The 71,895-nt window shown below is 47.1% G+C and overlaps 2 protein-coding genes across 6 annotated transcripts in view; both read right to left on the bottom strand.

The window, feature by feature from the left end:
• Positions 1-8,783: 8,783 nt before the first annotated feature.
• On the bottom strand, positions 8,784-41,093 carry LOC140723447 (NACHT, LRR and PYD domains-containing protein 3-like). The gene is made up of 11 exons (XM_073038025.1): positions 40,949-41,093; positions 34,312-34,399; positions 32,554-32,720; positions 29,747-29,918; positions 29,583-29,648; positions 24,016-25,771; positions 14,803-14,889; positions 9,989-10,159; positions 9,661-9,831; positions 9,338-9,505; positions 8,784-9,173 (listed from the first exon to the last, which is right to left on the bottom strand). Exons 2-11 carry the CDS (start codon positions 34,319-34,321, stop codon positions 9,086-9,088), a joined length of 2,856 nt encoding a protein of 951 aa, XP_072894126.1. The 5' UTR covers positions 34,322-34,399; positions 40,949-41,093; the 3' UTR covers positions 8,784-9,085.
• Positions 41,094-50,063: 8,970 nt separating this feature from the next.
• Positions 50,064-71,895, bottom strand: part of LOC140723438 (uncharacterized) — a 26,100-nt gene continuing 4,268 nt past the window's right edge. For 2 of the 5 annotated variants that reach the window (XM_073038008.1, XM_073038012.1), the window contains 2 exons: positions 62,439-62,585; positions 50,064-54,275 (listed from right to left, as the gene is read on the bottom strand). In XM_073038008.1, the coding sequence (XP_072894109.1) occupies positions 52,139-53,869 (1,731 nt within the window). In that variant the 5' untranslated portion in view covers positions 53,870-54,275; positions 62,439-62,585 and the 3' untranslated portion in view covers positions 50,064-52,138. Of the gene's footprint in view, positions 54,276-59,637; positions 59,804-62,438; positions 62,586-67,996; positions 68,118-71,895 lie in introns of all 5 variants that reach the window. The other 3 variants (XM_073038010.1, XM_073038009.1, XM_073038007.1) reach the window with 3 other exon arrangements.

Raw genomic sequence — 71,895 nt, forward strand, 5'->3', positions numbered from 1 at the left:
AAAGGAGGGGGAGAGGGGGCGGTGAGGAGGGCGGGAGGAGGGAGTTGCACCTGCTCAGAATTGATCGCCTGACACGGTTTTTTTTCAGTCCACAGTGGCCGGGAAGTTAATCAAGGCTGTTCACAAGTCTCCAAACAAATCCACGCTGAGTTTGCAGTTCCCTGCCTCCGTATCCTTCCCCCCCTCCCTCTCTCCCCTTCCCCGCCTCTATCTTTCTCTCCATCGCCCTTCTCTCTCTCTCCACTTCAGCCTTCTCTCTCTCTTCTTCCCACTCTCCCTCCACCCCTCTCTCTCCTCCCCACCTCTCTCTTTCTCCCTCTCTCCTTCCCCCCTCTCCTCCTCCAGTCTCTCTCCCCTCCCCTTCGCTCTCTCTCTCCTCCCCCTTCTCTCTCTCTCCTCCCCTCTCTTTTCCCCTCTCTCCTCTCTCTCCTTCTCCCCTCCCCTCCTTCAGTCTCTTTCCCCTCCCCTTCGCTCTCTCTCTCCTCCTCCTTCTCCCTGTCTCCTCCCCCTCTCTCCCCCTCTCCCTCCCCCTCTCTCCCCTTCTCCCTCTCTCCCCTCTCTCTCCTTCCCCCTTCTCTCTCCTTCCACCTCTCTCTCCTTCCCGTTCTCTCTCCTTGCCCCTCTTTCTCTCCTTCCCTCTTCTCTCTCCTTCCCCTACCCTCTCACTTCCCCTCTCTCTTCTCCCTTTCTTTATCCCCCATCGCGGTGTCGCTCACATTTCTCTTCCTCCTCTTCCTCTCTCTCTCTCTTTCCCCTCCCTTTTCCCTGCTCTCCATCTCTCCCGATTTCTTCATCTCTTCTCTACACTCTCTCCCTCTGTCCACTCCTCTCATCGCCCTCTCACGCTCCCCTTCTCTCCCTCTCCTTCTGATCCTCCCCGCCTCTCCTCCATTTTCACTCTCCGTGTCTCTCCCCCTTCTCTTTTCCACTTTCCTTCCATCTCTGGGACTACCAACCCGCTCCCCCTTCTCCCTTACCACTGTCCCTCTCTCTGTCCATCTCCTCGCTCTCTCTGTCTCTCCTCTATTTTCTTTCTTCCTCTCTCTCTAGCTCTCAGTCAGCCCCTTCTCCCATTCCACCTCCCTCTCTATCTCTCCCCTCTTCCTTTCCAACCTCTCTCTCTTTCTCTCTTCCGCCTCTCCCGCTTCACTTTTTCCACCCCTCTCCCTCCCGTTCTGTTTCCACCTTCCCTCTCTCTCATTCCCCCCGTATCTTATCTCTCTCCCCCACTCTCTTTCTGCATCCCTCTCACCCACTCTCGATCCTCCCTCTCTCCTCCCTTTTCAATTCCTCTCCCACTCTCTCTCCCTGTCCCTCCTCCCGCACCGTTTCCACACACACACTCTCTCGCTCCCCCCTCTCGCTGCTTTCCCTGTTCAGTTGGTCTCCCCCTCCCGTCACTTCGACTGTCCCTTTCAAACTTATCTCTCTCGCTCCTTGTCTCTCCCCTTCCCTCTCTCTCTCCCTTTCTCTCTCTCTCTCCTCCTCCCCGCTCCTCTACCTCTTCTCAATTTATCCTTCGCTATTTCCTCCCACACTCACTCTCTCTCTTTCTCTCTCTCTCTCTCTCTCTCTACGGCAGAACATCGCCTGCCTGGTTGCGAATGTGATCTGCGCCCTCGCCTGCACTCCCGCCGTCATCCTGTACTCGCTGAAAGTCCGCATCTTCCCCTGCATCGGGTACTGCTACACCGGATGCCGGAAGGTGAGTGTTCCGCCCGACCCCCAACACACACACACACACACACACACACACACACACACACACACACACTAACGAGCCAGCCCTCATCCACACACCCCCACCCCGCACCCACGGCCTTCCCCCTCTCCCGCGGCGCCACCTTGCTCCCCTCGCGGTAGCGCTTCCTCACTCCACGCAAAAGCCTCCTCCGAAACCTCCCTCCCCTCTGTTGTAGCGGCCCCTCTCTCCTCTCCTCCCCCCTCCCTCCCTCGACCACTTCCTCCGGCAGCTCCTTCAACAGACGGACCACCCGTATCCCTCTAAACCTTTCCTATCCGTGCCCCTGTCCGAGTGTCGTTAATGTACTTGCCCCGACCACTTCCTCCGGCAGCTCCTTCCACAGACGGACCACCCGTGTCCCTCTGAATCTTTCCTATCCGTGTCCCTGTCCGAGTGTCGTTAATGTACCTGCCTCGACCAGTTCCTCCGGCAGCTCCTTCCACAGACGGACCACCCGTATCCCTCTAAACCTTTCCTATCCCTGTCCCTGTCCGAGTGTCGATAATGTACCTGCCCCGACCACTTCCTCTGGCAGCTCCTTCCACAGACGGACCACCCGTATCCCTCTAAACCTTTCCTATCCCTGTCCCTGTCCGAGTGTCGTTAATGTACCTGCCTCGACCACTTCCTCCGGCAGCTCCTTCCACAGACGGACCACCCGTATCCCACTAAACCTTTCCTATCCGTGTCCCTGTCCGAGCGTCGTTAATGTACCTGCCTCGACCACTTCCTCCGGCAGCTCCTTCCACAGACAGACCACACGTATCCCTCTAAACCTTTCCTATCCGTGTCCCTGTCCGAGTGTCGATAATGTACCTGCCCCGACCACTTCCTCTGGCAGCTCCTTCCACAGACGGACCACCCGTATCCCTCTAAACCTTTCCTATCCCTGTCCCTGTCCGAGTGTCGTTAATGTACCTGCCTCGACCACTTCCTCCGGCAGCTCCTTCCACAGACGGACCACCCGTATCCCACTAAACCTTTCCTATCCGTGTCCCTGTCCGAGCGTCGTTAATGTACCTGCCTCGACCACTTCCTCCGGCAGCTCCTTCCACAGACAGACCACACGTATCCCTCTAAACCTTTCCTATCCGTGTCCCTGTCCGAGTGTCGTTAATGTACCTGCCTCGACCACTTCCTCTGGCAGCTCCTTCCACAGACGGACCACTCGTATCCCTCTAAACCTTTCCTATCCGTGTCCCTGTCCGAGTGTCGTTAATGTACCTGCCTCGATCACTTCCTCCGGCAGCTCCTTCCACAGACGGACCACCCTCTGTGTGAAAAATTTTCCCATCGGGTCCCCTATTAAATCTCTAAAACCTGTGCCCTATGATTCAAGATTCCCCCCTACGCTCCAGGGAATGAAGTCCCTACCTGCCCGACCTCTCTCCGTAACTCAGCCCCTGTAGTCCCGGCGACACCCTCGTAAATGCTCGTGAGCTACCGCCTCCGGTACACGGTGCCCTGTCCGACGATGGCGGTCATGCCACACGCCGCCTTCACCGCCCCGTCTGCCTGTGACCCCACTTTCAGGGAAATATAAATCTAGAAAAATCCAGGAATCTAGGTATAATGGTGCATACTTCCCTGAAGGTGGAATCTCATGTGGATAGGGTGGTGAAGAAAGCTTTTGGTAGGCTGGCCTTTATAAATCAGAGCATTGAGTATAGGAGTTGGGATGTAATGTTAAAATTGTACAAGGCATTGGTGAGGCCGAATTTGGAGTATTGTGTACAGTTCCGGTCACCGAATTATAGGAAAGATGTCAACAAAATAGAGAGAGTACAGAGGAGATTTACTAGAATGTCACCTGGGTTTCATCACCTAAGTTACAGGGAAAGGCTGAACAAGTTAGGTCTTTATTCTTTGGAGCGTAGAAGGTTGAGGGGGGACTTGATAGAGATATTTAAAATTATAGGGGGGTAGAGTTGACGTGGATTGGCTTTTTCCATTGAGAGTAGGGGAGATTCAGACAAGAGGACATGAGTTGAGAGTTAGGGGGCAAAAGTTTAGGGGCAACACGAGATGGAATTTCTTTACTCAGAGAGTGGTAGCAGCTTCCAGTAAAAGTGGTAGAGGCAGGTTCGATTTTGTCATTAAAAAAATGGACAGGAAAGGAATAGAGGGATATGGATTGAGTGTAGGTCGGTGGGACTAGGTGAGAGTAAGCGTTCGGCACGGACTAGAAGAGCCGAGATGGCCTGTTTCCATGCTGTAATTGTTATATGGTTATAAACCAAAACTTGGTGTGTTCCGTGAATCGAAGGCTAAAGTTCTCCGTCTCTCACCCCTCTCCCTCTTTCACCCCTCTCCGCCTCTCACCCTGTCCACGTCTCACTCTCTCTGTCTCTGCCCCTCTCTGTTTTCCACCCTTCTCTGCCTTCCCTGTCCGACCTCTCTCATCTCCTGCCTCACACCTCTCTCTCCCCCATCTGACTCTCATGTCTCTCCCTCGATCAACTGTCCTCTGCCACCTCTCTTCATTCTCCCCCTTCCCTACCCCCATCTCTCTCCCACCCACCCCCTCTTCCTCACCCATTGCCCCCATTCTCTCCTTCCCCGTTTTGGTCTCCCCACCTCCGCCTACCCCAATACCCACTCTCCCTCACCCCTCTCCCATCCCCGGCCATTTCCACCCATGCCCCTCCCTCCCTCTCTCTCTCTCCTCTCTGTCTCTCACCCCATTTCTCTTTGTCTCCCCACCCCCTCCCTCCACTCCTCTCTTTCCGTCTGACTCTCTCCCCCCTCCCATGCTCCCTCCGCCAAACACCGAATCTCGCAGAGGTTTGTCAGCGGGATGACGGTGATCTTGCTGGTCAACTGCCTGGTCTCGCTGGTGATGTCGGTCCTCACGGCCATCGCCAACTGCAGGGACCTCGAGTGCTGCGTCGCACAGCCTCCGGTGGTGAGTGGGATCTTCCTGTGCACGGGGGGGGTGGGCGGCGAGGGATGGGGTATGGGTACCAGAGATGGAGGAGGTGAACACCGTGGGGAGGGAGCAGGAGAGCGGGAGGGGTAGAGAGAGATGGGGGCAGAAAAGGAATAAAAGGGTGGGGAGAGGGGTGGAGAGAGGAGGATAGGGTGGAGGGGGTGGAGAGAGGAGGATAGGGTGGAGAGAGGATGATGGGGTGGGGAGAGGAGGATAGGGTGGAGGGGTGGAGAGAGGAGGATAGGGTGGGAAGAGGGGTGGAGAGAGGAGGATAGGGTGGGGAGAGGAGGATAGGATGGAGAGGGGTGGGGAGAGGATGATGGGGTGGGGAGAGGAGGATAGGGTGGAGAGGGGTGGAGAGAGGAGGATAGGGTGGAGAGGGGTGGAGAGAGGATGATGGGGTGGGGAGAGGAGGATAGGGTGGAGAGAGGAGGATAGGGTGGGAAGAGGGTTGGAGAAAGGAGGATGGGGTGGAGAGGGGTGGAGAGAGGATGATGGGGTGGGGAGAGGAGGATAGGGTGGAGAGGGGTGGAGAGGATGATGGGGTGGGAAGAGGGGTGGAGAGAGGAGGATAGGGTGGAGGGGGTGGAGAGAGGAGGATAGGGTGGGGAGAGGGGTGGAGAGAGGATAGGGTGGGGAGAGGGGTGGGGAGAGGATGATGGGGTGGGGAGAGGAGGATAGGGTGGAGAGGGGTGGAGAGAGGAGGATAGGGTGGGAAGAGGGGTGGAGAGAGGAGGATAGGGTGGAGGGGGTGGAGAGGATGATGGGGTGGGGAGAGGAGGATAGGGTGGAGAGGGGTGGAGAGGAAGATGGGGTGGGAAGAGGAGGATAGGGTGGAGAGAGGATGATGGGGTGGGGAGAGGAGGATAGGGTGGAGAGAGGATGATGGGGTGGGGAGAGGAGTATAGGGTGGAGAGGATGATGGGTGGAGAGAGGAGGATAGGGTGGAGGGGGTGGAGAGAGGAGGATAGGGTGGGGAGAGGGGAGGAGGATAGGGTGGAGGGGGTGGAGAGAGGATAGGGTGGGGAGAGGGGTGGAGAGAGGAGGATAGGGTGAGGAGAGAGAGGTGGGGGAAGAGATGGAGAGAGAAGAGGGGACATAGAGAGAGGGTCTCATCTCCTCTCCTCACCTTATCTTTCTTCCCTCCCCTCATCGATCTGACCCCTGCCTCTCCCCCACGCTGCAGAAAATGGTGGTGATCCACGCCAACCAGCCCGCACCGCCAGACCTCGCCTCCATCTTCTCCGGCAAGCCGGCGCCCACTCCTGCCTTTGACGGGCCCCAGTGACGACACGTCCACGTACTCCACGGGACAGCCTGAAGGATTCGGGCCGAACGATCTGAGGCTCAGCCCAAAAGAAAAGTCAAAGCAGGACTTTCGAGACTGAGGAGGGGAGGGGAGGGTAACGGTGCTAGCCTCTTCCCGTAGTCACATTCCTCCCCCGTGGGAACCCCGCAGTTCCATCTCCCTTGTTACGAGCCGCCCTCTCCCACCCTCGGCTCCCGTCACTCCTGAAACACTCCGCTCTCTGTCCCCTCGCTCTCCCCTCTATCACCGCCCATTTCACCCTGGCTGGCGGCCATTTTGTGATGGTTACCATTGACAACCGCTCTCCCCGCATCATAGAATGGGGCAAACCCTTTTCCTCACCTTTCACTCACTTCCCTCCCTTTTTATTCAATCTTAACTCCTCATCCCTCCTCTCCTTCCCCTCGGTGCCCGCTCTCACATCTCTCCATTTAACCTTCTGCCGACTGCCATTGTGTGACAGTCAGACCCTCCTTCCCACTCACCATCTTGTCACCCTCCTTCCCATCCCATCACTCGCAAACCCCTTCCCTCCCTCCCCTCGCTCTCCTCTCCCCGCCATCTCGACGCTCTGCATCGTATGCTGGTTGAGGCTGCCATGTTGCGATGCCAATCTTCACCTCTCCTCATCGACCTCTTTCTCTCTCTCTGTTACCCAGTGAGTCACTCCCGTACTCACCCCGTCACTCCTGACACCCTTTCCCCTCTCTGGCCCCTTGCCCTTTCTCCCGCCATCCACCACATTTTGGTGAACATTTTCTGATGGGAAATTTCGCTCCCCCACCCAATCCCTTCTCCCCCGTCCGTTGAGTGAGTCACTCCCCTCTCCCTCGTTGAGACAATGATCTCCCCGATCCATCAGCCCTGACCGCGTCCCCGACCCCCGCTCCCCCTTTCTCCTTCCGACGCCCCACTTTTTTGCTGCTCGTCTTATTTGTGAAGGAAATGTCACCACCCATTCATCCCCCACTATTGAAAACGTCACTCCCCCACACCCCACATCCTGTCCAATCAGACCACTCCCTCCCGTCCCATCACTTCCCCTCTCTCCCCGTCCCATCACTCCCGCTCCCTTCCAGTCGATTCACTCCTCCTCATCCTGTCGTTGTCTTCTCCATGTCGGCCACCAGTTTGTGACAGGGACTTTCGCCCCTCCCCTCTCCGTCCCCTATTGAGTCAGTGACTTCGCCACGCTCACCATCTCCTCAGTCCACTCCTCGTCCCGTCACTCCTCTTCCTCCCAAATCCCTCACCCCTCCTCCCCAAAACCCACATGTATATGTGTATGTGCGAATATCTGAGATATATACATTAGTTTATTCAATGACAACATTATTAGAATTAGAACATATACACAATATGGAAAACGATATAAAGCACACATTAAAATACTGTTATTACAATCAATAACAAACTCGATCCCGGGATTGTATCCATGGGCACCGCATGTTCCTTCGCCATCGATTCTGAGTGTGACAATGGCCATTGTAAGTCAGTGTCTCACTCCATCCCTGGCAGCCACATTAACCAAGGATTCGCCCATTTTAAATCCGCGCGTCCCTCCCTCTCTTGTGCTCACTTCTACCAAAGCCGTCACTCCCTCCCCAGCGGCCATTTCAAGTGAAGCGTCGGACATCCCACCTCTCCCGGATATTGATAGCGGCTCCCTGACGCCCGCGAATTATATACAATATCCCGCAAATCGGTTTTTTTTTGAGAACGAGAGAGAGAGAGAATTGAATACTCTTCATGGCAGAGTAAAAAAATATAAAACGTACTTCACCCCAGACTACACTAAAGTGTTCCCCTGCCTAATAGGGGTCAGGAATAATGACAGTGTTGCTCGCTGCCCTGTCTGCAACATTGGGTTTTCTATTGCCCATGGGGGGGGGGGGGGGGTTAAATCACTGTTGAGGTGAGTTTAACGGGTGTCATTCGTTCATTAGCATAGCTAACGCTATTTAAACTAGCTGGCTGGCTGCTAAGGAGCTACTCTATTGCAGACATCCCACCTCTCCCGGGAGTTCCGGGAGTCTCCCGCATATTGATGGTGTCTGCTTCCCTGAAATGAGATTTTGCAGGGTGGGATTAATTGAGTGATGGAATGGTGCAGAGGGAGATTCACTGTGTGTTTGGCATTGCAAATGTGTGATGGGACGGTGTGGAGGGAAATTCACTCTGTGTCAGGTCCTGGGTGTGAGTAAATTTACAAATGTAAATTAAACAACGTGTGAGCTGCTGACGTGCGGGAATAAATAAACTGCTTCCGACTCACTCACAGTCACACACAATTAACTGACCGGCGACAAGGAGTGACCGGTTGAATAATCAGTCCCGTTTCTCACCATCACTCTGTATCGGGGAACCTATGATTATAAAATCACACTTCAGTCCACTGTGGCCGGGATGTTAATCAAGGCTGTTCACAAGTCTCCAAACAAATCCACGGTGAGTTTGCAGTTCCCTGCCTCCGTATCCCTCCCCCCCGTCCCAGCCTCTCTTTCTCTCCTTCGCCCTTCTCTCTCTCCCCTTCAGGCTTCTCTCTCTCTCTCTTCTTCCCACTCTCCCTCCACCCCTCTGTCTCCTCACCTGCCTCTCTCTCTCTCTCTCTCTCTCTCTTTGTCAATTTAACATCATTATATCGGCCAGACTACCGAATGCACCGTCCTCAGCAAAGGGAGCAAAAGGATTCTCTCCCGGGATCATCCCCCCACCCCGGGACACCGGTGTCCCAGACTGAGCCCCGGACCCCAGGGCTCTTCCTGTCCGGGTAATTCCCCGGGGAGTCTCCCACACGCACTTCCGGCGGAAACACGTCACTGCGGGACCGCTGCGAGCGACGCACACAGCGCGGGGCCCGAGCCGGTTCCGTTAAAACCGTTGGGAGTCAGCCCCGGCGCGCGGCCGTTAAAGGTAAGGGCGGGAGTTAAAGGGGAGGGCGGGGAGTCGGCCAAATGTCCCCATCCCGCGGGCGGAGATGTTCACACATTCAGATGTTCACAGATACACTCTCAGTCCGGGTCTGAGTTCCTGCAGAGATCTCAGTTCCTTCCTCCCGGTCCGACTGAACCGATTGGGCGGGGATGTTCACACATTCAGATGTTCACAGATACACTGTCAGTCCGGGTCTGAGTTCCTGCAGAGATCTCAGTTCCTTCCCCCCGGTCTCACTGAACCGATTCCCCCACAGCCTGAAACAGATGGGAGAATAAAGATGAAATAAACAGATTACACTACAGTGTCAGTAACAGGGGACCGGGGTTAATGTTTCAACAACACTCACAGACAAATATCACCAGAAAACCCGCGGATCCGCTGATATTTTATCACATTGAACATTAACACAAACACTCACTGGATCCACTTCAGACTCGGGAGGGTCAGTATGAGGCGGCGGAGAGCGGGGGCAGATCGGTCTGTCAGAGAGTTTGATGTCAGGTCCAGCCCCGTCAGTGATGGGTTTGTACTGAGAGCGGAGAGGAGATCCTCGGCACCAGAATCTGTGAGACCGACTTTCCCCAGCCTGGAGATGAGAGAGAGTGAGGGTGAAGGACACAGAGAGACAGGAGACGGTACAAATCCCCAGTGTTTATCAGTAACACAATTACTGATCACATTAATGTTCAGTGTCAGACACCCAGTGACTGTAAACACAATCTCCCTCAGTCTGGTACTTACCCCAGTTTCTGTATTTTACACTCCGGGTTCCTCAGAGCCGCAGACACCAGTTTCACTCCTGAATCTCCCAGTTTATTATCACTGAGGTCCAGCACCGTCAGTGATGGGTTTGTACTGAGAGCGGAGGCGAGATCCTCGGCACCAGAATCTGTGAGACCGACATTGTCCAGCCTGGAGATGAGAGAGAGTGAGGGTGAAGGACACAGAGAGAGACAGGAGACGGTACAAATCCCCAGTGTTTATCAGTAACACAATTACTGATCACATTAATGTTCAGTGTCAGACACCCAGTGACTGTAAACACAATCTCCCACAGTCTGGTACTTACACCAGTTTCTGTATTTTACACTCCGGGTTCCTCAGAGCCACAGACACCAGTTTCACTCCTGAATCTCCCAGTTTATTATAACTCAGGTCCAGCTCCGTCAGTGATGGGTTTGTACTGAGAGCGGAGACGAGATCCTCGGCACCAGAATCTGTGAGACCGACATTGTTCAGCCTGGAGATGAGAGAGAGTGAGGGTGAAGGACACAGAGAGACAGGAGACGGTACAAATCCCCAGTGTTTATCAGTAACACAATTACTGATTATTTTTCTTCAGCACGACTGTGCAAGTCGGCCAGTGAGAAGAGCGAGAAGAGTTTAAAATGAAGACAGATTTACAGTGCGAGCGTCAGAGGAGCGGGAGACAGAGTAGGAAGGCTTTGGATCGACGGGGCTTCGGCGATAAAGGGTCGAGGCGAGGTAGGTTATCTGTTTACAATACAGACAGAGAGTATGTGTGTGAGGCTGGTTTTCCGTATTCGGTGTCAGATGTGGGAGATCCTGTTGACTTCCAGCCTCCTGGACGGCAACATCTGCACCCGTTGTGTCGAGCTGCAGCTCCTTAGGGACCGAGTTAGGGAACTGGAGATGCAGCTCGATGACCTTCGTCTGGTCAGGGAGTGCGAGGAGGTGATAGAGAGGAGTTACAGGCAGGTGGTCACACCGGGGCCACGGGAGACTGAGGAAGTGGGTCACAGTCAGGAGAGGGAAGGGCAATAAGCAGATACTAGAGAGTACCCCTGTGGCTGTACCCCTTGACAATAAATACCCCTGTTCGAGTACTGCCGGAGGGGGGTGGCCTACGGGTTGGGGAGCATCAGTGTCAGTGCCTCTGGCACAGAGTCTGGCCCTGTGGCTCAGGAGGGCAGGGAAAGGAAGAGGAAGGCAGCAGAGATAGGGGACTATAGTTAGGGGATCAGACAAATGATTCTGTGGTGGCAGGAAGGAAACTCGGATGGTAGTTTGCCTCATAGGTGCCAGGGTCTGGGATGTTTCTGATCACTTCCAAGATATCCTGCAGTGGGAGGGAGAACAGCCAGAGGTCGTGGTACATATTGGTACCAGTGACATAGGTAGGAAAAGGGAAGAGGTCCTGAAAGTAGACTACAGGGAGTTAGGAAGGAAGTTGAGAAGCAGGACCTCAGAGGTAGTGATCTTGGAATTACTGCCTGTGCCACGTGACAGTGAGAATAGGAATAGGATGAGGTGGAGGATAAACGCGTGGCTGAGGGATTGGAGCAGGAGGCAGGGATTCAGGTTTCTGGATCATTGGGACCTCTTTTGGAGCAGGTGTGACCTGTGCAAAAATGATGGGTTGCACTTGAATCCCGGGGCACCAATATCCTGACAGCAAGGTTTGCTAAGGATACTGGGGAGAGTATAAACTAGAATTGCTGCGGGGAGGGAACCAAATTGATGTGATGGAGGAGAGGGAGGTTGGCTCACAAATAGAGAGAATTTGGAGACAGTGTGAAAGGGAGGATACGCAGGTGATAGAGAAGGAGGCACTCAGTCCGATGGTTTGAGATGTGTCTATTTTAATGCAAGGAGTATGATGAATAAAGCGGATGAGCTTAGAGCGTGGATCAGCTCTCGGAGATATGATGTTGTGGCCATTACAGAGACTAGGATGGTGCAGGGGCAGGAATGGTTACTTCGAGTGCCAGAATTTAATTGTTTCAGAAAGGACAGGGAGGGAGGCAAAAGAGGTGGGGACGTGGCACTGTTGATCAGAGATAGTGTCACGGCTACAGAAAAGGAGGACACTACGGCATCTCTGGGTGGAAGTTAGGAACAGGAAGGGGTCAATAACACTACTGGGTGTTTTGTATAGACCACCCAACAGTAACAGGGACATCGAGGAGCAGATAGGGAGACAGATTCTGGAAAGGAGTTTTAATAACAGGGTTGTTGAGGTGTGAGATTTTAATTTCCCAAATATTGATTGGTATCTCCCTAGAGTGAGGGGTTTAGATGGAGTGGAGTTTGTTAGGTGTGTTCAGGAAGGTTTTCTGACACAATATGTAGATAAGCCTACAAGAGGAGAGGTTGTACTTGATCTGCTATTGGGAAATGAACCTGGTCAGGTGTCAGGTCTCTCAGTGGGAGAGCATTTTGGAGATAGTGATCACAATTTTGTCTCTTTTACCACACCTTTAGAGAGGTATGGGTCAGTTAAGTTAGGGAAACCTTTAATTGGAGTAAGGGGAACTATGGGGCTATCAGGTTGGAACTTGTAAGCATGAATTGGAAACAGATGTTGTCAGAGAATAGTACCGAAGCAATGTAGAAAATGTTCAAGGGATATTTACATGGGGTTCTGAGAAGGTGCGTTCCAATGAGACATGGAAAGGATGGTAGGGGACAAGATCTGTGATGTACAAAGGCTGTTGTAAATCTAGTCAAGAAGAAAAGAAGAGCTTACAAAAGGTTCAAAAACGAGGTAGTGATATGAATCTGGAAGATTATAAGGCTGGCAGGAAGGAGCTTAAGAATGAAATCAGGAGAGCTAGAAGGGGCCATGAGAAGGCCTTGGCGGACAGGATTAAGGAAAACCCTAAAGCATTCTGCAAGTATGTGAAGAGCAAGAGGATAAGACGTGACAGAATAGGACGAATCAAGTATGACAATGGAAAAGAGCGTATTGAACCGGAGGAAATACCGGAGATATTTAATGAACCATTTGCTTCAGTATTCATGACGGAAAAGGATCTTGGCAATTGTAGGGATGACTTGCAGTGGACTGAAAAGCTTGAGAATGTAGATATTAAGAAATATGTGGTGGAGCTTTTGGAAAGCATCAAGTTGGATAAGTCACCGCGACCGGAAAAGGTGTACACCAGGCGACTGTTGGAAGCGAGGGAAGAGATTGCTGAGCCTCTGGCGATGATCTTTGCATCATCAATGAGGACATGAGAGTTTCCGGAGGATTGGAGGGTTGCGAATCTCGTTCACTTATTCAAGAAAGGGAGTAGGGTTAGGCCAGGAAATTATAGACCAGTGAGTCTTACTTCAGTGGTTGGTAAGTTGTTGGAGAAGATCCTGAGAGGTAGGATTTATGAACATCTGGAGAGTCAAAATATGATTAGGAATAGACAGCATGGCTTTGTCAAAGGCAGGTTGTGCCTTACGAGCCTGATTGAATTTTGTTGAGGATGTGACTAAACACATTGATGAAGGAAGGAAGAAGATGCAGTGTATGTTGATTTCAGCAAGGCATTTGATAAGGTACACCATGCAAGACTTTTTGAGAAAGTGAGGAGGCATGGGATCCAAGGGGACATTGCTTTGTGGATCCAGAACTGGCTTGCCCACAGAAGGCAAAGAGTGGTTGTAGATGGGTCATATTCTGCATGGAGGCCGGTGACCAGTGGAGTGCCTCAGGGATCTGGTCTGGGACCCCAAGTCTTTGTGATTTTTATAAATGACCTGGATGAGGAAGTGGAGGGTAGGGTTAGTAAATATGATGATGACACAAAGCTTGGGGGTGTTGTGGATAGTGTGGAGGACTGTCAGAGTTTACAATGGGACATTGATAGGATGCAAAACTGGGCTGAGAAGTGGCAGATGGTGTTCAACCCAAATAAGTGTGAAGTAGTTTACTTTGGTAGGTCAAATATGATGGCAGAATATAGTATTAATGGTAAGACTCTTAGCAGTGTGGAGGATCAGAGGGATCTTGGGGTCCGAGTACATAGGACACTCAAAGATGCTATGCAGGTTGACTCTGTAGTTAAAAGGGCGTACAGTGTATTGGCCTTCATCAGTCGTGGGATTGAGTTTAAGAATCGAGAGGTAATGTTTAACAGTTGAGAGATTATGAGGGGGGATAGATCGAGTTGACGTGGATAGACTTTTTCCATTGAGAGTAGGGGAGATTCAAACAAAAGGACATGATTTGAGAGTTAGGGGGCAAAAGTTTAAGGGTAACACGAGGGGGAATTTCTTTACTCAGAGAGTGGTAGCTGTGTGGAGCGAGCTTCCAGTAGAAGTGGTAGAGGCAGGTTGGGTATTGTCATTTAAAGTAAAATTGGATAGGTATATGGACAGGAAAGGAATGGAGGGTTATGGGCTGAGTGCCGGTCAGTGGGACTAGGTGAGAGTAAGCGTTCGGCACGGACTAGAAGGGCCAAGATGGCCTGTTTCCGTGCTGTAATTGTTATATGGTTATATGTTGCAGCTATACAGGACCCTGGTCAGACCCTACTTGGAGTACTGTGCTCAATTCTGGTCGCCTCACTATAGGAAGGACGTGGAAACCATAGAAAGGGTGCAGAGGAGATTTACAAGGATGTTGCCTGGATTGTGGTGCATGCCTTATGAGAATAGGTTGGGTGAACTCGGCCTTTTGTCTTGGAGTGACGGAGGATGAGAGGTGATTTGGTAGAGATGTACATGATAATGAGAGGCATTGATCATGTAGATAGTCAGAGGCTTTTCCCCAGGGCTGAAATGGCTAGCATGAGAGGGCATAGTTTTAAGGTGCTTGGAAGTAGGTACAGAGGCAATGTCAGGGGTAAGTTTTTGTACACAGAGAGTGGTGAGTGCGTGGAATGGGCTGCTGGCGGCGGTGGTGGAGGCGGAAACGATCGGATCTTTAAACTCCAGGAAGGCTACATGGAGCTTAGAAACATGGAGTGATATGGGTAAAACCGAGGTAATTCTAAGGTAGAAACATGTTCAGCACAACTTTGTAGGCTGAAGGGCCTGTATTGTCCTGTATGTTTTCTATGTTTCTTTGTTTCTACTGATCACATTAATGTTCAGTGTCAGACACCCAGTGACTGTAAACACAATCTCCCTCAGTCTGGTACTTACCCCAGTTTCTGTATTTTACACTCCGGGTTCCTCAGAGCCACAGACACCAGTTTCACTCCTGAATCTCCCAGTTCATTCCACCCAAGTCTAAACACAAACAGACAGATTGATGAACAAAGTGATTCAAACTGTGGGTTTGGGGGAATTTCTCTCACTTGGATATTTCAGGAAACATTAAACTCTTCAGTAAATCACTGATCGGAGTTCCCATCACTATCAATGTCCCTCACTGACCAGCTCCAGCATATTCACCAAATGTCGGTAATTTAGTCTGTCGGTGTGACCCTGAAAACTCCACATATTCTCTCTCATTTCCAGATGGCTAAACAAAATGTTCCTGACAGAAATGCAGAAATGTCAATGGGACACAGTGAAATAGACCCAACCGAGCTAAAGGGATGGTGAATAGAGATCCCACAGGAAGAAAGGGAGTGGGGAAGATAAATCCCACAGGAGGAAGGAGCATGGGCAAGAGAGATCTGATAGGAAGGGGGGGGACGTGGAAGAGAGATCATACAGGTGGATGGCGGATGAGTAGGAGAGATACCTCAGGAAGTGGGGACATGGAACAGAGGAACCACAGGAGGAAGAGGAGTGGGGAAGAGAGATCACACTAGGAGAAGGGGGATGGGGAAGAGAGATCCCACCAGAGGAAGGGGGATGGGGAAGAGAGATCCCACTGGAAGAAGGGGGATGGGGAAAAGCGATCCCACCGGAAGAAGGGGGATGGGGAAGAGAGATCCCACCGGAGGAAGGGGGATGGGGAAAAGCGATCCCACCGGAGGAAGGGGGATGGGGAAGAGAGATCCCACAGGAGGAAGGGGGATGGGGAAGAGAGATCCCACAGGAGGAAGGGGGATGGGGAAGAGAGATCCCACAGGAGGAAGGGGGATGGGGAAGAGAGATCCCACAGGAGGAAGGGGATATAGAGAGAGATTAAACAGGATGAAGCGGGAAGGGGTTGAGAGATTTGCCAGGAGGAGGAGGGATGTGGAAGAGAGTTCCCACAGGAGGATGTGGGATTGGGAAGAGAAATCTCACAGGAGGAAGGGGGTTGGGGAAGTGAAATTCCACAGGACAATGGGGCATGCCAAAGAGAGATCCCACAGGAGGAAGGTGTATAGGGAACAGAGAGCCCACAGGAGGAAGGGAGTTGGGTAGAGATATCTCACAGCAGGAAGAGGGATGGGGAAGGGAGATTCCACAGGCGGCATGGGAGTGTGGAAGAGAGATCCCACAAGCAGGATGAGGCATGGGGAAGACAGATCCCACAGGAGGAAGGGGGATGGGGACGAGAGATCCCACGGCAGGAAGGGGGATGGGGATGAGAGATCCCACAGGAGGAAGGGGGATGGGGAAGAGAGATCCCACCGGAGGAAGGGGGATGGGGAAGAGAGATCCCACCGGAGGAAGGGGGATGGGGAAGAGAGACCCCACAGGAGGAAGGGGGTTGGGGAAAAGCGATCCCACCGGAGGAAGGGGGATGGGGAAGAGAGATCCCACAGGAGGAAGGGGGATGGGGAAGAGAGATCCCACCGGAGGAAGGGGGATGGGGAAGAGAGATCCCACCGGAGGAAGGGGGATGGGGAAAAGCGATCCCACTGGAGGAAGGGGGATGGGGAAGAGAGATCCCACAGGAGGAAGGGGGAAGGGGAAGAGAGATCCCACAGGAGGAAGGGGGATGGGGAAGAGAGACCCCACAGGAGGAAGGGGGATGGGGAAGAGAGATCCCACAGGAGGAAGGGGATATAGAGAGAGATTAAACAGGATGAAGCGGGAAGGGGTTGAGAGATTGGCCAGGAGGTGGAGGGATGTGGAAGAGAGTTCCCACAGGAGGATGTGGGATTGGGAAGAGAAATCTCACAGGAGGAAGGGGGTTGGGGAAGTGAAATTCCACATGACAATGGGGCATGCCAAATAGAGATCCGACAGGAAGTGGCAGGTATTCGAAACAAGGCCCTACAGGAGTAAGGGAATGGGGAAAAGAGATCCCACAGGAGGAAGGGGGATGGGGCAGAGAGATCCCACAGGAGGAAGGGGGATGGGGAAAAGCGATCCCACAGGAGGAAGGCGATGGGGAAGAGAGTTCCCAGAGGAGGAAGGGGGATGGGGAAAAGAGATCTCACAGGAGGAAGGGGGATGAGGAAGGAAGATCCCACAGGTGGATGGGGGATGGGGAAGAGACATCCCTCAGGAGGAAGGGGGTTGGGGAAGAGAGATCCCACAGGAGGAAGCAGGACGGGGAAGAGAGATCCCACAGGAGGAAGGGGGATGGGGAAAAGAGATCCCAGAGGATGAAGGGGGATGCGGAAAAGAGATCCCACAGGAGGAAGGGGGATGAGGAAGGAAGATCCCACAGGTGGATGGGGGATGGGGAAGAGAGATCCCACAGCAGGATGTTGATGGGGAGCAGAGAGTGCACAGGTGGAAGGGGATGGGGAATAGAGATCCCACAGAAGTAAGGGGATTGGGGAAGGTATATCCCTAGGAAGAAAGATGGTGGGGAGGAGATATCCCACAGTTGGAAGGAGAATGGGGAAGAGAGATCTGACAGGAGGATGTGGGATGGGGAAGAGAGATACATGTGGAGGGACAAGACAGATCCCACAGGAAGAGGGGGCAGCGCGACGACGCAGGGCGCAGCGGCCACTCCAGTAAGGAATATCCGTTATCTGTAAGTAGGGGCCGTGCACAATCCTGATTTGATTGAGACGGATGTGTGAAGCACGGAGGAACATCTGGCGAAACTTCTGACATGCCTGTGCTGCTGACGCTGCTACTGAGCGATCGGAGAGATCTCCAGAGAGGAAGGCCCCGAATCCTCGGCTTTGCCTGTTGCTTGGTGGCCGGAGCCGGGGTTGAAGCACTCGGCAGAGATGGTGCTCGGTGCTCGGTGTCGGAGGCTGGTCGGAGGCACGAAGTTGTCGGAAGTTTTCGGACGGACTCACAGTTGGCTGTGCTCGGGTGCTTCCAGAGGCTGCATCGGGAAGTTTTGCCACGTTGGAGGTTTCTTCCTTCTGCCATCTGCGTGAGATGATGGGCTATCTGGGACTTTGAGACTTTTTTTTACCGTGCCCATGGTCTGCTCTTATCAAATTATGGTATTGCTTTGCACTGTTGTAACTGTATGTTATAATTATGTGGTTTTTTGGTCAGTTAGTCTTGGTCTGTCTTGTGTTTATGTGATATCATACTGGAGGAACATTGAATTTCCCCTTGGGGATGAATAAAGTATCTATCTATCTATCTATCTATCTATCTATCTTATGATGACCCACAGGAGGAAGTGGGATGGGGAAGAGCAATCCCTCGGAAGGAAGGGAGGTGGTGACAATAGATCCCACAGAAGGAATGGGAATGGGGAATACAGATCCCATAGGATGATCAGGCATGGGGACGAGAGATGAGACAGGAGGAAGTGGGTGGGGAAGCGAGATCATACAGGAGGTTGGGGGATGAGTAGGAGAGATCCCATAGGAGGAAGAGTGATGGGGAAAATAAATGCCACGGGAGGAAGGGGGACAGGGAAGAGAGATCCCATCCAATGTAGGGGATTGGGAAGAGAGATCCCACAAAACGAAGGGGGATGGGGAAGAGGGATCCCACAAGAGGATGGGGAATGGGGAAGAGAGATGTATAGGAGGAAGGGAAATGGCGAAGAAAGATCCCGTAAGAAGTGGAGGGATGGAAACAGAGCCCCCACGGGGGTCAGGTGGATGGGGAAGAGAGATCCCACTGTAGGAAATGGGATATTGAAGAGAGATCCCACAGGAAGAAAGGGGTGGGGAGTTTAAATCCCACAGGAGGAAGGGAGTTGGGGAAGACAGATCCAACAGATGGAAGTGGGATGGGAACAGAGGCCCCAGAGGGTGAAAGGGGATGCGGAAGAGAGATCCCACAGGAGCATGGGGGGTGGAGAAGAGAGATTCCACTGTAGGAATGGGGATGGGGAAGAGAGATTCATCAGGAGGAAGGGAGCTGGTGATGAGAGATCCCACAGGAGGAAGGTGTATAGGGAACAGAGAGCCCACAGGAGGAAGGGAGATGGGTAGAGAGATCTCACAGCAGGAAGAGGGATGGGGAAGGGAGATTCCACAGGCGGCATGGGAGTGTGGAAGAGAGATCCCACAAGCAGGATGAGGCATGGGGAAGACAGATCCCACAGGAGGAAGGGGGATGGGGAAGAGAGATCCCACAGGAGGAAGGGGGGTGGGGTAGAGAGATCCCACAGGAGGAAGGGGGATGGGGAAGAGAGATCCCACAGGAGGAAGGGGATATAGAGAGAGATTAAACAGGATGAAGCGGGAAGGGGTTGAGAGATTGGCCAGGAGGTGGAGGGATGTGGAAGAGAGTTCCCACAGGAGGATGTGGGATTGGGAAGAGAAATCTCACAGGAGGAAGGGGGTTGGGGAAGTGAAATTCCACAGGACAATGGGGCATGCCAAAGAGAGATCCGACAGGAAGAAGTCGATGGGGGAGAGAGATCCCACAGGAGGAAGGGGGATGGGGGAGAGAGATCCCACAGGAGGAAGCGGGATGGGGGAGAGAGATCCCACAGGAGGTAGCTGTATGGGGAAGAGAGATCCCACGGCAGGAAGGGGGATGGGGATGAGAGATCCCACAGGAGGAAGGTGGATGCTGAGGAGAGATCCAACAGTTGGAAGGAAGGTGGAGTGGGAACAGAGAGCCCAGAGGATGAAAGGGGGATGGGAAAGTGAGATCCCACAGGTGGATTGCTACCCATGCCCCGTGCTAGTGAGGCTAGAAATAGGAAGATAATGCAGCTAAATACGTGGCTGAGGGGATGGTGCATGAGGGAGGGGTTCATGTTTCTGGACAATTGGGCTTTCTTCCAGGGGAAGTGTGACCTGTTCGAATTGGACAGTTTGCACCTGAACTGGAGGGGACTAACATCCTTGCCGGTAGGTTAGTAAGTTCTGCTCCGGGGGTTTTAAACTAGTTTGCAGGGGCAGGGGAACCAGAGTGTTAGAGCAGATAGTGAGGTGGAGGAGGATAAGGGTCATGCGAGGACTGCTTGTATAGACAGATATCAATGGTTTGTACGTGATAGAAATGTTCTCAGGTGCATCTATTTTGATGCAAGGAGTATTGTAGGTAAGGCAGATGAGTTTAGTGCGTGGATTGGCACGATAATGATATCAACATTATTGCTATTAGTAAGACTTGGTTTGCAAGAGGGGCAGGACTGGCAGCTTCATGTTCTGGGTTTCCGTTGTTTTAGAGGTGATGGGGCGGAGGGATGAAAGGGGGAGAAGTGGCATTACCAGTCAGGGAGAATATCACAGCTGTGCGTAGACGGGACAGCCCAGAGGGCTCGTCTACAGAGGCCATATTGGTGGAGCTGAGGAACGGGAAAGGTGCGACCACACGAATAGGGTTGTATTATAGACCGCCCAATAGTCACAGAGAATCGGAGGAGCAAATCTGTAGAGAGATAGCAGACCAATGTAAGAAACAGAAAGTTGTAATCGTAGGGGATTTTAACTTTCCACATATTGACGGGGACGCCCACTCTGAGAAAGGGTTAGATGGCGTGGAGTTTGTCAAATGTGTTCAGGAAAGTTTTCTAAATCAATATATTGAGGTACCAATGAGAGAGAGTGTGCAGTACCTGATCCCCTATTAGGGAATCAGACAGGTCAGGTGACAGAAGTATGTGTAAGCGAACATTTTGGGTCCAGTGACCATAATGTCATTAATTTCAAGATAATTATGGATAAGGATAGGACTCATCCACCAGTTAAGGTTCTGAATTGGAGAAGGACCAATTTTGTGGAAAAGAGAGAGGATATGGGAAGAGTGGATTGGGTTAAGTTTTTTTCTGGCAAGGATGTGTTTAGTAAGTGGAACGCCTTCAAGGGTGAAATTTTGAGAGTGCAGAGTTTGCATGTTCCTGCCAGCATTAAAGGCAAAGTTAACAGGGATAGGGAACCTTGGTTTACAAGTGATATTGGTGATCTGGTTAAGTAGGTGTTTAGCAGGTATAGGCAACAAGGGACAAATGAGGTACTTGAAGAGTATAGAAAATGTAAGGGAATACTAAGGAAGGAAATCAGGAAGGCAAAAAGAAGACATGAGGTTGCTTTGGCAGATAATGTGAAGGTAAACCCAAAGGGTTTCTACAAGTATATTGAGAGTAAAAGGATAGTAAAGGACAAAATTGGTCCCCTAGAAGATCAGAGTGGTCGTCTGTGTGTGGAGCCTCACGAGATGGGGGAGATCTTAAACAGTTTTTTGCGTCAGTGTTTACTCAGGAAACTGGCATAGCGGATATGGAATTAAGGCAAACAAACAGTAGTGTCATGGAACATATAGAGATGAAAGAGGAGGACCTCCTTGCTGCCTTATAAAGGTAGATAAATCTCCGGGCCTGACATGATTTTTTCTCTGACCTCGAGAGAGACTAGTGTAGAAATTGCAGGGGCCCTGGCAGAAATATTTAAAATGTCCTCAGCCACGGGTGCAGTGCCGGAGGATTGGAGGGTAGCTCATGTTGTTCCGTTGTTTGAAAAAGGCTCCAAAAGTAAACCAGGTAATTACAGGCCAGTGAGCCTGACATCAGTAGTAGGTAAATTATTGGAAGGTGTTCTGAGAGATCGGATATACAAGGATTTGGACAGCCAAGGGCTGATTAAAGATAGTCAGCTTGGCTTTGCGTGTGGTAGATCATGTTTAATGAATCTTGTAGTGTTTTTCGAGGAGGTTACCAAGAATGCATATGAAGGAAAGGCTGTGGATGTTGTCTACATTGACTTTTGTAAGGCCTTTGACAAGGTCCCACATAAGAGGTTAGTTCTAAAGGTCTAGACACTAGGTATCCATGGAGATGTTGTAAACTGGATTTGAATTGGCTGGGTGGGAGAAGACAGAGAGTGGTAGTGGATGATTGCTTCTCAGACGGAGACCTGTGACTAGTGGTGTGTCTCAGGGATCTGTGCTGGGACCATTGTTGTTTGTTGTCTATATCAATGATGTAGATGATAATGTGATAAATTGGATCAGCAGGTTTGTGGATGACACTAAGATAGAGGCGTTGTGGACAGCGAGGAAGGCTTTCAAAGCTTGCAGAGGGATCTGGACCAACTGGAAGAATGGGCCAGAAAATGGCAGATGGAATTTAATGCAGACAAGTGTGAGGTGTTCCATTTTGGAAGGACAAATCAAGGTATGACAAACACGATAAACGGTAGGGCACTGAAGAGTGTGGAGGAACAGAGTGATCTGGGTTTTAGATACGCAAGTCCCTGAAAGTGGCGTCACAGGTAGACAGTGTTGTAAAGAAGGCTTTTGGCATCCTGTCATTCATAAATCAAAGTATTGAGTATAGGAGTTGGAATATTATGGTGAGGTTGTATAAGACATTGGTGAGGCCAAATTTGGAGTATTCTGTGCAGTTCTGATCACCTAACTATAGGAAGGATATCAGTAAGTTTGAAAAAGTGCAGAGAAGATTTACTAGGATGTTGCTTGGTCTTCAGGAGTTGAGTTACAGGGAAAAATTGAACAGGTTAGGACTTTATTCCTTGGAGCGTAGAAGAATGAGGGGAGATTTGATAGAGGTTTACAAAATTATGAGGGTATAGACAGGGTAAATGCGAATAGGCATAGATTAGGAGAGATAAAAATGAGAAGACATGTCTTCAGTGTGAAAGGGGAAAGGTTTAGGGGGAGCATTAGGAGGAACTTCTTCACTCAGAGGGTGGTGAGAGTGTGGAACGAGCTGCCATCTGATATGGAAAATGTGGACTCACTCTTAAGCTTTAAGAATAAGTTGGATAGATACATGGATGGGAGAGGACTGGAGGGTTATGGACTGGGTCCAGCTCAATGGGACTAGCGGAATAAGGTTTTGGTACAGACTAGAAGGACCGAATGACTTGTTTTCTGTGCTGTAGTGTTCTATGATTTTATGATTCTATGGGGAAGAGAGTTCCCACAGGTGAAGGTGGGATGGGGATGGGGAAGAGAGATCCCAAAGGAGGAAGGGGGATGGGGAAGAGAAATCCCACAGGAGGAAGGGGGATGGGGAAGAGAGCCCACAGGAGGAAGGGGATATAGAGAGAGATTAAACAGGATGAAGGGGGAAGGGGTTGAGAGATCGGCCAGGAGGAGGAGGGATGTGAAAGAGAGTTCCCACAGGAGGATGTGGGATTGGGAAGAGAAATCTCACAGGAGGAAGGGGGAAGGTGGAAGAGAAATACCACAGGACAATGGGGCATGCCAAAGAGAGATCCGACAGGAAGAAGTCCATGGGGGAGAGAGATCCCACAGGAGGAAAGGGTATGGGGAAGCGAGTTTCAACAGCAGGAAGGGATGGGGAAGAGAAATCCATAGAAGGAAGGGGGATGTGGAAGAACGATCTCATAGGTGAAAGGGAGATGGGGAAGAGAGATCCCACAGGAGGAAGAGGGATGGGGAGGAGAGATCCCACACGGGGAAGGGGGATGGGGAAGAGAGATCTCACAGGAAGGGGGGGGGGGGGGGCTTGTGTGGAAAAGACATCCCACAGGAGGATGAGGAAAGAGTAATAGAGATCCCACAGGAGGACTGGGGATGGGGGCGAGATGCCAAAGAATAGACGAGGAATTGGGATGAGATGTCCCACAGGAGGATTCCAAGGGTAAACGATAATGCTACAAGACGAGAGGATGCAGAATTTTTTTGTACGTGTGTGTTGGGTCTGAACAGAGGCCCAGAGGAGATGTGCCCTCGCTCTTTGCGTATCTGGAAGTGAGCAAAGTCACACACGGGGAAGGGCAGGGGAGGACAATCTCACAATGGTATTTCTTTCCTTCTCACTCGGACAGTCTGCTGACGGTCTCTTGTCCCTCACCGGGAAGGGGGTCTGAATCTCTGACCCACCTGCTGCAGTCAGAGTCGGTCTGGGTGACAGTGACAGTGAGAAGGAACAATATCAATGGACGTGTCACAGGCAGTGAGAAACACGGCCATTCCTGTGATTTACTACCATTAAACCAATGGCCATTGTTCACTGATCTGATGAAGTCTCCAACATCCCTTCACAAAGAACCACAGAACCCTCCCGTCCTTGGGGAATTACTGACCGATCCCCTGGGCATTTGTCAGAATTCTTCACAATCTGATTTACTACAAATTTACCGAAATTCCTTTACATTGAAACAACACAATGAGACAGTTTCACAGTTCAGAGTGAGAGATAAATCAAGTTACCTCAACTCCTGGCACTTGTGCAGCCCGGGTCCCAGCCGCTGGATTCCTTCACGCTGAATGTGGCAGAGAGTCAGGTCGAGGTGTTTTATTGTATCACAGAGTCCGATGACATGAGACAGGACCGCGCAGTCAATCGGGGTCAGTGTCATTTCACTGAATGAAAGTGTTTCCACAGATCCCAGTGCGGCCTGAGCCAGTCCACGATTCTGAGATTCAAACAGGTAGTGAAATGTGTTCAGGAGGCTCCTTTTACCAGCTTCACTCCACGTGTTTCCACTCCGGCGTTTAACCTCCTCCTTCACCCAGTCAATCACCCGGCAGGTCGTTTGATGAGGAAATGGACCCAGAAACTCCTCCAGGCCCCGAGCTGTCATTGGGGAGGAGAGACCAGCAACGAAACGGAGAAATACCTCAAATCGCCCATCTGTCGTGCTGTGGGCTTCAGTGAGGAATTTCAGGATATCCCCGGGATGTGGATTCAGGAATTGTGCGACTGCAGCTACAAACTCTTGGATGGTGAGGTGTGGGAATGTGTACACCACACTCCGGGCTGAATCCTCTCTCTCCAAAAGTTCCATCAGGAACCCGGACAGGAACTGCGAAGGCTGCAGATTGTAGTTGATCAAATCTCCATCTGTAAACACAATCTTCTTCTCGAACACTCCTCTGAAGGCCATCTGACCAACCCTGAGTAACACATCACGGGGGCTCTCAATCTCACGGCCATGGTTTTTCAGGATGTGGTAAATATAGTAGGAGTACAGTTGAGTGATGGTCTTGGGAACTCGCTGCGGGTCCCTGACTCTTTGTGTGAAGAAGGGTCCCAGTGCCAGAGCAAGGATCCAGCAATAGGAGGGGTTGTAGCTCATGGTGTACAGGATCTCATTCTCCTTCACGTGTTTGAAAACAGCTTCCGCCACTGTCTGATCTTCAAAATACCTGATGAAATATTCCTTCCGTTCCTCACCAACAAATCCCAGGATTTCAGCCCAGACACTGATGTCTGCCTTTTCCAATAAATGTAACGCAGAGGGACGGGTGGTCACCAGCACTGAACACCCTGGGAGCAGCTTGCCCTGGATTAAACTGTACACAATGTCAGAAACCTCACACCACCACTCGGGATCTGGGCACTGGTGCTTGGGTTCTGTATCTCTCCGACTGTCAGCAAAATCGATTTTGTGCTTGAATTCATCCAAACCATCGAATACGAACAGCAGTCCCTCTGTCTGTTTCCAGATCTCTCCCAGGATATTCCCAAAGTAGGGGTAATGATGCAGAATCAGTTCTTTCAGGTTTATTCTGCAGTTAATGGTGTTTAAATCCCGGAATTTGAAACTGAAGACAAACTGGAATTGTTGGTATATCTTCCCCGTGGCCCAGTCGTAAACAATCTTTTGTACCATTGTTGTTTTCCCGATCCCCGGGACTCCGGCCACTGCTGCGGACATCCCGGATTTGTTTCCAAAGAAATATCTTTCCAATTTTTGAAGAAAGCTCTTCTTGAATAACTGATCAGTCCGGATTTTTTCCAGCTTACCACGGAGATCTTTTTCTCTCCACTCCTCGAGGTCTCTGCCTCTTGCCAGCAGTTCATGTTCCACCAGTCTCCGATCTCGAACAGTAGAAATGACCGTGAGCTCAGCGTATCGATCAACCAGCTGGAAAACCTTCACCTTCTCCCTCATCAGGATCGTGTTCACTCTCAGTTTTTCAGTTTGTGCCCGCAGAGTCTCCATGTGTTTCCTTCGAACATCTTATGACGGACAGAAATCGGTTGTCAATGCCTGATCTGATGAACATGGAGCTCACAACATATTTTCTTTAATAAAAAAAATACTCGTTAAAAACACTGTTTGTGTGAAATCGGGTGATCAGAGATTACAGTGTCTGAAAATGAACGATGGCCCAGAAATATTTCTGCTCTGATTCAGATCCGCTGTTAAAGGCTCCACTCTCCCCTCTGTTGGTAGTTTTCAGATTCCCCGGTGTTCCAGCGAGCACCAAGTGCACACGTGATTCTGGAGAGGAGAGTGTTATGTGGAGCGGGTGGTTTCACTGCTTTCACTGCTCAGCTTCTGCTGAACTGTGCAATCCTGCAGAGGGTAACAGTGGGGGGTGAGGGGGGCATTTACTTACTCTACTGACTTTTACTTCTCTCACAATGGACCCCATGTTCTTGACACTCCTTTAGGATGAAGCTGTCAGTACTGAGTCACAGAAAAGGAACATAATTTCAGTTTCCTTTTCCAGGCTGAGCCAGTCACGATGTAACACACCCCGCACTGGTCTACAGTCTCTTATTCTCCGAGGAGCTGGTACATGAACCCAGGCAATTCCCCGATGATGTGCGGAAGAGCAGGAAGCTGAAGAGGATGGCAGCGGTAATAGGGAACTCTAAAGTCAGGAGGACAGGTAGGCGATTCTGTGCACACTGATGGTACTTTGCCTCTCAGGTGCCATTGTCCGAAATGTTTCTGGACGCGTCCACAATATCCTGAGAAGGGAGGTTGAGCAGCCAGAAGTCGTGACAAACATTGGTAACAACGACATAGGAAAAGCAAAGGGAGGAGGTCTGGAAAACCGAACACAGGGGGTTAGGAAAAAAGCTGAGGAGCAGGACCTCAAAAGCAGAGATCTCAGGATTGCTGCCTGTGCCACCCGACAGTGGCAATAGGAATAGAATGAGGTGGCAGAGAAATGTGTGGCAGAGCATTTGGAGCAGGGGGCAGGGATTCAGATTTCTGGATAATTGGGACCACTTCCGGGGTAGGTAGGACCTGTACAAAAGGCACGGATTGCACGTGAATCCGATGAGGACCAATATTCTTACGGGCAGATTTACTGGAGCTGTTGGGAGTGTTTTGGCAGGGGGACTGGAACTAGGACGATAAAGCTGTGGATGAACCAGCAGTTTGACAAGTAGATGATGGGTTTAACATGAATGTAAGGAAGGACAAGCCAATGACTGGGTTCAAATACAGACAGAGCAAACTGTTAAGTTGTACCACATCGACAACATTCAAAAGGGCGGAGATGCAGGACTAAACGCTTTGTATTTAAATGCACGCAACATTGAGAATAAGGTGGACGAACTTTTGGCGCAATTAGAGATTGGTCGGTATGATGTTGTGGGCATCACCATGTCGTGGTTGAAAGAAGACCATAGCTGGGAGCTTAACGTTAAAAGATTTACGTCTTATCGAAAGGACAGGCAGGAAGGCATAGGCGGTGGTGGTGTGGCCGTGTTGGTTCAAGATGGAATCACATCTTGTTAAAGAGGTTACATAGGGTTAGAGAATGTTGAATCTTTGTGGGTGGAGATAAGAAACTACAGGGGTTAAAAAAAGCTTTATGGGAATCTTATATTGGCCTGCAAATAGTAGCGAAGGTGTGGGGTTGAGATTGCAAAGGGAGCTGGGAAAGGCGTGTCATCAAGGTGATGACATATTTCAATATGCACGGGGAATTCGAAAATCAAACAAACTAGTTTTTTTGAAACTACTCAGGAAAATTCTGTCTTTGATTGGGTGTTATGTAATAGCTCGGATCTTATAAGGGAGCTTAACGTAAAAGAGCCCTCAACTGCTAGTGATCATAATATGAGTGAATTCATACTGCAGTTTGAGAGGGAGAAGCATAACTTATGGTATCAGTATCACTATGGAATAAAGTGAATTACAGAGGCACGAGAGGGAAGCTTTCCCAGGTAGATTGGAGAAGCATAACTTATGGTATCAGTATCGCTTTGGAATAAAGTGAATTACAGAGGCACGAGAGGGAAGCTTTCCCAGGTAGATTGGAGAAGGATACCAGTGGGGATGACGGCAGAGCAGAGATGGTTGACGCTTCTGGGAATAGGTCTCAAGTTGCAGGATAGGTATGGCCCACGGAGGAAGAAGTTCTCAAGTGTCACGTGTCGGCAAACATGGTTGACAAAGGAAGTTAAGGATTGCATAAAAGCCGAGGAAAGGCCATGCAAGATAACAAAAGTGAGGGAAAGTTGGATGAATAGAAAACTTTTAAAATCCAACAAAAGGCAACTAAAAAAGCGATAAGAAGGGAAAAGATGAAATGTGAGGGCAGAAAAGCCAATAATATAAAACAGGATAATAAACACTTTTTTCAGTTATATGAAGAGTAAAAGGGAGGTGAGAGTTGATACTGGAACACTGGAAAATGATGTTGGTGTGACAGTAATAGTGGACAAACAAATGTCAGAATAGCTTAATGTGTACTTTGCATATATCTTCACTGTGGAAGATGCTAGCAGCATGCAGTGGTCTGCGAGTGACAGGAAGTAGGAGTGAGTGCCATTGCTATTACAAAAGAAAAAAGTTCTCGGCATACTGAAAGCCCTTAAGGTGCAAAGTCACCTGGGCCAGATGGACTGCATCCCAGAGATCCGAGAGAGGTTGCTGAAGAGATGACGGATGGATTGTTCATGATCTTTGAAGAATCACTTGATTCGGGCATGGTCCCGGAGGACTGGAACATTGCTATTGTCACTCTAGTCTTTAAAAGGGGGAAAGGCAAAAGAAGGAAAATTATAGGCCAGATAGCTAAAACTCGGCGATTGGAAAGAGTTGAAGTCTTTAATTAAGGTTGAGGTTTCGAGGTACTTTGAGACTAATGACAAAATAAGTTAGCAATGGTTCTGTTAGATTTCACGGTGGAAGTAAGAAGCAGGCTGGACAAAGGAGAGTCATTGGATGCCATTTACTTGGATTTTCAGAAAGCATTTGATAAGGTGCCGCACACGAACCTGCTTAAGCAGATAAAAATCTATGATGTCACTGGAAAGATACTGGCACGTGGAGCGGAATTGCTGACAGGCAGCAGACAGCGAGTGGGAATAAAAGGGGCCTTTTTCTGATTGGCTGCCAGTGATTGGTGGTGTTTCTCAGGGATCAGTATTGGGACCGCTGCTTTTCAGATTGTTTGTCAATTATTTAGATGATGGAATAAATGTATTTGTGGCAAAGTTTGTGGATGATACAAAGATAGGTGGAGAGGTAGGTACAGCGATTGCAACAGGACAGAGGCCGACGGGAATGTCTGTTTATCAAACTCACAGAGGCCTCCGGGTACAGATCCCGAGATCGGGAAGGTGCCGGGTGTTGTGGCAAATGCAAATTGCTTCCTGTTCTCCAGCCACAGCAACAAAAACCTGTCTCCCAGACTCTGACAGTCTCTAAACAGGCCTCTAAAGAGACGTATTCAGACTCTCAGAGTGAAATAACAGCAAAAACCTGTCTCCCAGACTCTGACAGTCTCAAAACAGGCCTCTAAAGAGACGTATTCAGACTCACAGTGTGAAATAACAACAAAAACTTGTCTCCCAGACTCTGACCATCTCTAAAAGTGAAATAACAACAAAAACCTGTCTCCCAGACTCTGACCATCTCTAAACAGGCCTCTAAAGAGATGTATTCAGACTCTCAGTGTAAAATAAAAACAAAAACCTGTCTCCCAGACTCTGACAGTCTCGAAACAGGCCTCTAAAGAGACGTATTCAGACTCTCAGAGTCAAATAAAGACTTTAAGGTTTCCATTCCATCGCTTACCTTCCAGATGCGGGGGCACTTCAGATAAACCCCGCTCGGTGTCCATGTAGGCGAATTGGCCGTCACCTGTTGAAACAGATTAACCTGCATGAAGTCTGTTCTGTGTAATACTGTAAATTCATCAGCATTTACATCTGTAGCACACAGTGTATTGTTCACCGTACCTCGTTCCCGTATTTCATTCAATATTCTGCTCAGCTTCGGTAAATGGTGATGTAGTTTCACAAAGGATTCCCACATCACCCTCCGGGCCCCGGAGCCCTTCTCCATCACCAGATCCAGGAGGAGTTTGGAAGCGCCCGCTCGTTTTCCCTTCTCCGCGAGGTCAGTCACGCTCTGTAATGAACAATGGGGAATATATTGAGGAGCGGAGGGATGGGTTCAAATCTACCCTGAACATGGACTGACCCGGCACATTCTGCTCGTCACAGATCACTGACAGCAATTGTTCGTAGCAGGAAAAAGAATTTAAAAGAAGTTAGCGTGGCCAGTGATGACTTTCTGAACGCCACAGATTGCGGGGTACTTATCCACTTGGCAAGGTTTAAAAGGAGCAGACATAGTGTGAGTGAGCCAGAGATAGGTAGGTTATTGAGGCTTTGTGTCAGCGAGGGTTCAGTGAGGAGAGGCGGAGGATTTAGGTAGATCTTGGGTAATATTTCCCTTCTCTGTTTCACTGTTAGAACAGTGGGAATGCCAGACAGCATAGTGGGATGCTCTTCCTACTGGGTGCGGCAAGTCAGGGAGACCTCCAGTGTCCCTGACAACTGTACCTTCGGGAATTTCATCCAGCTGCAGCTTCTTACAGACTGTGCTGAGGAATTGGAGCTGGAGCTGGATAAACCCGGGATCACTCGGGAGACTGAGAGGTTGACTGACAGACTTTACAGGGAGGGAGCTATACCCAAGGCGCAGGACACAGGAAACTGGGTGACTGTCAGGAGGGGGAAGGGAACAGGCAGCCTCTACAGGAAACTCCTTGTAACAAGTATACGGCTTTTTGTTTCGGGGTATGGTCTCGCAGAGGAAAGCCAAGGTGATTATGCCTCTGGCTCTGAGTTTGGCTTTGTGACTCAGAAGGGATGAGAATTGCTGATCTGCACTGACAGGGGGAATTCAATGGTCAGGAGAACAGACTGGAGATTCTATTTACGAGAACAGGATTTTTGGATGGTGTCTTGCCAAGGTCAGTAATATCTCGTATCGACTCTGAAAGTTTCTTAAGGGCAGGATGAGCAGGTCTTGGTCCACGTTGGTACCAATGACAAGAGTAGGAAGTGTGATGAGATCGTGCAAAGTGATACAGATCCAAAATTTCTTGTAAGTGTTATCGAAGGTAGATGGCGTTGTAAAGCTTTTCGGACATGGGGCTTCATGAATCAAAATATTGAATACAGAAGTTGGGATATTATGTCAAAGTTGACGTTGCAGAGGCTAATTTGAACTAATGTGTACACCTGCCTCCCGGAAGGATATCAATAAGATTGAACGAATGCAGAATAAAATACAGATTGTTACCAGGAGTTGAGGATCTGAGATATAGAGGAAGTGTGAATAGGCTAGGACATTATTCCATAGAGTGTAGGAGGACCATGAGAGATGTGAAAGAGGTATACACGTTAATAAAAGTTATAGAGAGAGTTAGTGCGAAAATGCATTTATTACTGAGGTTGGGTGGGACTGGAATTAGAGATCATAGGGTAACGATGACAGGTGAAAGGAAATATGAGGGGGAACTTGTTCACTCAGAGATTGCTGAAGTGCGCGGAACGTGCTGCCATCTTAATTAGTCGATGTACATTCGAGTTGATTATTTAAGATCAGTTTGGATAAGTTTATTCAATGGGGGAGTTATGGACGTCTCCAGTCCGGGTTCAGATCAATGGGACTAAGCAGATAATAGGTGGGTGTGGACGAGATGGACAGAAGAGCCTGTTGCTGTACTGTAGGGTTTGATGACTATGACTAGGTGAAACTATGGCCGGGTCACTGTTGATGTTCGCCAGGGTAATCCCTGGTGAACCGCAGCAGCTTCACACTTCACTGCCAGGCTCCATGAGGGGTCCAGTGCCAGCCAACAGCTGGAAACTGGCAGTGAGGAGCAGCCAGCAAACTCAGGACTATTGTGCGTGTGTGACAGACCAAAACCAACTGGTGGTAATGTTGAGTAAGAAGTTTGGACTGAAATTGTCAGCTGCCTCACGTGGAATGTCGTGTTCAGTATGGTGTCTGGCTCTTCACTAATATTCATTCTGGGTGGCAATAGGTGAATGCACTCCAGTAGCACGAGGACCATTGGAAAGCTGTTTCCTTGTAATTCTATGTTAGCTGTAGATGTTTGGAATATTTTCAGTGGCACTAACGTTGCACTTCCCATGTTAACAGTATATGCTGTGGTAATTACAAACTCAAATTGGAAGTCACAAGGAACAGAAGGTAACAGAAACATGAGGCATGTTGGGATATTGATCAAAATAAGAGTCAGCAGTTCAAATGAGAGACGAGTCAGTGTTGCCTGAGTTGAAAATAGGGTTGAAGGTAGACTGAGAATGAGCTGAGAAATAAGTCACTATATATTTGATTTGTGGGAAACTCGTGGGTCATGAGAAGAACACAGATTGGTGAATGGCCACTAAGGTTGAACATTGGGAACATGATGTGATGTCAGACTGAGTGGTATAGAGTGGTTCTCTGTCCACTTGCAATGTCCGTCAAGTGTCACATCACTAAATTCACCAGTAAATCATTGCCTGTATCCTAATCTGTCTATAAATGAATGTGATCAGAAAACTGGAGAGAGGCTTGTATTGGTTAATGAAAGTTCAGGGTTTCCGCAGATGAAAACTCTTTTCTTGATGTTCACCACAAGCATTGCAGGATTTTCACTGCCCAGAGGTGCCGTTACACCGGTTCTGTCGGTCTGTGATTGATTCAGTAGAATCTACACTCAGTCTATGTCCCTTCCACTTACGTGATACTCTGGCCCGGTGAAGTGATCCTCGCCCATTAACATGAAGCCGACTCCCTCCACACCCTCCTCAATCGCCTGCTCCAGTCGCTCCTTGTAGAATCTCGTCAACCGGAACAGTTGGTGATCCTCACAATTTGACAGGAAGGCAGAGATGGCGGAGTTCAGATCTGTAGTCGGTCATAGAACATAAAATAGTAGATGTACCATGCGTATGCAGACAAGATGCCAATTTAAACCAATCCCATCTTCAGGAACATGATCAATATCCCTCCATTCCCAGCCTACTCATGAGTTCAAACGCCTCTCAGATGATGCTGAGTATCTGTTTCCAGTCCCTCCCTCGGCAGCTCATTCCAGACACCGATCACTCTCTGTGGAAAACATGCATCCTAAATCCCCTTTAAACTTTACCATCTAAACTTAAACCTGTTACCTCAGGTTTTTGTGGTGAAACTCGTCTGCACCCTCTACAGACCCTCCACATCATTCTCGATTTGTGCACAATACTGAAATTGTCTCTTAACCAACGTGTATCCAGTTACAGTCTAACATTAACAAATACCTCAACTCATCGTTAGCACACTACCAATTGTGTTGCCACCTTCAGGGAGCTGTGCACATCCATCACAAGACCCCACAGTACATCAATCTTATTATCAGTCCCAACATTCACTGTGCACATTGCTCGCGAATTTGACCTCCCAAAATGCAACTTCTCACATTTGCCTGAATTATCTGTACTTGGTGACTCTCTGTTCCTATTTTTAACTGGATGCTGAACACTTTGACAACAGTCCCAAATTTACTCAACTCCGCCAACTCTGTAAATCAATGAATAAGTCCACCCAGTATATCATATGATTAACCTATTTGATTCACACACACGACGCATGGCGAAACAGTGATCCTTGCGGACACTACTGGTCACAGACCTTCAGCCAGAACAACGCTCCTCTAGTGCTGACTCCATTTTATGTACCCAAGACGACTTTGAAATCAATTTACAGATTCTCAGCCCGAAACGTTGAAGGTTATTTTTTCTCTATAGGTGCTTCCTGACATGCTGAGTTCCTCCAGCATTTTGTACGGTGCCCTCTCCACTTATCATTTTGTTTTACTTTAATCCTATTCGCCAAGGTCAATTCATTGCTTCAGTAGCCCCCCCCCCCCGATTCCCTGTGTACAATTTCTCTTGTTCACTGTCTCCTGCACCCAGCCCGTCCTCCCTCAATATAACGTTCTATAACTCGGCCACAGAAAACAGACACCGGGAACTCCCCTCACCTCCATTGTGCAACAACCCGTTAATTTGGGGAGAATTCACCATTGCCCTTCCAAACAGAAAACAACTTCTGTTTCTCTCAACGGCTGTCGGAGGCATTTCCCACATCAGGTCGTACCAAATGCTGATGGAAATTCTGTCTGTTCCCTCAACTGTTACATTGCCCGCTGTTATATTCCTGTCTGAGTGTTACCCACTCCTACCTTATTCAGGGGCTCCTTCTCCTTTCACTCAGGTGAAGATTTGTGTGGTGAGGGGAGTGATTCGACCATTCCCCTTGTTAGGTCCCTGCGCTGGAGCTGGTGAATTGTTCCAGTGCTCATGGATGCTTTACCAGTTGGAACAATGACCCCGTTTGATGGTACTTTCTCTCCGCCCCTTTATCGCCCAAGTTTATCCCTCTGAATTATTGATGATTTGACTTCACGTGTACCATGATGACAGAGTTTTAATGAGAAAGAGGCCAGTGAGCATACCTGTGTCCATTCTGACTCTGTCGTTGGTTGATTACCGTCTGCTTGTCTGATGTCCGGGTGGAAGAATGTCCCACCTGCTGGCAATGACCTGAATTACACAAATAAAAAAGTATGATTCAGTTACTCTGTCCTTCAAATTTAAAACACTTTTGTAAGGTCACTGCTCACTCTCCGACATTCCAGGGAGTAAATGGAGATTGGTACAAAGACCTCCAACTGAACACAAATTTCAAGAAGATAGCAAGGAAATATAAGGAAACTTACTTAAAGGAGCGATGCACTGAAGCTGAAGAAGCCAAAAGAATTGGAAAAAAAGAAGAGATCTGTTGCAGAAGATTAGAGAAATCAAAGGAAAATTTCATGTAAAATGAGCGTAGGAAAAGACAAAGAAGGGAAGGACCTTACAGAAGCAAAGGACATCAAAGGGAGATGGCAGGAACACACAGAAGAATTGCAGAAAGATCCAACAGTGAAGACACCTGCAATGACTCCCTCATCGATCTAGAGCCAGACATTCTGGAAAGTGAAGTCGAATGGGTGATAGAAAACATTGCCAATAATAAGGCTGCAGGATGTGACAGGATTTCTGTAAAATTGTTGAAAATTCTAAAAGGTGATGCTGTATATGTGTTGCATGCAATTTTCCAGCAGATCTGGGAAAATATAAACAACAATGACTTTTAGGCTGGATTAAGATCTGTTTTTATCCCAATACCCAAGAATGGAAATGTAAAGTATTGTTCAAATTACCGAAAGTTTTCACGTGCTAGAAGGTAATGCTAAAGATTGTGCAAGCAAGACCCTAGCAATATATGGAACAGGAACTGCCAGATAGAAGCTGCTTTTAGAAGAGGCAGAGGCACCAGAGACCAAATTGCTAACCTACGCTGGATGATGGAGAAATCGCGAGAATTTCAGAAAAGTATTTATCTATGTTTTATTGACTACTCTAAAGCCTTCAGCAGTGTGGTCCATAATAAACTATGGCAAATCCTTAAAGAAATGGGAATACCTGGACATCTGTTCTGCCTTATGAGAAACTTGTACAAAGATCAAGAAGCAACAGTTAGAACGACACAGAACAACAAACTGGTTCAAGATTTGGAAAGGAGTATGACCAGGCTGCATATTGTCACCCTGCTTATTTAATCTATATGCTGAACATATGAGGAATGCTGGTCGAGAGGACTCAAAATGTTGCAGTCAAAATTACCAGAAAGAATATTAACAACTTCAGATATGCAGGTGATACTATTCTAATCACTGAAAGTGAGGAGGATCTGAGGAAGCTTCTAAGCAAAGTGAAAGAAGAAAGTGGAAAGCTGGCTTTCTGCTCAATATTAAGAAAACCAGCCAATCCTGTTAACTCTGTGGTAATCAATGGAAAGGAAGTGGAAGCAGTGGCAGATTTTGTCTTCTTCAATTCAAAGATTTCTATAGATGGTAAATGCAACCACAATATTAAACAACGCTTACTTCTGGGGAGGGCAGCAATGGGAATTTAGAAAAAATACTTAAACGCAGAGATATAACGTTGTCTACCAAGAACAGTAGAGTCCAGTCTATAGTATTTCCAGTTGTGATGTATGGCTGTGAGAGCTGGATTATTAGTAAGGCTGAATATAGAAGAATCAACGTCTTTGAACTTGGTTGCTGGAAGAAAGTGTTAAGAGTTCATTGGACAGCAAGAAGATCCAACAAGTCAATACTTGGGGAAATTCAGCCAGACTGCTCACCGGGAAGCTTGAAAAGCTGAAATATCTTTGGAAACAAGCAGTCAATGTTTTGGGCTGAGACTGTTCATCAGGACAGAAGAGGGAGCGGACAGGGGCCCTATAAAGAACGTGGGGGGTAGGGTGGGATGGAGGAGGCTGGTAGGTGCCAGCTGAAAAACCAGTAAGAGGAAAGATCAAGGGGTGGGGGAGGGGATAGCCAGGAAAGGTGAAGAAGGAATGTGTAGGGGGAAATCACTTTGGGTAGTAGAAGGCGGTGGAATCATGAGGGAGGTGATAGGCAGCTGGAGGAGGAGGCAGAGTGAAACTGGGATGGGGGAAGGGAGAGTGAGGGAATTACCAGAAGTTGGAGAATCCAATGTTCGTGCCAAGGGGCTGGAGACTACCCAGACGGTGTATGAGGTGTTGCTCCTCCAGCCTGGACCTGCATTCCTTTGACTAGCACTGATCATTGTTTTTGTGTAATGTTTTTCTGGGTTTATGATGGGAAATTCCAGTCATTCATTGCTACATTTTAGCTCGGGCGACACAATTATCTGCTTGTGTATTTCTGGGTCACACTAACTGTAACTGGGGTGTGTGATGGTCACCTCCCTCTGGCTGTACGATCAATGTTTTTAAACTATCATACTTTATGTATTGTGTTTGGTTTATTATTGTGGTCTCTAACATTTTGTTCTCCTTTACACTTGTTACTGGAATGACATCAAACAATTCTGAATCTTGAATCCTGGGTAAAAACCATGACCAACCACATATCTAAAGTCTTTCTTGATTTCACAAACTCCTACAATGTCACCCTAATTCTCCTCTGGAATAAAGATCCAGCTTAGCCAAACGCTTCCTTAGACTCGGCCCTCAAGCCCAGGCAACATCTTCAGCAATCTCTTCTGCGCCCTCTCCAGCTTGATAATATATTTTCTACAGTAGGTTGAGCACAACTGTACATAATACTGTGTAGCCGCACCAACAATATAATGCCCATAATCCAGAACTCAGTGCCCAGTCTGATGAAGGCTAGCATGATTAAAGCCTTCTTCTTCACCCTCTATATTTGCACATCCACTTTCAGTGACTGTACTCTTGTACTCCCAGGTTGCTCTGTTCCACAACACTCGGTGCCCTCCCATTCACTATACCAGTCCCACCTAGTTTGACTGTCCAAAATGCACCATCTCTCACTTGTCCAAGTAGAAAACCATTTGCCATTCCTCAGCCCCTCTCCAAAACTGACCAAGATGTCTTTGAAATTCATTGACACCTGTTGCCTTATAAGCCAGTTCCATATCCTCAGAGTCACCAGCCCAATATCATCACCCATACAAAGACGCTTTGGTGCTGGCAATTTGCCGTGGTGTTCCTGCCATTTCCGATTCACAGACTAAGGTGGAATTGGAACCTAATGACCCTCTGCCGGGGCCAATGCCCAGGCTGGTTCCCCGGTCTGTATAGAGGATGCAGATACACTTCAGCCTGACTCCAGCTGCTAAACCGAGCACATTTGATCCCTATGTCATCGCTGTATGGGATCTTGCCCAGCACAGCTGGCTGCCATGTTTCCTGCAGTGCAGCAGGAACAAAATGTAAAACTACAAAGTAGAAAATGCTGGGAACCCAGTACATCAGATTACATCTCTGAAAGGACAAATGGTGGAAGACCCAGTTCCAGAACTGAGACTGTCCAAGTTGCTGCCGATCTGCTGAGCGTTTCAAGTATTTTCTCCTCCTTACTTTAAATTTCCTGCAGCTGTAGTATTTTCTCCCTCTTCATTTTAATGCACAGATAGTAACTGATTGCCGCCCTAAACTGTAAATACCATCCCACCCCAACCACTCTGTTAGATCTGAGTTCATTCTGACCCTGGTGTAATACATCCCATACAGACAATGCACAAAGCATCCTTTCCTCCCACTATCATTCTGTTACATTTGCCCCTGAGGCTGCGGTCTTTTCATTGAGAGGCGGTGACCACAGAGCGATAAAAATCTGCAACTCTTCCTGGTGGGTTGTTACCCTGGAAACAGAGGCTCACCAAAAATAACCGAAAAAGGAAATAACAAACTCAACATCAGATGCTATGAGTTCCATTATGATGACAATTAACACTGCAGCCATTTTGTAACGGTGAAACTAAGATTGAAATGGCTGATTTTACCCTGCCACATGCTGTGTTCAATTAAACCTCTGGCAGCCCTAGCTATTAAAAAAAAACAATTCTGGAAACGATGCAAAACAAAATTTCACAATGAATACAAAGTCTGTAGGAGAGATTGTTGAAATATATCATTGCAGCAATGGGATACAGGCTGGGCAGAAGTTTATCAAGATGGTTGATTCATATCATTGAGTTGGTGGTATAGAGTCTGGACAGAGGTTGAACAAGATGGTTGATATATATCATTGAGGTGGTGGGATACTGACTGGACAGGCTGAACAAGATGGTTGATATATATGGATACAGGCAGGACAGAGATTCAACAAGACGGTTGATATATATCATTGAGGTGGTGGGATACAGACTGGACAGAGGTTGAACAAGATGGTTGATATATATCATTGAGGGAGTGGGATACAGGCTGGACAGAGATTCAACAAGATGGTTGATATATATGATTGAGGTGATGGGATGCAGGCTGGACAGAGGCTGACCCAGATGAGCAGGGAATGAACAGATGGAACCAGGTGGGAGAAGGGATCAAGAACAATCACTGATGGTCCTCCAGCAATACAAGATACTGAATTAAAGATTCAGTACTGTGCTGCTCCAGGGGGCACGGTGATTGTGGTGGACAACTTGGCTCTGCATTCCTTTGACTAGCACTGTTCATTGTTCTTGTGTTAAAATGCTTTTGTGGGTTTATGATGGGAAATTCCAGTCATTTATTGTTACATTTTAGCTCGGGCTACATAATTATCTGATTGTGTATTTTTGGGTCACACTAACTGTAACCGGGGTGTGTGATGGTCACCTCCCCCTGTCTGTACGAGACTGGTTGGGTTCACTCTCCGGGTCACGGTGCCCAGTATGTTTATGTTTATCACAGTAAAACCGTTGAGTTTAACGAGCTCCTTTGTCTATCATTATGGACCAAATGCTCGCCACCATACCACTATGTAAAAGATCTCGAAATGACAAAGCTAGAACAAACCATAACTTTGCCATTCACCAAATTTTATCAATGCACCATAAAAAGTTTCCCATCCGGATACTTCACGCCCTGGTATGGCCACTGCTTTACCCGTGACTGCAAGGAACTGCAGAGTTACTGACACAGATCAGCTCATCACAGAAACCAGTCTCCCCTACATGAACACTTTCTGGACTTCCCGCTCCCTCGGTGAAATCGAAGATCCCCACAACCCGAGACATTCTCCTTTCTCACCCACCCCAATTAGGGAGAAGATACAACAGTATCATCAGGCTCAGAAACGGCTTATCTGAAGTAAACAAACTTTGGAGGATTTCCAGGAAGCGAGGCAAAGCCACCAGTTCGGGAAGTTAACGGGACTCACTGGCCAACAACCGATTTCCCCAACAAGAGAGAATCTGCCGCTGCTGCAAATCAATATCGACGCAAACTGGTGAATGAACTCAGCGGGCTAAAAATCACTGCAGACGGTGAGCATGCGCAGTGTGATTCTCACGTCACCAGACCCGGGGGGTGGGGTCTCGGAAAAACCGCACTGCTGTAGCTCTGCGGCAAAGTGAGAGCGGAGAACGGGATCACGTAACCGTGGGTGGGTCTCCCCGACAATAAACCGATTCAGACATACGAGCCTAATTAGGCCGTTTGGCCCATCGAGTCTGCTCCGGCATTCAATCATGCCTGACCCTTTTTTACTCCTCAGCCCCACTCCCCGGCCTTCTCACCGTAACCAATCAACAACCTATCAAACACGAGGAAATCTGCAGATGCTGGAAATTCAAACAACAACACACACAAAATGCTGGTGGAACACAGCAGGCCAGGCAGCATCTATAAGGAGAAGCACTGTCGACGTTTCGGGCCGAGACCCTTCGTCAGGACTAACTGAAAGGAAAGATAGTAAGAGATTTGAAAGTAGTGGGGGGAGGGGGAATGCAAAAACAACCTATCAATCTCCGTCTTACATACCCCAAACCTGGCCTCCACAGATGCCTCTGCTAATTCCACAAATTCACCACACTCTGGTTAAAGAAATTTCTCTGAGTTTAGTGAAGCGTATCCCTCTGATCAGCAACACTGTTCAGGGTTTTGCATTTAACAGTGTACTGTCTCATACATTCCACCTACCGAGCTGCCAAGATGATCATCACTAATCAAATATCACTGAGATTTCTCAGGTCCTGTTGAATTTATTGCCAAGTGTGCAAGTACGGGAAGGTACAGGGACAGAGAAACACTGACTTGTGGCAGCATCACAGGCAAGTACATTCAGATAACACACGGAACACAAATTATACGATTCTCTGTCAGTAACAGTATAGAAACATGTTTTACTTCATCCTGCTAATAGGACCAGAACAACAGGGGCTGAGCGGAGGCTCATCTCAGACGGTTCGGTGTGAAGGTCTCACAACCCGGACCGACCCCGGCAGATTCTGTGAAGGAAGCGAGGCGAGGCCGCCAGTTCGGGAAAGTTCATCCCCTCCCCCTTCAGGCTTCACCGATCACCTTGTGTTTCTCTCTCCCTCCCCACCCCCACCTTTTATTCTCCAGTGCTGCCGAAGGGTTTCGGCCGCTAATGTAGACTGTACTCTTTTCCTGGATTCTGCCCGGTCTGATGAGTCCCTCCAGCATTTTGTGCTCGTTGCTCGCATTTCCAACATCTGCAGATTTTCTCTTGTTTGAGTTCGGGAAAGTTAAAGGGACTCACTGCCCAACATCAGACCTCTCCGCTCCGGACCGGCTTCAATACTCACCGAAAGGATAATCCTTTCCCAGCTCTTCGACCCGGGGGGCGAGGACCTGCTCTCGATCCCGATCCCACCGCAGAAACCTTCAACAAAGAACTGGAAACAACACGGGCAATCCAGGACTGAGCATGCGCGATGTGAATTGCGCGTCATCAGGACGGTGGGCGGGGCCTCGGAAACGAAACTGCAAATGCTGCAGCTCTGCGGCAAAATGGGATCACGTGACGGTGGATGGTCTCCCACGTGACCCGGTGACAGTTCCTCGCCCCTGCCGACCCACCGCCGTTTCCCCCACATTATTTCATACTTACACCAGCAACATTTTCAATTTTCCCTCCGTACTTTTCCCGTCCAATTCCTCCATGCCTCCCCCCCCCCGGGTCAAAGATTTACGGGTTAAATTCCCAACCCGGTCTGACAGAGAACGCAGGCACAAATAGGAATCGTGCGGGGTTCATTTAAATCATTTTATGTTCATAAACACTAATTCGGTCACCAGTGGTGTGCCTCAGGGATCTGTTCTGGGACTCCTACTCTTCGTGATTTTTATAAATGACCGTCAGTTCAGCGGAGAGGAACATCGGGTGAGTGGGAGGGAGAATGTGTTTAAATGTTCACACATTACAGGACTGATGGGTGTCAGAACTCTGTTTCATCAGGATGTCAAAGCATAAAAACAAATCACAAATAAATATATATAATTCTTAAAAATGTGAATCTCAACCAATGTTTGAAAAAGTTGTAAATACCCCTGCTGGTGGCTCAATGTTCAGAGCGAGGGGAGTAGGCAACAGTTCTATGATGTTGCAATAAACGAGCTTAAATAGTGCAGAATTTTTTATTTCAGGAAGACTGTACAGTGTGACGGCAGCATGTCAGTGAGAACTGGGGCATAATCAGTGGGTTCCACAGGAGCTCGAGTGTGTTCTGGTCTGGGTGAAGATGATTGTGTTACAATCTGTAATTGCAAGGCTTATTGAGAAAGTAAGGAGGCATGGGATCCAAGAACTGGCTTGCCCAAGAGAAGGCAAAGAGTGGTTGTAGACGGGTCATATACTGCATGGAGGCCGGTGACCCGTGGAGTGCCTCAGGGATCTGTTCTAGGACATTACCATTCGTGATTTTTATAAATGACCTTGATGAGGAGTTGGAGGGATGGGCTAGAAAGTTTGCTGATGACACAAAGGTTGGGGGTGTTGTGGATAGTGTGGAGGGCTGTCAGAGGTTACAGTGGGAAATTGATAGAATGCAAAACTGGGCTGAGAAGTAGCAGATGGAGTTCAACCCAGATAAGTGTGAAGTAGGTTAAATATGATGGCGGAATATAGTATTAATGGTAAGACTTCTTGGCAGCGTGGAGGTTCAGAGGGATCTTGGGGTCCGGGAACATAGGACCCTCGAAGCAGCTGCGCAGGTTGATGCTGTAGATAAGAAGGCGTACGGTGTATTGGCATTCATCAATTGAGGAATTGGATTTAGGAGCCGAGAGGTAATGTTGCAACTATATAGGACCCTGGTCAGACCCAGCTTGGAGTACTGTGCTCACCTCTGGTCGCCTCACTACAGAAAGGACGTGGAAGCCATAGAAAGGGTGCAGAAGAGATTTTCAAGGATGTTGTCTGGATTGGGGAGCATGTCTTATGAGAGTTGGTAGAGTGAACTCGGCCTTTTCTCCTAGGAGTGATGGAGGATGAGAGGTGACCTGATAGAGGTGTATCAGGTGATGAGAGGCATTGATCGTGTGGACTGACAGAGGCTTTCTCCCACAGTTTGAAGGTGCTTGGAAGTAGGTACAGAGGAGATGTCAGGGGTAAGTTTTTTACGCAGAGAGTGGTGAGTGTGTGGAAGGGATGCCTGCGACAGTGGAAGAGGCGGGGACGATAGGGTCTTTTAAGAGACTCCTGGACATGGACATAGAGCTTAGAAAAATAGAGAGCTATGTGTAACCCCAGGTAATTTGTAAAGTGAAGACATACTCAGCACAACATTGTGGGCCGAAGGGCCATTATACTGCTGTAGTTTTTCTATGTTTCCAATTTCCATTCACATTCCTCTGACTTCACTGGACAGGAACACTGAAACTTCCGGTGAGAAACAGCAGGAGGAGGCCATTCAGCCCCTCTAACCATCAACAAGATGACGGCTGCTCTTCCATCTCAGCAGCTTGTTTCTGCCCGATCCTTATTTCCTCGACCCCTTCGGTCTCCACACATCTGCCGGCCTCAGTTTTATGTGAGGACGATCACCGAGTCTTCACCGCCCTCTGTGGTGGGGATTTACAGACATTCAAACCCTCGGAGTGGAGACATTTCCCCTCATCTCAGTCCCGGACAGTCCATCCCTGTTTCAGAGACTGGGATCCCTGGTTCAACCGGTAATGATGTTGTGCATTTCAATGTGTTCTCCTCTCAGTCCTCGATTCCCTAAATGACATTTAGAGTTATCACATTTGATCTTTCTTTATATGATGACCCCACCACTCCAGGGATCATTCTGGTGTATCTTCATTGCACTCTCTGTAACAAATACTCTCTAACCTCTTTGTTCATCCTCTATGGAATTAATTTCCATCTTCTGCAGCCCCGTGTTGCCCCAACCACTCACCTCCCACTCCTATCACTATTTCCACCTTCCCAACTCCCCTCTCACCTGGATCCACCTCTCACTCCCCAGCTCTTGCCCCATCCACACCCCTCACCTCTTTTCTCTGACTATTCCCCGTCCACTCTCAGTCCAGAGGGAGGGTCTCGGCCCGAAATGTTGACGGTCCATTTCCCTCCACAGATGCTGCCCGACCCACTGAGTTCCTCCGGCAGTTTGTTATTTGGTCTGTATAACCCGTGTTAGTGTGGGGATCGGGATTTTACACCATATTCCAGGTACAATCCCAACAAAACACAAATAATTGTCACTCTGCCCGGACCCTCCGGCAGTTTGTCCTTTGGTCTGTATAACCCGTGTTAGTGTGGGGATCGAGATTTTACACCATATTCCAGGTACAATCTCAACAAAGCACAAATAATTGTCACTTTGCCCGGACCATTGGCCCCGCTTGCAGGGCAACAGTCTGCCGGTGTTTGCCCCCAATGTGGTGAATCCCTCTGCTCGACACCACCGTGGGCTCAGACATTTCCAGAGATGAGCCCCTCCTGTCCCCACCGGGACAAACATCCTGTCCGCCCCCTCTCTCACCATCTTCATCCTTTCAATAAAATCCCTCCTCCCCGGGGAACCGGCATCAAACCGACGGGCCGAGCGGGCTCCTCCTACCTCTCAGCGATACATCAGACTCCGGCCGCAGGAGACGCTTCACAAACGTCCCAACTTCCCTCGGAGGGAAATGGAAATAAATCAGAAAGCGGACATTTACTTTGAGGTTTTCTCCGCTCTGAGGAGGCGGTCGGCGCTCGAGCGGGAGACCAACTCAGCGGGGTAACGCCCACTCGGCTTGTCCGCCTCCGCGAATGGTTGTAACCTGTGATTGACATCGCTTCGCACCAATGGGAATAGCGCAGCTCCTGAATCCTCTGTTGACAGCGGTGCGGGAGGGGCTGGTCACGTGATTATTAGCTCAGCCGTTCAACCGATAAAGCTCGAGCACAGCAGCGCGTGGGTGACGTAAGACACCGCGCACGTGAGGGCAGAACCCGGTGTCGGGAGCCCATGTGTGACGTCAGTCGCGCGTGGGGGGAGGAGCTGTGTGACATCACCTGTGGGATTGCGCTGGGATTGAAAAGCACCTTAATGGACTTTTCAGTGGGACAACAACATTAATCACGGGTTTCATCGCTGAATCCAGTGTTGTGGGATGTAAAGTCCCCTGTTATGTGTCCGGCTGTGCCGTGTTGTTGGTGGAGTGGGCAGCATGGTGTTTGTCTCGATTCGGGTCACAACACCAGAATTGCCAGCGGGGTCCACACACAGTGTATTAGTCAACAGAAAACCTCTCGTCCCTGCAGTCTTTGTCTCCTGGTAAACTCAACACCCTGACAGTGTGGACCATAGACTTCCTCTCAGAGTCAGGGGATCATTCAGACAGCTGATCGCTGAGAGGAATTATATTTATTGGTCATTAAAGTTCACCCAGATTCGTTTGGACGGATTTGATGTGGAGCTCGGGGTGTCACAGTGAAAGGGCCGGACGGCCGAACTCTCTCCGTTGTCCAAACATCCTTCCAGGTGAGGCGACACTTCACCTGTGAATTTTTTTTTTTTGGGGGGGGGGGCTGTCGATGATATTGTTCCCTTTGTGCGGGAGGGGTGGGTTTTGGGGGTTTGATGATCGGGATGCTGTCTTTTTGATGCCGGGGTTGAGGTGGGAGTTTGATTTTTCTCTGTGAACGACTTTCATGCTCTTTCTTTGTTTCGTGGTTTTCTGGAGAAGAAAAAAATCTCCAGAATTGTTTACGGATATCTGCTTTGATAATAAATTAACCTTTGGACTATCCGCTCCGAGCGGGACTTCCTGGTGTCCAAACATTTTTATTCCGATTCCCTCTGGGGAATCTATTGATGTTGAAAATGATCATAACATGATAAGGAATGGCTACAAGTGGCGGATGCAACTCGTTCATTATCTGATCCAGAAACACGTTGTGCCCAGATTGAAAAAGAATTGCTCAGCATTATGTTTTCTTGTGAGGCATTTCATCAGTTTGTGTCAGGGCAATCTTTTGATGTTGAAAATGATCATAAACCTCTGATTGCATTGTTTTATGCGGGGGTGGAGTGGGAGTGTGACTTTTCTCTCTAATAGATGCTGCCCGGCCGGCTGAGTTCCGCCAGCTTTTTGTTTGTGTTGCTCTGAATTTCCAGCATCTGCAGACTTTGTCGTGTTTGTGATTTACCTCTCCGTTGTCCCTCCCGACTCCGTCCACTGCTCCCTCTGTAGGGACCTCCGGCCACGGCTGGTGCAGCCCAGAACCTCCTGCTAAACGCAGGCGCAGTGCCGACTGGAGCTGTCGCCGGCGGTTCTTCTGTTCAGGCGTCCGTGAAGAAGGGTCTGATCTCGGGTTTGTGGAAACCAGGGGCCGGTTGGCGTGGAAACACAACTTTGTGGGCCGAAGGGCCTGTATCGTGCTGTAGGTTTTCTATATTTCTATGAAAAGTGCCGGGAACGAGCTCTGCCGGACGGCTGGAGGCTCCGGGCTCTCCGGTCCCGCAGCCCCGGTTTTAGCTTTGCGCCCGAGCCCGGGCTGTGGGATCAGTTAGTTGTGGTTCCCAGGCTCGGAGGGGTTTGGGGTGAAGGGTATCTGTTTGTGTGTGTGTGGGTAGAAGTTATGGGTGGACTGTAGTCGGGGGGGATGGGGGGTGGGGCTGCTGTTGTGAGAAAGTGGGATGATCGGACGTTCCGTGACCCGGGTCAAATAAAGTTGTGAACGGGGAAGGATTTGCTCCGTTGTATCGGACACTCGCGTGTCCTTTCAGGAAGCAGCAATTCTCTCTTCAAATGAATTACTGTCTAATCTTGCTGTTACCATGGTGTTTGTTACAAAGCCCCAGTGTCTGGAAGAGCTGTCAGCGTCATGGGCTGTTGGTGCAGATTGGGATGGCGGTGGGGTGTTAGTGACCTCTGTATCAGAGAACAACACGGGTTTCTACATCCTCCTCTGAGATATAAATGTCCTCACAGTGGGTTCAGATCAGCTGGCATATCTGGAGTTTGCAAGGGGAAAGGGAATAGTGAAGGGCCTGAAGAGAGAACGTTTTAGTCAGCAAACAATCGTCTGGGGTGGAGGGGTACAGGAGCTGTCTGATAAATCGTTTTACAGTAATTGTGTTTTTATATAATTTCACAGATGGTGACTGAGGAAGAAGCTTGTACCCAGGGAGTGTACCCAGAGGTGAGCAGGTCAGACACGGTATCAGGAGAGTGACGGAGATGTGAATTCCTGTGTCACGGGTACAGACAGTCGTCTCAAGTGAGGAGTTTGTGTGGAGATGCAGCTTCCCTGGAGGTGGAGGAAAGAGGACACACCAACAGGTGGAACCAGCTGTGGGAAGACATGGTTTGTCAGGTCTGAGGACGAGCTGAATGTACCATAACCTTTAGACTGAATCAGAAAACCATTCTGAGGGTATTTGAAATGTCAGAAGCAGGGGAGATGTGATCACATGTCTCCATCAGACCCTCAGTGAGATGGTTCCAGTTATAACGTGCAGGGATGAAAGCACAGTATTTGGGGTCTGATTTAATCACTGATTCTGATACAGTGAGAGGGTTAGTTTTGCTGTAAGGCAGCGACATTAATGGAAGAAGACACAGAAACTTCATCAACTGCCAGTTGTTTAGCAGAAGTGACCAATCTCTATGCTACCTTGACAGAAACTGATACTCACAGTGGTGACAAAGGGGTTCAGTCAGGTTTATTTCAGGTTGGAGAGGGGTGTGGAGTTTTGAAATCAATGCCTTGCGGTGCCACCATCGTTAATTTAGCATGTCCGGAGTGGTGGATCACACAGCACGGAAACAGGCCTTTGGCCATCCATACCTGTTCTGACCATCCACTCACTGTCTCAATTGGTCCCACTTATCAGCACTTGGTTCATAGCCGACTGTATCTCGGCAGTTTCAATGCTCATCCTCTTCGTAAATGTTGTGAAGGGACCTGCCTCCACCACCACCTCGGGACGTGTGTTCCAGATTTCAGCTGCCCTCTGAGTGAAAAGTCTCTTCCTCAGATCCCTCTAAACCTCTCCATCCTCTGCTTAAATCCATGCCCTCTGATCGGTGACACCTCTGTCCCAGGATCGGGGCCGATATGGGCATCAGTGAGGCCTTTGATAAGGTTCACATGGTAAGTTGCTGTGGAAAGTCAGATCACACGGGATCCAGGGAGAGCTGGCTCACTGGATGCACAGTTGTCTTGATGGTAGGAAGCAGAGAGTGATGGTGGGAGGCTGTTTATTGGACTCGAGGCCCGGGCCTAGTGAGGTTCCCCAGGGTTACACCCCATTGCTGTCATTATTCATTGATATTTAATTATATTTGCATTTGCACATTTGATTGAATTCTGTGCTCTACTTGATCTTTCATTGATCCTGTTATTATTCTAAAGATTTGCTAAGTGTTCCTGTAGGAAAAACTATCTCAGGGTTTATGTGGTATGTGACTATATAAAATTTATGTACTCTGATAATAAAATTTACTTTGAACATCAACCATTGCTACTTGTCATCTCGATCAATAATCTGGTTAAGAATATACAGGATATGGAGAGTAGGTTTGCAGCAAGTTCAAACAATTAGTTTTTCTCAAAAATATTATGTATAATCTCTCTGCTCTGTTTCCCTCTCCACACTCGACCACCCCTCCCCTTACTGTCTTCCCTCTCTGCCCCGTCCTCCCTCTCACCCTGACATTGGACATACGTTCAGGGTGAAAGTGAATTATTTTCGGGGAATCTGAAGGGGAATTCTTCACTGGGAGGTTGGTGAGAGGGTGGAATGAGCTGCTTGTGGAAGTGGACGATGTGGGTTTGGTTTAGACACTAAAGAGGAATTTGGGTGAGGACGTGGATGGGAGGTGTATGGAGGCTCTGGTGCAGGTAGCTGGAACTAGGCAGTAACAACAAAAACAGGTCGGCATGGACTAGAAGGGCTGATGGGCCTGTTTCATTGCTGCTTGGCTTTGTGATTCTAGTAATATTGTGATTTGTAATTTCCACAGTAAGTACATTGCTACTAATGTCTGAACCCAGAAATTTGCCCAAACAAGAATTGAAAGACTCTTGGCTGGCTACAAAAAGTGTCTACAAGCTGCGATACTTGCCAAAGGGGGTGCTACTGAACATGTAGGACACCCAAACATTTGCTTCTGGCCCTTTTCCTTTTGTTGTTATTTTCAAACTGTAATAGATTGAAATAAAAATGTAATCTTCCTTAAATATTAAAGAAATTTGTCATCTCTAACTTTATGCCTTTTGGAAATCAGGTCGTCTTTTACTCGCTGATCTATTCACAGTAGCAGACATTTTGACAAGGGGTCAAAATCAAGGAAAATCATTGGGAAAATCAGATCGCTACTGGAAGAGTGGATTGGGAAAATCAGGTCGGCAATGGAACTCAAGAGAGTGAATTTCTAGAATGTCTACGAGACGGCTTTTTAGAACAGCTTGTTGTTGAGCCCACTAGGGGATCGTCTGCACTGGATTTGGTATTGTGTAATGAACCAGAGGTAATTAGAGAGATGGAAGTGAAGGAACCCTTAGTGATGACAACATGATTGAGTTCACTGTGAAATTTGAGAAAGAGAAGCTGAAATCAGATGTGTCAATATTTCAGTGGAGTAAAGGAAATTACAGTGGCATGAGAGAGGAACTGGCCAAGGTTGACTGGAAAGGGACACTAGCAGGAAGGACGACAGAGCAGCAGTGGCTGGAGTTTATGCAAGAAGTGAGGAAAGTGCAAGACAGATATATTCCAAAGAAAAAGAAGTTTTCGAATGGATAAAGGATGTAACCGTGGCTGACAAGAGAAGTCAAAGTCAAAGTAAAAGCAAAGCAGAGGGCATACAAGGAAGCAAAACTTAGTGTGAAGACAGAGGATTGGGAAGTTTTTTAAAAAACTTATGAAAGGAAAGTATGAAGGTCATTAATAGAGAAACGAAGAACTATGAAAGAAAGATAGCAAATAATATCAAAAAGGATACTAAAAGCTTTTTCAAGTATATAAAGAGTAAAAGACAGGTGAGAGTAGATATAGGACCAAAAGAAAATGATGCTGGAGAAATTGTAAATGGAGATAATGATATGGCGGAGGAACTGAACAGACTCCATGTGTGTATATGCAATTATGATAAGAAATACAGATCAGAAAACTTAAATGAGAAGCTGGCTCAGAAAAATAAATCATCACTCTGGAAGAAAACATTAACCAGTGAAATGAGTATGACCCTCCATGGGAGACATCCCAATGATCTGAGCAGATAAGATGGTGACAAGGAAGCATCGAGCACCTAACTGAGTGTTGGAGACCTCTTCCCGAAAACAGAGGAGTTCCTTGCGGAAATACAGGACGAGGTGGGTAACAAAAGTAAAACAAATCAAAACTTCATGAAATACAAACAAACAAGGCAGTACGTGCAGAAAAGGCCAAGATAAACCAGACACAGTCCAACACATTCCAGGATCCTGCAGCAGTTTAACTCAATCTGATTACTTACGCAGGTACAATCAAGTGGCAAATATCATTCACCAAAATCTTGCTTTAAAATACAAATGGATGAATGACCACGGTAACTTCATTAAGGCACCCTAAATTCAAGCCTGATTCAGTTAAGGACATAATCCACCAATTTATATGATAATCAATACATTATTTCAGATAGGATCATCTCAAATAACCATTTGGATATAATATTACAGGATAAACAAGCAGGAATAACTCCCTCAATAGGTATAACCATTCTCAACACACACATGTGCCTCCACCACAGGCATTGTTCGTCAGTCAGATAACCAAATTATTTTGTCTGCCAATTAGCGTCCAAATACAGGACAAAGTGGTTAACAAAAGAAAAAAAATGCAGAATACTTGAAATATAAACAAACAAGGCAGTAAGTGCAGAAAAGGCCAAGTGAAACCAGACACAATCCAACACTTTCCAGGATCCTGCAGCAGTTTAACTCAATCTGATTACTTACAAAGGTACAATCAAGTGGCAAATATCATTCACCAAAATCTTGCTTTAAAACACAAACTCACGAATGCCCTCCATCACCTCATGAAGGCATCATAAATTCAAGCCTGATCCAGTTTTAGAGTCAAAATCTTACAAATTATATGATCATCAATACATTATTTCAGATAGGTCAATCCATCTGGTTATATTACAGGATAAACAAGCAGGAGCATCTCCCCCAATAGATAAAACCATTCCCAACACACGTGTTCCTCAACCAGTGGAGCACCTCACCACAGGTAGTGTTTGTGTCATCAGTCAGATAACCTAGTTACTTTCTCCGTCAATCTGCTTCCAAATGTCATTCGTTGCCATGCCCTGCTGCTGAATCCCTTCTCCTCATCATACGTTCTTACCCCGACCATCGTTTAGAGCCCCAAACTCTGCTCTGTGCAGACTCGCCTCTGGTTTCTGAACCAGCTTCGTTGAAAATCCAATTGATGGTTTCCCACTCTGCTTTCAGTCTTTAGAGGACAGTGATGTTCGCTAACAACACTTTAGAAGTGGGGAAAGTGATCCATAATGTGGACATGAATCGTGATTAAGGAGGTTAACTCCCAATGTCATTCTTCCTCAGCCCGGAGATTAGAGGGGCGAAGAACATCTCAGACAGAACTGCAGTCAGCTCGACTTCTTCAGTCTGCAGAAAATTCAAGGGAAACCTCTTCACCCACACAGTGGTGACTATTTGGACCTCATCCCAGGGAGAGTGAGAGGTGAACAACAGGGGAGGATTTGAAAGATCTGTTGTGGAACAGAATCAATGGCAGGGTTCAGCTGGCCTGAGTTGACTCTCTACTGTATACTAGGTGTGTTATAAATTCACTAAGTACCGGAGACAGTGTTTAAGATAGAACTGATTCATTTGTCACAGATCTAGTCCCATTAAAGGTGAATATGCAGCAGAAGAAACTCCTCCCATGCCTGGGGAGCAGCAGCAATTACTGCAGAGTTCAACACCTACAGTCACTCTCAAAATTGCATTCAGCAACATTGATGGACAAATATCCAGCATGCAGCTTATTGAAACTTTCTCCCCTGTGTGAACCCGGTAGTGTGTTGTAAGTGTAACACGCTGTAAGGTTTCACTGTTGATTTAATGGCCTCTCTGTAATGTTTCACTGCTAAGGTAATGGTTTCTCTGTAGCAGCAATGTCTAGGTTACAACTAGAGATAAGAAGGTTTTGGAGTGCTGGGCTATCCAATGACAGAAATGTTCCTTCTTGTGAGTCTGGATGAGAGAATTTCATGGGCTTTTGCTTAGGAGAGATGAGAAGCCACGAATGGGGAGAGTGGGCCCTGTTTTTTTTTACTTCACTAACCCTATAGTCAAAGTAAGAATTATTAATCACATATTGTGTACCTTTTGTTATTTTGGGGTACTGATTTGTAACAGGGGACACGGCACAGCATCCACCCAAATTTGGCCGAGGTAGGGGGCTATCACCCCTACTAGCTGCTAGCCGGAGCGAGAGTTACATAAGGTTAGATGACTGAGTGAATACATTCCCACATTAACAGGGGGTGAATGGCCTCTCCCCAGTGTGAATTCGCTCATGTACCTTCAATTGTGATGACTGAGTGAATCCCTTCCCACAGTCTGAGCAGGTGAACGGCCTCTCCCCAGTGTGAACTCGCTGGTGTCTCTGTAGGTTGCATGACAGAGTGAATCTCTTCCCACAGACTGAGCAGGTGAATGGCCTCTCCCCAGTGTGAATTCGCTCATGTACCTTCAATTGAGATGATTGAGTGAATCCCTTCCCACAGAATGTGCAGGTGAACGGCCTCTCCCCAGTGTGAATTCGCTCATGTACCTTCAATTGAGATGATTGAGTGAATCCCTTCCCACAGAATATGCAGGTGAACAGCCTCTCCCCAGTGTGAACTGACTGGTGTGCTTGTAGGACAGATAACTGTGTGAATCCCTTCCCACAGTCTGAGCAGGTGAACGGCCTCTCCCCAGTGTGAACTCGCTGGTGTCTCTGTAGGTTGCATGACAGAGTGAATCTCTTCCCACAGTCTGTGCAGGTGAATGGCCTCTCCCCAGTGTGAATTCGCTCATGTACCTTCAATTGAGATGATTGAGTGAATCCCTTCCCACAGTCTGAGCAGGTGAACGGCCTCTCCCCAGTGTGAACTCGCTGGTGTTTCTGTAGGTTGCATGGCAGAGTGAATCTCTTCCCACAGTCTGAGCAGGTGAATGGCCTCTCCACAGTGTGAATTCGCAGATGTACCTTCAATTGAGATGATTGAGTGAATCCCTTCCCACAGAATATGCAGGTGAACGGCCTCTCCCCAGTGTGAACTGACTGGTGTGCTTGTAGGGTAGCTAACTGTGTGAATCCCTTCCCACAGTCTGAGCAGGTGAACGGCCTCTCCCCAGTGTGAACTCGCTGATGTACCTTCAGTTGAGATGACCGAGTGAATCCCTTCCCACATTCCAAGCAGGTGAATGGCCTCTCTCCAGTGTGAACTGACTGGTGTGTCAGTAGGCAAGATGACAGAGTGAATCCCTTCCCACAGTCTGAGCAGGTGAACGGCCTCTTGCCGGTGTGAACTGACTGGTGTGCTTGCAGGCCAGACAACTGTGTGAATCCCTTCCCACAGTCTGAGCAGGTGAACGGCCTCTCCCCAGTGTGAACTCGCTGATGTACCTTCAGTTGAGATGACCGAGTGAATCCCTTCCCACACTCCGAGCAGGTGAATGGCCACTCTCCAGTGTGAACTGACTGGTGTGTCAGTAGGTAAGATAACAGAGTGAATCCCTTCCCACAGTCTGAGCAGATGAACGTCCTCTCTCCGGTGTGAACTCGTTGATGTACCTTCAGTTGAGATGACGAAGTGAATCCCTTCCCACAGTCTGAGCAGGTGAATGGCCTCTCCCCAGTGTGAACTCGCTGATGTACCTTCAGTTGAGATGACCGAGTGAATCCCTTCCCACACTCCGAGCAAGTGAATGGCCACTCTCCAGTGTGAACTGACTGGTGTGTCAGTAGGTAAGATGACAGAGTGAATCCCTTCCCACAGTCTGAGCAGGTGAACGGCCTCTTGCCAGTGTGAACTGACTGGTGTGCTTGCAGGCCAGAGAACTCTGTGAATCCCTCCCCACAGTCTGAGCAGGTGAATGGCCTCTCTCCGGTGTGAACTCGCTGATGTACCATCAGTTGGGATGAGTAAGTGAATCCTTTCCCACAGTCCGAGCAGGTGAACGGCTGCTCCCCGTTGTGAACTCGCTGGTGAGCCATTAGGTCAGAAGACCGAGTGAATCCTGCCCCACAACTTCAGCAGATGAGCAGCCTCTGCCCAGTGTGAACTGACTGGTGTGTCCACAGGTGGGAAGACGACTGAATCCCTTCCCGCACACAGAATAGGTGAATGGCCTTGTCCAGAGTTAACTTGCTGATGTACCTTCAGTTGAGAAGACCCACTGAATCCATTCTCACAGTCACAGCAGATGAACGGCCTCTCCCCTGTGTAAAATGACCGCTGTGCCAGTCGGTCAGTTGACTAAATGAATCCCTCCCCACAGTCTGAGCAGGAAGGATGATCGAGTGTATCCCTTGCTTCACTTACTAAATATCTGGACAGAGACAGCAAAATTGGCGTGTTGTGTTCGAGATTCCCATAGATAAATTCCTTGTTGTTTTTAGCCTGTAAAAAGATTTACAAAATCCATCAATTTGTGTAGGACAACTTTTCATATGAGATCACTTGAGTTGTCAAGGTGTGATCTGGCAACACACTCTTACAGTGAAGTTCATCCCAAGTTGGAGAGGGAAATCATCTTCTAACTGGGCAGAGTGCTGGTATCTGGAATGATCATCAAACTCTCTGATGCTCTTCCCGTCTCTATAAGAATGGGGCATTTCTGCCATCTCCAATCTGTGACCTGACTCAGTTTGACTCTTTCCATTGGTATTATTCCCTGTTCCCACTGAGCTGCATGGGCTCTTGGCCCCACAGTAACTGAAACACTCTCACACAAATAGCCTGCAGTGCATTCTACGCACCCACCACTCTCTGTGTAAAAAACTTGCCCCTGACATCCCCTCGGTATCTATTTCCAAGTACCATAAAACTATGCGCCCTCATGTTAGCCATTTCAGCCCTGGGAATAAACCTCTGGCTATCCACACGATCAATGCCCCTCATCATCTTATACACCTAAAAAAGGCTCTAAACATAAACAAGGAAATTGTACATTGCTTTGGGAAATTGTTAGAAGTATACAAGATTATGAGGGTATAGATAAGGTAAATGTAAACAGCTTTTTCCACCAAGGTTGTGTGGGATGACAACCAGAGGCCATGGGTAAGTGGGGAAGATGGAAATTTAATGGGAACATTTGGAAAAGCTCTTTACTGAAATGGTCGTGAGAGTGTGGAATGAGATGTCAGCACGTGGTGAATATGAGCTCGGTTTCACCATTTCAAAGAGGTTTTGAAGGAAGCCTGGATGGTAGGGGTATGGAGGGCGATGGTCTCGGTGCAGGTACTTGCAATAGACAGCTTAAGTGTTTTTTTGGCATTGACTAGATGGGCCAAATGGCCTGTTTCCATATTGAACGTCTCCATGATTCTATGACAGAGAAGCTGGACAAACTTGTTTGGAAGGGAAAAGGTTGGAGTGACAATGAAGCAGCAATGGCTGGAGTTTCTGGGAGCAATTCGGGAGCTGAGCGATCGATACATCCCAAAGAAATGCAAGCATTGGAAAGGCAGGAGGACACAACAGTGGCTGTAATGAGGAGCCAAAGCCAACATAAAAGCCAAAGAGAGGGCAAACAAAAATGCAAAAGCTATTGGGAAGCTAGAAACCAACAGACAACAAAGAAAGAAAAAGTTCAGATGAGCTCAGAGCATGGATGATGATTAAAGAGTCTTGGTAGCACTCAAATGTCTGAGGCATTTAAAAGAACAAAATATCCAGGGCTTCAGTATCTCCTGAAAGCCAAGGTTCCCTGCACCAGTTACATTTCAACTTTTACATTGTTAGGCACATAGAAACTCTACACCCTCAAAATTTCACTTTTGAAGGCCTCCCACTTACAAAGTACTCCTTTATCAGAAAACAGCCTGCCCAAACCACACCTGTCAGATCCTTTCTGACACCATCAAAATTGACCTCTCTCCAATTTAGAATCTAAACTCATGCTCCAGACCTCTCTTTTTCCATCTTTATTTTGAATTTCTTGGCATTATGATCACTAATTTCTGTCGCCAGCCCTGATCATTGCCTAACAGCTTATTACACACTTCTACATCGGGAATTTTACGTACCGATTAAGGGCACATTTGACAAACTCTATCCTATCTAGTTCTTTTACAGTATGGGAGTCCCAGTCAACACATGGAAAGTTAAAATCACTTACTGAATCAACTTTTGTTTCTTGGGATGGTCTGCAATCTCTCTACAAATTTGTTCCCCTGAATCCCTCAGACTGTTGGGTGCCACCACATCCCAATGATGTCTACAAATTCCCTTTCCTGAACTCATCTGGCTTTCCTAAGATGCTTCTTGCATTGTGACATATGGAGCTCAGCACATTCATCGCACCATGCTCAACCATTTGATTGCTGACTCTGTCTGAAGTCTGAACAACATCTGACTGGTATGTGTAGAGATAACATCTGAAGTTTGTGTAGAGATAGCAGGAGCTCTGACGGAGATCTTTCAGATGTCATTAGAAACGTGGATTGTGCCGGAGGATTGGCGTATTGCTCATGTGGTTCCATTGTTTAAAAAGGGTTCTAGAAGTAAGCCTAGCAATTATAGACCTGTCAGTTTGACATCAGTGGTGGGTAAATCAATGGAAAGTATTCTTAGAGATAGTATTTATAATTATCTGGATAGACGGGATCTGATTAGGAGTAGCCAGCATGGATTTGTGCGTGGAAGGTCATGTTTGACAAACCTTATTGAATTTTTTGAAGAAGTTACGAGGAATGTTGATGAGGGTAAGGCAGTGGATTATAGATAGATAGATAGATAGATACTTTATTCATCCCCATGGGGAAATTCAACATTTTTTCCAATGTCCCATACACTTGTTGTAGCAAAACTAATTACATACAATACTTAACTCAGTAAAAATATGATATGCATCTAAATCACTATCTCAATAAGCATTAATAAATAGCTTTTAAAAAGTTCTTAAGTAGTTTACTTAAATACATTGAGTCCTAACCCCGGCACTTTAACATATCTTACTCCTGGCGGTTGAATTGTAAAGCCAAATGGCATTGGGGAGTAATGATCTCTTCATCCTGTCTGAGGAGCATTGCATCGATAGCAACCTGTCGCTGAAACTGCTTCTCTGTCTCTGGATGGTGCTATGTAGAGGATGTTCAGGGTTTTCCATGATTGACCGTAGCCTACTCAGCGCCCTTTGCTCTGCTACCGATGTTATACTCTCCAGTACTTTGCCCACGACAGAGCCCGCCTTCCTTACCAGCTTATTAAGACGTGAGGCGTCCCTCTTCTTAATGCTGCCTCCCCAACACGCCACCACAAAGAAGAGGGCGCTCTCCACAACTGACCTATAGAACATCCTCAGCATCTCACTACAAACATTGAATGACGCCAACCTTCTAAGGAAGTACAGTCGACTCTGTGCCTTCCTGCACAAGGCATCTGTGTTGCAGTCCAGTCTAGCTTCTCGTCTAACTGCACTCCCAGTACTTGTAGGTCTTAACCTGCTCCACACATTCTCCATTAATGATCACTGGCTCCATATGAGGCCTAGATCTCCTAAAGTCCACCACCATCTCCTTGGTCTATATATGTAGTCTATATGGACTTCAGCAAGGCCTTTGACAAAGTTCCACATGGAAGGTTAGTTAAGAAGGTTCAGTCGTTAGGTATTAATGCTGGAGTAATACAATGGATTCAATAGTGGCTAGATGGGAGATGCCAGAGAGTAGTGGTGGATAATTGTTTAGCGGGATGGAGGCCGGTGACTAGCGGGGTGCCTCAGGGATCTGTTTTGGTCCCAATGTTGTTTGTAATATAAATAAATGATCGGATGATGGGGTGGTAAATTGGATTAGTAAGTATGCCGATGATACTAAGGTAGGAGGTGTTGTGGATAATGAGGTGGGTTTTCAAAGCTTGCAGGGAGATTTATGCCAGTTAGAAGAATGGGCTGAACGTTGGCAGATGGAGTTTAATGCTGAGAAGTGTGAGGTTCTACATTTTGGCAGGAATAATCCAAATAGAACATACAGGGTAAATGGTAGGGCATTGAGGAATGCAGTGGAACAGAGAGATCTAGGAATAACAGTGCATAGTTCCCTGTAGGTGGAGTCTCATGTAGACAGGGTGGTGAAGAAGGCTTTTGGAAGGCTGGCCTTTATAAATCAGAGCATTGAGTACAGATGTTGGGATGTAATGTTAAAATTGTACAAGGCATTGGTAAGGCCAAATTTGGAATATTGTGTACAGTTCTGGTCACTGAATTATAGGAAAGATATCAATAAATTAGAGAGAGTGCAGAGACGATTTACTTGGATGTTACCTGGGTTTCAGCACTTAAGTTACAGAGAAAGGTTGAACGTTAGGTCTCTATTCATTGGAGCGTAGAAGGTTGAGGGGGGATTTGATCGAGGTATTTAAAATTTTGAGAGGGATAGATAGAGTTAACATGAATAGGCTGTTTCCATTGAGAGTAGGGGAGATTCAAACGAGAGGACATGATTTGAGAGTTAAGGGGCAAAAGTTTAGGGGAAACACGAGGGGGTATTTCTTTACTCAGAGAGTGATAGCTGTGTGGAATGAGCTTCCTGTAGAAGTAGTAGAGGCCAGTTCCGTTGTGTCATTTAAGGTAAAATTGGATAGGTATATGGACAGGAAAGGAGTGGAGGGTTATGGGCTGAGTGTGGGTAGGTGGGACTAGGTGAGATTAAGAGTTCGGCACGGTCTAGGAGGGCCGAGATGGCCTGTTTCTGTGCTGTGATTGTTATATGGCATCAAGAAAACAAACTCTCCCTCATTGTCACAAAAACAAAGGAGCTGATTGTGGAGGACAGGGGGTAAGGAGAGACAGACAATGCTGTCACCCTGTGACAGGTGAACAACCGACAGCTTCCCCAGTTTCCGAATCCCCAGTGGTGGGCACTTAATCTGGACTCCACCACATTTGAACCCCTTCTGCCAGCGGCCGACCCCTACGTGACTCTGTGCTATGACCCTACGGGGTGCTCAACTGAGGAAAGTCAATATCATGCACCCCACGAGGGACAGAAGTTCCCAGTCACGGTGATTGGACAGGATTAAGGAAAAGAGGGCAGTGCATTACTGGCCGAAGTTCCGGATTTCCTTTGGCGACAGACAGGACTGGTGGCTGCCCATACCTTCGTTAGGGTTTGCCCTGGGTTCAAGTCCAAGAGCCTAGGGTTCCTTGCCTACATCCTGACGAAACAAGCCTCCAGCAACAAGGGAGACTGGCAAGACTTGGCCGCGGGCCAACTCTGATACTGGAAGGAGTCTGAGGTGAAGACAGGACATCTGGTAAGTCTCTCGTTTAATATTGACTGAACCCAAGACATGGCACATAATCTCTGCTCAATTTCAGACAATGAAGTTGACAGCACCAACTGCCCCGCATCCAGATCACCATGAAAGAAGGACAGACTCTCCCATCCCTTCCTCAATATCCTCTCAAGCCCGAGGCAACATTTTCTGAGGATGGATCCAGGATTTTCTCTTTTGTGGATCCAGGATGGATCCAGGATTTTCTCTTTTGTGGATCCAGCAGGGAAACGATGTGATAGTGACGGACAGTGAAGTAATTGAACAGGCCTCTTTTGAAGCAGTTGTCTCCGCCCAGAAGGCTGAGCTGTTTGCTCTGACTCGTGCCTGTATCCCAGCAACAGACTAAAGTGGGAACGTTTATACAGACTCCATTATGCATTTGGAATTGTACATGACTACGGGGATCTCTGGGAACATGGGGATTCCTGACTTCCTCTGGCCACCCCATTAGTAATGCCACCTTTGTAAACAACTTACTCACCGCTCTACACCGCTCACGTTTTGGTTGTTATTAAATGAGCAGCCCACACTCACATATCCGACTGAGTCACTAAATACAATGCTTTAGCGGATGAGACAGTGAAAAGTGCGGCACAATCCTCGGTAGTTGTAGTCCCCTCGGGTTCCCGTCAAGCATCCCTCTGTGACTTAAGCAGAACAGGTTTGCCAGACATGAGGGAGGTACGTACTTTTCAGGGGGTGCAAATTGTGGTCCCAGATGGGATGCCAGAAAGAACCCAACCTAGCTTTTTGGATTATCCAGCGGGACAGGTTTGTGTTCCTACACAATTTTTACCGATATTGGTCGATCATATACACAATTGTACACCCCTGGGAAAGGAGGGAATGGTTGGTAACCTATACCCTGCACACCGGGTATGTCTCCCTTGCTAGGTGGATCTTTTTGTGTCTACAAGTTGAATTGCCTAGAGTACATTGCTATAGATACTGCTTAGTTATTATCTGCTTAGTAGGTGGATTGAAGCTATTCCAACTACCAATAATACTGCTATGACAGCTATGAAGATATTATTACGGGAAATAATTCCCAGGTACGGCCTGCCAGAGATGCTGAGCTCTCACAATGGCCCACACTTTGTGGTGAAAGTAAACAAAGGGGTACGTAACGAACTAGCTATCAAGCAACAATTCCGCTGTGTACACCAACCACGGGCCGCTGGCAGAGTGGAAAGAGCCAATGGCACGCTGAAGAGTAAACTAGCCAGACTAACAGCGGAGACTGGACTCACTTGGTTGAAGGTCCGACCATTAGCCCGATTCCACATGAGGGTTACCCCACAGGGGAAAACAGGGTTGTCACCAGCTGAAATCATTTCTGGACGGACCATGAGGACACCCTGGGAACAAAGTCTCAGGATTAAAGGCAAAGTGAATAAGAATAAGGAACCTTGGTTCTTGAGGGATATTGGAACTCTGATAAAGAAGAGAGAGATGTATGACATGTATAAGAAACAGGGAGTGTATAAAAAGTGCAAACAAATACTTAAGGAAGAAATCAGGAGGGCTGAAAGAAGACATGAGGTAGCGTTGGCAGTCAATGTGAAGGATAGTAAGAGCTTCCACAGGTATATTAATAGCAAAAGGATAGTTAAGGGATAAAATTGATCCTCTTGAAGATCAGAGTGGTTGGCTATGTATGGAACCAAAAGAAATTGGGGAGATGTTAAATGGTTTTTTTGTGTCTGAATTTACTAAGGAAATTGGCATGGAGTCAATGGAAATAAGGCAAACAAGTATTGAGATCATGGAACCTATACAGATAGAAGAGGAGGAGGTGCTTGCTATCTTGAGGTGAGTAGATAAATCTCCAGGACCTGACAGGATATTCCCTCGGACCTTGAAGGAGACTAGTGTTGAAATTGCAGGGGCCCTGGCAGATATATTTAAAAGTCGTTATCTACGGGTGAGGTGCCAGAGATTTGGAGGATAGCTCATGTTGTTCCATTGTTTAAAGAAGGCTCTAAAAGTAATCCGGGAAATTATAGGCTGGCAAGTTTGATGTCGGTCATGGGTAAATTATTGGAAGGAGTACTAAGAGATAGGATCGACAATTATTTAGATAGACAGGGACTTATTAGGGAGAGTCAACATGGCTTTGTGCCATGTTTAACAAATATATTAGAGATTTTCGAGGAGGTTACAAGGAAAGTGGATGAAGGCAAGGCAGTGGATGTTGTCTACATGGACTTCAGTAAGGCCTTTGACAAAGTCCCGCATGGGAGGTTAGTTAGGAAGATTCAGTCACAAGGTATACATGGTGAGGTAGTAAATTTGATTGGGAATTGAGAATGGGAGAAGTCAGAGAGTGGTAGTGGAGGATTGCTACTCTGAGTGGAGGCCTGTGACTAGTGGTGTACCACAGGGATCAATGCTGGGTCCATTGTTATTTGTCATCTATATCAATGATCTGGATAATAATTTGGTAAATTGGATCAGCAAATTTGTTGATGATACAAAGATTGGAGGTGTAGTGCACAGTGAATAAGGTTTTCAAAGCTTGCAGAGGGATCTGTACAAGCTGGAAAAATGGCAGATGGAGTTTAATACAGACAAGTGTGAGGTATTGCACTTTGGAAAGTCAAACCAAGGTAGAACATACAAGGTAAATGGTAGGGTACTGAGGAGGGCACTAGAACAGAGAGATCTAGGAATACAGATACAAAATCCCCTAAAAGTGTCATCACATGTAGATAGGGTAGTAAAGAGAGCTTTTGGTACATTGGCCTTTATAAATCAAAGTACTGGGTATAAGAGTTGGAATGTAATGGTGAGGTTGTATATTGCATTAGTGAGGGGGAATTTGCAGTACTGTGTGCAGTTTTGGTCACCGAATTACAGGAAGAATATTAATAAGGTCGAAAGAGTGCAGAGAAGGTTTACAAGGATGTTGCCGGGACTTGAGAAACTGAGTTACAGAGAAAGGTTGAATAGTTTAGGACTTTATTCCCTGGAGCATAGGAGAATGAGGGGTGACTTGATAGAGATGTATAAAATTATGATGGGTATAGATAGAGTGAATGCAAGCAGGCTTTTTCCACTGAGGCTAAGGGAGAAAAAAAAACAGAGGACATGGGTTAAGGGTGAAGGGTGAAAAGTTTAAAGGGAATATTGGGGGGGGGAGCTTCTTCACAACTGTGTCTGACTGGTACTGGCATAACTGGTTCTTCGGGGCACATTCAGTCTCACTCCCAACTATTTCCTACCTTCCTTTGTACAGGTATGTAATGTCTAAAGGACAGTGTTTGAGTAAATGAGACTCACCAAACTTTCTCCTGACTGAATCACTGGAATCTCTGAGTCAGATGGGTTCTCTCCAGTTGATGCTCTCAATCCTCGGGCTGGTTCACATGTTGCTGTTCCCTCGTCTTCAGTCGTGGTTTTTCTTCCAATAAATCTCTCACTGCAGGTCTAACGTTAACATGAAAGATAATGAAGCACGTTAACAATGAAAAGGAGGACCAAACATTTTTGCTTAATGTTACTAGGAACAAAACTCACTGAAATTTAAACGTTGGCAAATATAATGATCTCAGTGAACAATCTTTAATTGTCCCTCACACATCACAAAACAATACGGGATAAGAAGGAGCCATCATTCAGTCATGGTAAGACACAAGACACAGGAACAGAATTAGGTGATTCAATCTATCTGGTCTGCTCCACCACTCAACCATTCAATCATGGCGGCGCGACGACGCAGGGCGCAGCGGCCACTCCAGTAAGGAATATCCGTTATCTGTAAGTAGGGGCCGTGCACAATCCTGATTTGATTGAGACGGATGTGTGAAGCACGGAGGAACATCTGGCGAAACTTCTGACATGCCTGTGCTGCTGACGCTGCTACTGAGCGATCGGAGATATCTCCAGAGAGGAAGGCCCCGAATCCTCGGCTTTGCCTGTTGCTTGGTGGCCGGAGCCGGGGTTGAAGCACTCGGCAGAGATGGTGCTCGGTGCTCGGTGTCGGAGGGCTGGTCGGAGGCACGAAGTTGTCGGAAGTTTTCGGACGGACTCACAGTTGGCTGTGCTCGGGTGCTTCCAGAGGCTGCATCGGGAAGTTTTGCCACGTTGGAGGTTTCTTCCTTCTGCCATCTGCGTGAGATGATGGGCTATCTGGGACTTTGAGACTTTTTTTTACCGTGCCCATGGTCTGCTCTTATCAAATTATGGTATTGCTTTGCACTGTTGTAACTGTATGTTATAATTATGTGGTTTTTTTGGTCAGTTAGTCTTGGTCTGTCTTGTGTTTATGTGATATCATACTGGAGGAACATTGAATTTCCCCTTGGGGATGAATAAAGTATCTATCTATCTATCTATCTATCTATCTATCTATTCCTGCCTTCCTCCTGTGACCCTGAAGCTACTCAGCAATCATCAGTATATTAAACTTCACAAATAGACCCAAATGGCAGCCTCAAACAAATTCTGCGGCAACAAATTCCACATATCAGACATCTTTTGGCCAATTTTTTTTTCTCATCTCAGTTTTAAAGGGAAGCAAGTTTATTCTGAGACCGTGCTGTCAGATCACAGACTCTCTGTCTAATGGAAACATCCTCTCCATGTCCACTGTATCCAGGCTTTTCAACATTTGGTAGGTTTACTTAACCATACATCCCTCCACCACCCCCACCATCCCTCTGAACTCCATTGAGCACAGGTCCAGAACCATCAAATGCTCCTCACACATGAAGCCGATCATTCCTGAGATTATTCATGTGAACCGCATTAGCAACAACTGCACCGGACACATTTCCAGGAATAACAGACAAATGAGTTCCAGAATAATTTACAGGGAAAAGTTGTGCTTCCTTTACTGTTATACTATCACTCCATTTCTAAGTTAAAACAGGACCATTTCAGGAAATTTGTATTACAGATCCTAGGATACAGATCTTGTCTTGTCTATACTGGACCGACCGCCGTCGCTGGTCTATAAACGTGCAGGAGTAATGTATGGCTCAGCTCTACTGCGGGGAGCTGAGGCTCGAACCATTCTCCCCCTAGACTTCCCAGTCCCTCGGTAAAGCAGGCAGTGAAACCAAAGATCCCCACAACCTGGGACGTTCTCCTTTCTCACCCACCCCACTCCGGAAGAAGACACAACAGCCATAAAGCTCCAGAACAAATGTGAGAAGCCTCAGGAAACAAGGCGAGTTCAGGTTAAGTTAATGGGACTCAGCGGCCAAAATCACACCATGTCATCGACAAAGTATGTGAATAATAAAGACAACACCCATGGAAGCTTGACTGTTAAGTTTGAAAGTAACATAAACATTTGTCTTTTGCATGAACCTTTGTAGATGTATGTAAGCTAAGATCACACCTCCTTAATTATGTTGCTGAAGAAAGCAAATAAATAAGGTGGTTATTGAGCTGAAGTTTGATGCGACCAGGCGTTAGTATGGCACGTGAGGTTAAGGTATTCAAGAAAAAGGAGCACTGTACTTGTTACCTGTTTAGATACTGACTTGAATGTATAACAGTAGTACTCTGTGAAGAGAAAAGCTTGTGTAGTATGTAGATTCAAAAAAAAAATCCTGTGTCAACCTGTTTTAAACCGCTGGTTAAAAACCCGTTATGGGGGGAGGTGTTATGCCGTTGGCCCCCTCCTTCATGAGAATCGCAAGAACCCTAGTTAAGGGGGGTCAACTGACCCAAAAAGAGAGAGAGAGACCATGTTCTCCCAAGAAGCAGAATGAAGGTGACCTTGACTATTGTCTCATGGAGACCACGTGAAAAGCCCTCGGGCAAAGTGGGCTGGTTGTGAGAGAGATCGCATTACCTGCAACTTGATTGACACCTGCGATCCCGTGAAGAAGTATAAAGGCGGGTCTGAGGGGGGGACAACCCTCAGATGCACCAAGGAGACACCAAGGAAACACGATATCGATTCCCGTGGGAGCGGGACGCCATTTTGAAGGAAGCCACGTGCGTTAGATTCCGAATTTGAATCTGTGGCTAGAACCAACGAAAGACTGCTTTTAAATAACAACGGGGAAGTCTGCTCCCCTGATTCCAAGGATTTGCTCTGCCAAGACGACGGGCAAGTGTTTATCTTTTCTAAATCATCTCTTTCTCTCTACAACGTGAAAACCCCAGCGGTTCCCAAAAAGGAAAAGCCTGCAAACTTCTGAGTGACTCTTTATATTTCCGTTGGACTCAGTATTAACCCCTAGACAACTGTAGAGCTTATTTCTGATTGATTATGGTTACACCGGTGTTTTAGATTGAGTTTTGATGATGTATATGATCTGAATGTTTTGTATTAACCATACGTTTGTGCCCTTTTTGAATAAAACGCTTGAAAATAGTAGCATCCGACTCAGCTGATCCATCTATCTTTGCTGGTAAGTTACCTGGTTACGGGGTTTCGTAACAAGTGGGGGCTCGTCGAATCTGGGGCAAACAGCCTCACGTGACCTGTCGGCGGGACTTCCATTTCAATTCTGTGAAAACAGACAGCCTGGGCTCCTGGTTTGGATCGTTCAATGCAGATTAAGTGAAGTCGACACATTTCTGACGAGCCCATATAGTTTGGAAACAAATGAATTCCTGGCCCACAGTTCGGGGCTCACGGCCAACATCGGATCTCCCCGCTCGGGATCGGTCTCAATACTCACCGATCGGAAAGTGATATCTTCGGCCCGCAGACAGTGATCCCGACGGAAGAGACGAAAGTCTTTCACGAACACACAGCCGACCCCCTTCAGCTCGGAGCGGAGATGAAAACACCGTCCACCCGGAGACTATGAACATGCGCGAAGAGATTGTTACATCATCGGGAGGCGGGGCCTCCGAAACAGACGCGCAGATGCTGCCCATCTGTGGTTATATGGGAGGGACAAACGGGATCACGTGTCAGGATTGGGGACCACCCCCCCCCCCGCCCCAGGCAGAGACTCCAGCTACTCATTAGTCTGTGGAAAGAAGCAAACTTGCCGCTCACATCTCCTCTCACCTTAAATGTATTAGACATTTCAACCCCCAGGAAAAATATATCGTCTGTCCACTCTATCTATTCCTGTCGTAATCTTATAAACGTCCATCCAGTCTCACCTCAGCCTGCACCGCTCTGGAGAAAACAACACAAGTTTGTCCAGCCTCTCGTTATAGCTCATGCCCTCTAAACCAGGCAGTGTCCCGGTAAACCCCTTCTGCGCCCTGTCCAAAGCCCCGACATCCTTCCGAGAATGGGGGCGACCAGAACTGTATGAAACACTTCAGATGTTTTCTAACTAGTTTTATAAAACTGTGTTACGAACTGTAACGTTTTAGAAACGAACCAGTAGCAACAGAGTTCACACTGGAGTCTGGTTTTGATGTTAAAACCACTCTCTTTATTAGTATATACTTATAATATAGTAACTTAACAAAATAAAGGGAAGTTGACAGAGTTAAGTGTATATATGTATAAATATAACTCCCAGACTATCGATCGTGAGGGAACAAAGCTCAGAGTCTTGAGATGGTAAAGTAGGAAAGTTCAGAAATTCACGGAATAAATGATGGGAGAGAGATATTTGTAATCCAGGGTGAAATGTAGAGAAAAGGCCGTTACATCAAAATAACCGCCGACGAACTTCTTATCCGTTGAATCCGTCCACATACCAGTTATCTGCGAAAGTAACCTGTCACAGGAATACCGTCTTCCAGGGGTTACCACACAACATACCCAGGCAAGGGTTAATACAAGATATTCCAAAATCCACTGTTATGGATTATACGAAATGACAGCCACACACATTCGTTGTGGTTCCGTGTACCGATGATCAACCCACTCTTGTGGGCATAGGGGAGTTCCAAGCCTCAGCTGCGACTAACTGAAGCGATCAGCTTTTCCAGTCTCTCTCTCTCTCTCTCTTTAGACTGGCCGCCTGCCTGTCTGATCGCTCTCTCTCTCTTATGGGTCAGTCCACAGTCAGTGCTGTCAACCTGTGACTGACGTCATAGTCCCGCCTCCTCACGCCGGCGCTCTTAAAGAAACAGTCACAGTACGACCGCAGGCTCGTAACAGCTGCAACACAACTTCCCGACTTTTGAACTCAATGCTTCAACTAATAAAGACAACCATGCCATTTGCCTTCTTAACCACCCGATCAATCTGTGCAGTCTCTTTCACGGAGCGATGAACTTGGAGTCTAAGATCTCTCTGATCATCAACACTGTTCAGGGTTTTGCATTTAACAGTGTACTGTCTCATACATTCGACCTACCGAGCTGCCAAGATGATCATCACTAATCAAATCTCACTGAGATTTCTCAGGTCCTGTTGAATTTATTGCCAAGTGCACAAGTACGGGAAGGTACAGGTACAGAGAAACACTGACTTGTGGCAGCATCACAGGCAAGTACATTCAGATAACACACGGAACACAAATTATACGATTCTCTGCCAGTAACAATCTATAAATATGTTTTATGTCATTAACGATATTTAAATACATTGTGTCATGATCAATATTAAAATGTGCATTTTGTGTCAATAACAGTCTTGGAAATGTTGAATTTGGTCCCTGTCTCCATTCCTCCTGTAATCCACAACCAGCTCCTATGTTTTTGTCACAATAAGGGAGAGGTTGTTTTCTTGACACCACTGTGTCGGGGTGATGACTTCTTCTCTGTTGGCTGCCTCGTTATTATCTGAGATTAGGCCAGTCAGTGCAGTGTAGTCAGCAAATTTAACTAACAGATTGGAGCTGTGGGTGGCGACACGTCATGGGAATACAGAGAGTATACAGAGAGGGAATAAAGAGACACCCCTGTGGGGTATGTGTGCTGAGGGTCAGAGGGACAGAGGTGAGGGAGCCCACTCTTACCAGTTGCCGCCGATCTGACAGGAAGTCCAGGATCCAGCTACACAAGGCAGGGTGAAGGTCGAGGTCTCTGAGCTTCATGTCGATACTTCACGCCTTCGTATGGCTACTGCTCTGCCCATGACTGCAAGGAACGGCAGAGAACTTTGGAGAGCAGAGAACATCAGGGAAACAAGCCTCCCCTCCATGGACTCTTCCTACACTTCCCCTGCCTCGGAAAAGCGGGTCATGTACTCAAAGACCCTCACAACCTGGACATTCTTGCTGCAAACCCGCTCCCCCATCGGGGAAGGGATACAAAAGCCTTAAAGCGCGTAACACCAGGCTCAAGGATGGTTTCCTGTCTACAGCTACAAGCCAAATGAATGATAAAATGGACTCGACCTCACAATGTAACTCGACGTGACCCTGCACCATATGTCTATCTGCACTGCACTTTCTCTGCAGCCATAATGCTTGGTTACAGTTATTGTTTTGCCAGTTTCATTTTTCATTTTTAGAATCTTTTTTATTGATACATAATCTACTACAGCTATAAAATTATTCAAAACTTCAATTAATATGCATACAATTAATAAAGCTGAAAAAACTGATTGTAAAATATAAAAATGGAAATATATATATAGAAAAATAAGGGGAAAAAGTACCCCATCTAACTCGGAAAAAAACCCAGTAACCACAAAAAAAGGGGAAAAAAATCCATTAGGAATGAACCCTCCGGACCAATACTTTTGACCATCATCTAAGTTTTTTTAAAAAAGAATCAGCAACCGCCATTTCATATTTATTAAAAAAATTGAATGGAAACCATATAGCATAATTCAAATTAAATGATAATATTTGGCAAAGGAACCCCATCTTCTCTCAAAATTGAATCGAGGAACAAAAGTTCTACTTCTATTTTTTTCCAAACTAAGATATAACATTCCTTGAGAAAACCATTCAATTAATGTAGGGGAAGAAATATCTTTCCATTTTAATAAAATAGCCCTTCTTGTCAGTAGTGTAACAAATGCAATTACATGTTCATCTGAAGGTGAAATACCCTGAATATGATGTGTAACTATTCCAAATTGAACAGTCAATCTATTAGGTTGTAAATTAATTTTCACAGCTTTAGAACTTGTTGAAAATAAAGATTTCCATAATGATTTTAATGAAGAACATGACCAGAACATATGTGACAAAGTAGCTACTTCAGTTTTACATCTACCACAGCATTTGTCTATACTAGGAAATATTTTAGATAGTCTCCCCTTTGTTAAATAATAACGGTGAGCAATTTTAAATTGAATTAAACAGTGGTTGGCTCATACAGAAGAATTTACGTTTTTCAAAACTCGAAGCCAATCTTCATTAACAGAGGTCATATTAAATTCTCTCTCCCAATCTTATTTAATCTTTAGTGATATGTTCTCTTTTTGTAACAAAAATAAATTATAAATTCTGCTAATGGAACCTTTCACTAAGGGATTCAGTTTCAAAATGGTATCCAACAAATCAGTTTCTTGTAAATATGGAAACTTAGGTAAACATGTTTGTAAAAAATGTTTCACATGAACATATTGCAAAAATGTGTATGAGCGAGAGAAAACTTGTAAATTAACTCTTCAAAGGTCATAAATCCGTAAAAGAATGGATCCCTTTATTTTTCCATAGGAGTAAAATGGGGTCAGTTGTTGAAGGTTTAAATGAAAAGTTTCGATATAAAAAACTAGACAAATTGTTTAAAATTTTAAAAGAAACGAAACTGAACCCAAATCCTTAGGGATTGTTTAATAACCGGGTAAAGATTTAAACTTGGAATTTTAGAGAGCTGTAAAGGTAATGGAGCTCCTAAAATTGAAGTTAAATGAAATTGTTTAACAGCTTTTAATTTCAAATCAATACAAAATGATTTTTGGTTCTCATCAAGCCAATATAATCAAAAACATAATGGTCTAATAGTCACAGCCCAATAATAGTTTTAAATTAGGAAGTGCAAGTCCACCATCTTTTTTTAGATTTGTGTAAATGATCGTTATTAATTCTTGGTCTCTTACTGTTCCAACTAAAGGAAGAAATAAGAGAGTCAATTTGATGATTTTGTTTTAGTGAAAAAGATAGGTATATTTTGGAAAATGTATAAAAATCTAGAAAAAATCATCATTTTCACAGCACGAGCATGACCTATTAAAGAAAAAGTAAGTGGATTGCTTCTAGAAAATTGTTGTTTCATGGAGTCCATTAAAGGAACTACTTTCTCTTTTTAGAGATCTTTATATTTTTTAGTAATTATAATACCTAAATATCTAAATATATTAACAATTCTAAAAGGAATATCGTTATATATACTAACAGGGACATTGAATGGAAACAATTCACTTTTATTAAAGTAAAGTTTATATCCTGAAAATTTACCGAAAAGTTTGTGTTTTCAAAAGATTAGGAATTGATTCCTCAAGATTTGAAATAAAAACCAAAAGATCATCTGCATAAAGAGAAATCTTATGTATGGTTCCATTCATAGAGATACCAAGAATATTTTAAGCTTCACGTAATGTTATAGCTAAATGCTCCAATACAAGATTAAATAATAAAGGGCCTAATGGACATCCCTGTCCAGTGCCACGAGAAAGTGAGAAAAAAAGAAGACCTGCAGTTATTAGTAATGACAAGCTCAAGGGCGGCTTCCTGTCTGTGTCTATAAGCCAAATGTATGATAAAATGGACTCGGCCTCACAATGTGACTCGACGTGACCCTGCACCATATGTCTATCTGCACTGCACTTTCTCTGCAGCCATAATGCTTTGTTACAATTATTGTTCTGTCGTATATCAGCTCAATGTACTGTTGTAACGTTCTGATCTGTGTGGATGGTACGTCAGGGAGAATTTTCACTGTAGCTCAGTACGTGATGATAATAAACAAATTCCCCATTTTAATTGTGTGGAAATATTAGACAGACTGAGCTTCTGCTCTGGAACCACAGAAGCAAACTGAACTGTTGTCATTTCTGAGGAATGTAAATAAAATAGAAAAGGCTTCAATCTCACTTTACGATCTGCGGTAACTGGGATCAGATGACCGGTGGTGGGTCTCCCATATCAATATCAGAATCAGGTTTAATAGCACCGGCATATGTCATGAAATTTGTTGTCCCTGCGGCAATTTTAACAATTTTGATTTAAAATAAAATATACATATTAAATAGTTAAATTATATAAATAGAACAAAAATAAAAAATGTAATAAACTGTTTTAATTGTGTGGAACTATTTGACTGACTGGGTTGTTGCTTTGGAAATTTTGGAGTGAAGCTTAACAAAACTGTACACATTTATCAGAAGCTCAGAGGAATAGAAAAGGCAAATTCTCACATAAATGGGTCAGACACCCAGAAACATTGGTTGCACTTCAGCAGATAAAAACAGTGGAATGAACCATGCTGAAAACATTGCAGAAAAAAACATATTGTCCACCACAACGAGAGGACGTGACCGATCCGGATCTCACTGCCTTGTCTGAACGGGGAAAGATGAAGGTACACGTACACGTAGAGCAGTGACCCGCAGATGCTGCAGATCTGCGGAAAAACGTGAACGGGAAACGGGACCACGTGACAGGATTGGTGCCCCCCCCCACCCCCACCCCAGGCAGTGACTCCAGCTGCCCATTACTCTGTGGACAGAAGCAAACTTGCCGCTCACATCTCCTCACCTTAAATGTATTAGACATTTCAACCCCCAGGCAAAATATATTGTCTGTCAACTCTATCTATTCCTCTCGTAATCTTATAAACGTCCATCCAGTCTCACCCCAGCCTGCACCGCTCTGGAGAAAACAACACAAGTTTGTCCAGCCTCTCGTTATAGCTCATGCCCTCTAATCCAGGCAGTGTCCTGGTAAACCTCTTCTGCGCC

Source organism: Hemitrygon akajei, unplaced genomic scaffold (genome assembly GCF_048418815.1).
Source record: "Hemitrygon akajei unplaced genomic scaffold, sHemAka1.3 Scf000113, whole genome shotgun sequence".
Classification (NCBI taxonomy): domain Eukaryota; kingdom Metazoa; phylum Chordata; class Chondrichthyes; order Myliobatiformes; family Dasyatidae; genus Hemitrygon; species Hemitrygon akajei.

What these genes read in the sequence shown, in the direction of transcription:
- LOC140723447 (XM_073038025.1), bottom strand. An exon ending in CACAAGTGCCAGGAGTTGAG is followed by an intron (nt 14,890 to 24,015) that starts GTAACTTGATTT and finishes GTTTGTGTTTAG; the next exon opens with ACTTGGGTGGAATGAACTGG. An exon ending in TGTAAAATACAGAAACTGGT is followed by an intron (nt 9,832 to 9,988) that starts GTAAGTACCAGA and finishes TCTCATCTCCAG; the next exon opens with GCTGGACAATGTCGGTCTCA.